We start from the raw sequence: 71,471 nt of genomic DNA, 5'->3' as shown, positions 1-71,471 counted from the left end.
GTACTGAAGCGTTTTCATCTAAATATTAGATCACTCAGGAATCAACGCAATTAATTCTCTCGCTTGTCGAGCAGCCTTGGTTTTCTTTGATGCAGTTATGCTTTCGGAAGACTGACAGCGATAACTATGGATGGCCCTCGTTTTCAACATTTTCTTTAAATCGGACAACCTCTCGTGGAGGTCTGGCATGCATGCAAATTGGTGCACATTTTTCGTGCGAAATTTTCACAGAATTGTGTTATAACGCTTTAATGTCTTTAGTTTACAGGCCACCGTCTGGTAATGTCAGCTCATTTTTTGAAGCAATGTAATTTTTTAAAGTTTTGCAATGATGTAATCGCTGATGGCGAGTTGAATATTGATATGCGCAAGGATAAGCAGTGCAGTTTTTATTTTACACTGTGATCTTTTTGTGTTACAAATATGATTTGCAATGCAACGCATGTAACCACTGCCCCTCAAAACTGCACTAATCGCTTCTTAACTAGCATTGACCCTGCACTCATTCAGTCAGGAGTTGCTTGCTGTGACATCAGTGATCATGTTGGTGTTTATTTGGCAAGCAGGATGTTCCAGAGCGTCCTGAGATGTGTGGAGAGCGCTTATGAGTTATTTCCTAGCAAGTTCATTCATATATATAACATGCGTTTTGCTCCAAAGTAAAGAGGGTATCAGGCACCAAAAGCAAGCCGTAGATATCGCTATAATTTTACTTCCGTTTGAAAGAAAAGCTCAAGTTAGATAAGCTATTTATTTGCACCAGAGATGTTCTCGCTTTTCAGAGCTCCGAGGGTTATAGGAATAAACTGAATTCCGACATGCGAGAAGCGAAGCAGAGATATTACGAAGCTTACTTTAAAACTTCATCGAATCGCCCTTATAAATTGTGGTGTGTGCTTCGTTCACTCAACTCTGGCGTCTCGCCGGTTAGAAGCCCCAGCGAGATAACTAACAGTGGCATAGAATATTCTGGAAATCGTTTGGCAAAAGAATTTTAAGAGCTTATACCTACTCATCAAAGTACTCAGGCGATTCGTCTCACCCAGAAATCGATAGATGCCCTTCTTCCTTGCTCCTATAACCAGTCTTCAGGCATGAAATTTTGTCGACGTTTAGAAACCTGAAGAACAGTACTTCGTGGGATGCCGATATTATATAGATACGTCTAGTTAAGCACGTCAGCTACATCACTGCCAACCTTTAGAGCATATAAGTGTGGAAGCCGCCGCTTTCACTTCGAAAATGCAGGTTGCTAGAGTAGCAGTCATATACAAGAAAGGAACATCTCCGTAAGGAGGTACACGAGACGAAGACACGTGCAAAACACCTCGTATGCGCTGCTGGTTGATCGGCACCTTTTCCAAATGTGGGAAGTGAGGCGTGCCGTGAAACGGCGCTGGAAACGCCAGGGTTTGAAGCGTAAACTTCACCTACTCATTTCTGCAATGTCTCTAAGAGCGACTGACTAAGCCGCGCAGTTGACCAAGGCCAACACGTCAAGCATGTGGAACTGTTTGCGCGGAACGTTCGGGACCAAGCGCATTTGGAACCATCTCAGGACCCTGCTGGACTCCACCGCCCGTAAAACGCACTTACAAGGAAACACACATCGTCTTATTCACATCCGGACGCTTGTGGGTACAAAAATCTCGTTCAACCTTAAACAGCGATACGTACCAGCTCCGGTTTTTCTAGATCCTAGCAAACCGCGCCCGAGGCCCCGGGCTTCAAACGCGGAAGACGCGGACGTAACGCCCGGGCTATTTCGACAGGCCCTTTCTCACCTACGGGGAGACACGGCGCCGGGGGCCGAACAGATTGGTTTTGAGATGCTTTCAAACCTGGTTTATATGCTTTCAAACCTGGATGATATAACGCTCGCTGAGCTGACAGGCCTTTTCAATGAAGACTGGGGGACAGTTACGCTTCCCGCTGCTTGGAAACACGCGCAAGTTGATTTAATCCCAAAGATGGGCAAAGCACCGAAACTCATTAACCTCACGCCCACCTCGAATAGGAGCTGCGTGGGTAAATTCCTTGAAAACGTTTTGCTCCACAGCCTGCAAACGCACATCAAATCTGCGGGGTTCTTTTCCCCGACCCAATATGGCTTTGGCCGAACCTTTCGAGCAGGACATCTTGCTGCAGTTCAAAGAAACTGTTCGCCAAACGCACGAATTCATGGGCAACACCCGAGACACATTGGCAATAAATGTGCACAAGGCCTTCGACAACGCCTGGCACGAGCATATCCTCCGCAGAGTGGCCGCCACCAGATATGGCACGCTAATCTACAAATACATGATTACTTTTAGTACACACCACACGGCACAATTTAGCGTCGCAGCGGTGTCGAGCCCAACGTTTTACCTACCAAGCCAAGGCACTCCATAGGATTTGGCACGGATGCTAGCCGTGATTCCAGACCTGCCTCAGGAACTCTGCGTGGAAGACATCACCCTGTGGATCACAAGAGGGTCCATCGGCGCGGCACAGGACACCTTTCAAATCGCAGGGCAGATGGGCATGGCCTGGTCACCTCACAAATTTTGTGATCCGCTCAGAACCACATCGTCCCCGTATAGAAGTCGCGGTCACCTTTTAACCCGTTCCGCCGGTACAGCTCCTCCGCGCTCTCGGATTACAGTTCTCAGCAACCGCGGACGCCATATGTATCTAACACCTCCTGGAAAAGCAAATGTCATAAACAGCCAACCTCACCAGCGTGTGGCAAATCGCAATTGCCGGCTTGGGGAGCGGGACACGCTGCTCATGGTGGACGCATTTGTTGTCGGCCGCCTCGCATACCTCCTTCCCTACCGCAACCTGCCACTAATGTAGTCAGAAGAGGCCAACATGATCCTAAGGAGGCCAGTGAGGACCCGCTTTGCGCATTCCCTGGCTCGCCTCCACTGGAAATATCATCCAACTCACGGTCCACAAGAACATTTAGAGGAGCACCGGTCGAAGCATCACAAGCGTCTGCGGGCCCCACCCAACCGCCCCAGACTCCTATGACAGCTGGAATACCACATCCCGTGGAGACTCGGGACGTTGCAACGAGACCCAGTCCCACTCTTACAATTGGACAACTGCGACTCCTGCCCTTTCCACGCAACATGAATGCGGATCTGCACCCGAGCAGTAGACGAGCCCCGCTCAACACCTCACTCGACATATGGGAATCAGCAGGATGTTGCGTGCACGGACTGCGGCGTTCCACCGAGACCAGCCCAAAAGCCCTGACTAACCAGTGACTTCACATTACAGAGCATGCAACGGGACCCCGATACACCCGACTATCAAGTGTGTGGCTCCATAACCACACTTGTCCACACGTGCTGGAACTGCCAAGGAGCCAACACGTGGCGGACAGCCTCGTTACATACCCACGTAAGAGGCCTAGGTAGCCGACCTAGACAAAGCATCCTCTTATTTGGCGCAACCTCCAGCAGCACCTGCTCACCGTCTTGGGGGAGGAACCTTAACTCCCGCTCCCACAAGATCACGGATCCGGACATATGGGTCACATAAATTAATATTTTTTCCCCTCTCTATCGATAGTAGGATTGCCGCCATTGGTTCGGCCTCTTCTGACTGACGGCACACGCTAGCGTTTCGTTCCAGTGCACTCGGGACCCAGGGTAAATAGAATGCGGCGTCCTATAGCCCTACCTGTCGACCATGCAGCCCTACACACCTATGACCGATTCACCAAGCGCATGCAGACGCTCTTTCCGTGGCAAACTGCGATGGAAGCCCGAACGGGTGCTAGAATACTCAATCGCTCCGCAACACTCCATGACTGATACGTCTGGAACTCGCCACGAGGGTATGTTCGGTCATGTGCTCGTTCACGGGTACGCACGAGAAATCTCATTCTGGTGTTCTTGTTCCATAGATACGGTTACTTTTCTGCAGTACAAAATTCCCACAAAATAACCGAAACAAACGGTGAAAACAGCGGCCACTTTAGACATTTCTTTACTGTATACCACGTGTAGCGCCATCACGGGCGTAACACGCAAAGGTAAAGATCACAAATGTAATTTTGTTCACTTTTTTTGACGTCCGCGAAAATAAAAAAATTCCGACGATTCCGTTACTCACAAATGCGAAATTTTTGCGCTGTTCATAAGCTGTTGCAGCTTTTCGATACATTGAGGCAAAGCAAGACATGTATATACAATTACAGACAACTTGTTAATATTCACGCATATTTCTTCTTCAAGATATACTTTACTAACAGTTCTTGATTGTTGTGAAGGAAGCCTTCTGGTCGCAAAAAGAGATAGATATATGCTCGACTTGCTGCACTAATGCCTGGTTCTGAAAGACGTGGTCTATGCAAGTGTTTTGCGAGGTTGCCACGAAGGCCTTCCACCGGTTGCCTCGGTCATTGGTCTCATTGGTTGAGGAAAAACTTACAGAGAATAAACTATTTACATAGGCAGGCGGTTCACTGTGGCGAATGGCAGCCGCTATGCGTTCGGGCTGGGGCGATGCAGATATCGAGATCCGGCGCTCCGATTGCCGCCGCGCAGTGGTGGAATTGGAGGAGGAGCGAAGAGAGCAATTAAGGTATGGGGAGGTCGCGGGAAGCAGCGCGTGGGCGCATAGGAACGTTTCGCGGTGAAGACAGAGCAGCGACTGACTGATGCCGCTGACGATGCTAGCGAGTGAAGCGAATATGGCTGTTTTTCGGCTTCGTATCCACGCACTGCTTCGGCAAGCGGAGAACACCGCGCGCTATCTCGCGGTCGCCGCCACGGAGGAGGAAGGCAGAGAGGGGGGGGGGGGGTACACGCAGTGGCAAACGGCGCCTAGTATGCGTTTCTATTTAGGCCTGCGGGGATAGCGCCAGGAGCGCCCGCACAGTGCGCTGCCTCGGCTGCGGGGCTGGTAACGCGGGACAACGGCGACGCCGCGAAACGCAGGAACGGGCGCCAAGGAGCTGCGCTATAGAATTACTCCGCAAAAAATTAGGAAACGGCGCGTGAACCGAATGCTTATTTTTTGTAACACCTTTGTGCAGGAAACTAGTTGACATGCCGCGGTGAACCAGTGGATAGTGCGCTCGGCTAAGGGGTCTGATTACCCGGGTTCGAACCCGACCGCGCGGCAGCGTTTCGATGAAGACGAAATGCCAAAAGCGCCTATGCGCTGTGTGATGTCAGACCACATTAAAGATCCACACGTGGCCGAAATTAATCCGGAAACCTCAACTACGGCGCCCCTTTCTTCCTGACTTCATTCATTGCCTCCCTTATCCGTTCCGTTACGGTGCAGCTCGGGTGTACACAGATATAAGTCAGACAGTTACTGCGTCATTTCCTTTCCTCGAAAAACAATCAAACCCCAAAGCTTCGAGCCACCTGTTCTAATCTACCTGCTAGCGCGAGAGTAGGCGCCCCAATCGACAGCCACACCACTCCCTCTGCACACGTGATTGCGCAGTCTCGAGGCAGCGCCGGGCCAACTCCCATGTTTCGCCGGTAACAGTGAGCCGCATGCACCCAGCCTGATACCCACCTCAGTGCTGGTGGTGATGGATAACATTTATCTCTAGTCCCTAGTCAGGGACCCCTAAGGCTTCCGCGGCAGCTGGGGCCCTAGCAAGGAGGACCCTTTGGCTCTCTAATGTAGAGCACCCAAGCAGGGAAGCCTACCAGCTCTTTCAGGCAGGTGACGGGTAAGGCGGGTAAGCAGAGTTAGTGGCACGTCCACACCAATTGATGCACGTCCGAGCACGCGCATCCTCAAGGCGGGCACTCCCAATTAAAAGCCGGATTAAAATATTTGCAGCAGCGCCGGACACCGTACAGTGTTGGTATACACGCGACGGAGCCAATGCTTCTCACTTTTGGTTAGCCCTTTCGCAGAGGGGTGCAAGCGGCTATGCAGCGTTTGATACAAGTGACTAACTCTTCCACCTTTCAGGCCCCAGCAGCCGACCTCTAACATTCCGTGGGCGTGCCTGAAGCCAGCGGCCGTGGGGCGCGTCCTGAACCCATCTCGCTCTTCCTGGTAGTCGCTCTGCTTGCTCCGGAGGTGATGAACAAGCGCAGACTGCTCAAAAAGGCGACGCGTGAGGTGGAGGCCAGAGGGCTCCTGGACATTTAGGAGCCCTCCCACTGTGGAAGAACCGTGTTTTTTATTTTTCCTTAGTTTTGTGAAGTAGAGCTTGTCCCCTGTCCTTCCATGCGGTTTGTCTCCTCCTCCTCCTTGCGGTTCAGCATAATCGATACCACGACCACGATGACAATCACGATCAGCGCTGCGATGCAGGAAAGTGGAACCCAGAATAAGGGCGACGCAATGAAAGGCGACTCCTCACTGGATTCTTTTGGTGAATCCATAGCTTGTGTTGTCGTGACCTTTTTGTCCGGGGCGCTTGTCGTCGTGCTTTGCGTCGTCGTGGCCTCTGTCGCTGGGGCTTTCGCGGTGGTAGCCACTGTTGGGTTAGCAGCCCGAAGGTAGTAAGTCACCAAAACAGCGTTCGAAATTTCGGACTTCAGCCCATCACTGTTAACCACTCGGGCTGCCAGGTGACCCTCCCATGTCCAGGCGCCATCTTGCCCAGGCGAGGAGAAGGTGCTGGGAAGTGACAAAGTGACAAAATGCCGGTCACCAGACGGCAGCGCATCCAGGTTGCCTTCCACGACGTCGGCTTCCGTGATCTCGGCCTGGTTTTCGAAGTCATATTTTAGGTCATCGAATAGCTTTCCGACTCGAATATCCACGGTGGAAGCTGCGAAAAAGTAATGTCGTTGAAGGCGAAGCAGGACAATATTCAGTGTGACGTCATCATAATATGTGCCACAGACTGAGATAAGCGCTTTGCTTTCGTTTCCCTCGCCATGTTTTCACAGATGTTATGTGACCGTTCTATCTGTTTATATTTCACGAGCTAACTTTAAAAGGACTCATTCTTCGTCAGGATGCCACGAGCGTCTGGCTGCCCTCTGACATGAATTAGTCGTGACGGGTTAAAATGTGAACTAACTTTTCCTAAATAGTTAGCCTAATGTCCATTACATACTTATGTCGCCGCCGCGGTGGCTCAGCGGCTATGGTGCTCGGCTGCTGACCCAAAAGACGCGGGTTCGATCCCGGCCGCGGCGGCTAGAATTTCTTTGGAGGAGAAATTTTAGAGGCCCGTGTACTGTGCGATGTCAGTGCACGTTAAAGAACCCCAGGTGGTCGAAATTTCCGGAGCCCTTCACTACGGCGTCTCTCATAGCCTTAGTCGCTTTGGGACGTTAAACCCCATAAACCACAAACCACCACATTACATACTTATGTAGATGAACTACTGCGCTTGATAACGTGCCGAATATCGAAAGTTTAGCCTCGTCACCTTTGTCAAGTGGACAAGTCACGCATAGAACTGTCGCATGTTGAAACAACTCCATCTCAGACGCACGAAATGATCCTCAATTCCACTGTCTTATAATTCTCTCCGCTGTGCTAGCTGTTTCCCACACCATTTCTCTCATAGTCTAAAGGTTCCTTCCAATACAATTTACTGACTTTGCAACATGTATATACAATAAAAATTAAAATTCCCTGGCACCTTTCCGTTATCCCTCTATATGCATTGTGCTTTTTACGGAAGATAGGCTGCGTACAAAAACGGTCGGCGAAATTAAGTACAAATAATAAAACGTTCGAGATCGCTGCGGTAACCCCCGCTGGAGTAATGCAAAAGCACTGGCGTCTGCTCGGCACTCCACGCGCAATTCATCATCGCGTCACGCCGCACACAAACACGACACGCGCGCCAACGGCGAGAGGACGACTGGCGTAGGAGCGCCCTGCCGAATTGTCAGGGGCGCTATATTCATTTCAAGTTGATTTTTTGTTCCGCCATCGCTCGACGCCTCTGACGTCACAGTGACAAGGAGAAGCTACGGCGGGCGCTCTGCTCGGCAGCCCCAGTGACGTCACAGCGAAGCTTACTATGACGACATGACGGGACACCATGGGTTGCCATAGTAACCACAGCGATAATTCACCACCACCACACATTAATTGCCATAATTGCAAGACGGTAATGAATTCATAACTTTTTCACCCCTAATACCCCTTAACTCACACTAATTCATTCTTAATTCGCCTTAATTCCCCTCAGTGTTACTTGTTTCATTTCGGTCCGTAATTCATAAATTAACTCATTAAGACCGCGATTTTCCTACCTTTTGGTGCTAGGCGTTGGATCCGCCCACAGGTAGCTCACCTCTTCCCACACTTGTGGTGTTTTCAAAATTGGTGCCACACTCTGCTCAAGCTCTGCGCACTCTTTGGGTTTTTTTGGCTCCAAATAATTACTCATCCGATTTCGAAAAAATATATATTTTTTTTTTTGCGCAGCATCCTCATATCATCCTATTTAGGTTACAACCACTCGTTTGACTTTATCTCTTCAGTGTTCCGCGCTAATACTGCCGGCACGTTTCGATGACACGGTTTAGTGAGACGACCCCGCGAACATCGCCTAGAAATTATTTTGCATTAATAAACACCTACAGTAATACTGTGCAGCTGTCAAGGCCAGTTGGTACCTTCGTTATACGGCCGAAAACACAAGGCGCAAGTACATCACAAGCCAGCTCTGGTATCCCGTCACTGCAGACATTGCGCAACTTTGGTGTGCCTACTAGCTAACATAATGTGACCTTGTCCTCATGCACGAACTATTTCTATTCACTGTAATATCCGATTTAAAGTGAGTACGGGGATATGAGACGCTTACTTGACGAGCCCGAAATACAACCGCTCATTCTAATAGCTTTTTCAAAATGTTCCTTAACTTCTCCACAGCACTATAGGATAATAGTACTGTGGATATTGCGGACATAAATACTGCGCACAAGGCGGTGTATATTTCCGCCTCAGTGAATTAAACTGGAGCGTTTTATTTATCTGAAAGGTTACAATGGTATTTAAAGAATGTGCTTTGCGGTGGATATCAAACTTCAAGACCATGGAGTACGTGTGAGAACAAACCCGATTTTTGTGGGGTGTTCATGAATGTATACGGCAACATAGGGCAAACAGTGTCAGAACAATCGAGAAAAATCTTTAAAATGCTCCCCTCCCTCCCTGATCTGCTGTCATGCCTTCGATGACACTGTGCCATGATTCTATGCCAACTTGCCCAGTTTTCTATCCAGGAATACTGCACCTATTCAGTGGATTAAGTGCCTATGAGCTCCACAGCACACTTCTCTGCTTAAAGTGCTTACCCTTTCCAAACACCAGGTGAGCTCCTGGCCACGTCCAAGTTACCCTCACCAGGAGAGTGTTGCTCTTTCCCGGCCGCTCGTTTTCCACGGCTAGGTCATCGATGCGTCCAGGAGGCACTTGCGCTTCCACAATATCTTTCGTGACATCGAAGGAAACTCCGGACACCACCCTCTGGAAATCTTCCACTGGCTCACCGTCCGGGCCGTTGGTGTCGTCGGTATCGGTGTCGTTGACAAGCGGGAACCACTCCATCGGCCACTCGCTCCGGAAGTCGCTTTCGTTGTATTCATCTGCGTGGTTCACAGCCGGCCAAGGTGCATAAGGAGAACGGGGACAAGAATTCAGGACACCAGTGTAGTTTGAAAGCACGGGAAAAAAAATATACGGACGCTCACGATAGCCCTAACTGCTAAATTTGAGTTTCAGCTCTGTAGGTGTTTTGGTTTCTGATATATTAAGGATACTTTCCGGTCAGATATGAGGATGAGGATCTGTTCAACCTGCTCCAACAATGACAGATTCATAAGGAGAAGGTTTACATGTCAGTGCACGTTAAAGTACCCCAGCTGGTCTAAATTTCTGGAGCCCTTCACTACGACGCTCTCATAGCCTGAATCGCTTTCGGACGTTAAACCCACATGAACCATAAACTAGGAATAAAAAGCTGTGTTGTGGTGAATGACGCGGACAGTCGTTTGCGTGCAGCACATTGCCCAGCACCGCCGGTCAACAGAGAGAAGTGCGGTGCCATGGCAACGTGGCAGAGCGTTGGTGCGCACACCGCTAAAGCCACTCCTCTACGCACCGCCGCAGACACCCTCCCAACATCTCCCTCAACCACCCTATCTCCACACGTGTAGTAGCCATGAACGACGGATGCGCAGAACTTTGGCGCTATCTGTGAGCGAGCGGCGGCAGTTTTCTTCGCTCGGCATGGCTGGTCTGATAGAGTGTCTGGCTATCACCTAGAGGGAAAGCTGGCGCCGCCGCACTTCAGCCTCCAAGGTCGATCAAAGCATCATGGGCCGGTGAGCTACTTGGTGCGAGAAAGATTTTTTCGGGAACACGGAGTGGCACTACTAAGTTGCTTTAATAAAACGCAATTCTCCGTGTGAAAGAAGAGCGAGAAGAGCCGTCAAATGGCGCGCCCCGCGCGCAGACGACTTGCGCGCGAGCGTAGTCTGCAAACGCCAGAGTAGCGAAAACGCAACCGCACAGGACGTCAATAAGAGGTTTCTTTGATTCGAAATGTCATTTAGAAGCATCTTAAAGTGTTTAAGCAAAAACATTTTTTAAGCATACTTGTTTTTTTAAGTACGCTTGTTAAGGACGAAATATTCGTTTTTGTAGTACTCAATATTCAGCCAATGGGAGAGCTAACCATTTCTTATTCTTGCAGACTTTGCATTTACATGCTTTACTGCTCATTTGTTGCAATTTAAAGAAAGGATATTGAATGTTAGGGCACTTTTGATTATCGAACAGCGTTTATTTTTGCATCACTTTTGGGCCGGAATTTGTGGTTCAGCAGTCGGCAGCTCACCGGCCCATGATGCTTTGAGCGCCCATGGTTGCTGAAGTGGACTTGAGGGAGCTCCATGCAGACTCCCATAGAGGGGCGCCAGCTTTCCCTCTAGATATTAGTAAGTATATCTGCCACCCGGTGGCCCCAGGTGGCATCAGAAGACAAAGAGATGAGAGTTGGCTCACGCGCCCTGAGAGCTGGTTCTGGAAACGCTGCTGGCGAACGGTGTCTCCTGCCTTGGATCCGTGACATATGTTTGGTGGAGGTGCGGGGTACCTACCTGGCCTATGTCACACACACCTCCTCGCACTGCGGACCTCGCGCCTGTGCCGGTCGACACACCAGGGCACCGAGTCAGTCGCCGCAACCTAGGACTACCACCCCCTGAGCACGCGCCACTGGATTCTACTTCGGCGCCTGCCCCACGACCAGCCATGCAAGGTACTCATTACTGCACCCTTCAGAATCCACGAGTACCGAAGCCCTTCCACGGCAGTCAGCTTGAGGACGTGGAAGACTGGCTCGTGCAGTTTGAACGCGTCGCATCTTTCAATCAGTGGGACGACGCCGCAAAGCTTCGGAATGTCTTCTTCAGTCTGGAAGACGGCGCTCGAGCATGGTATGAGAATAGTGAAGAAGTTCTAACATCTTGGCATGAGTTCCGCCGTCGTCTGCTTGAGACATACACCAGCGCGGATCGTCAGGAACGAGCTCAGCGGGCTCTGCAGTCCCGTATATAGATGCCCAATGAGACTGTCAGCATATATGTCGAAGACATCACGCGTCTGTTCCCGAGTGCTGACCGTGCTATGTCGGAAGACAAAAACCTCCGCCACTTAATGCGCGGAGTCAAAGAGCAACTTTTCGCTGGCCTCGTACGCAACACCCCCAGTACTGTCGCCGAGTTTTTTATGGAGGCGGTTACAATGGAGGAGGTCCTTCATAGGCGTTCCACCGTATACGACAGGCCAGTACTTGCTGCTTCCGTGACAGAGTCCTTCCCGGCATTCGGATACAACCCTGATCTCCTACGGGACATGGTCCGCTCTATTGTACGTAAAGAGCTCCAGAAAATATGCGGTGCGTCGCAGCCAGCGGTTGGCTCTCTTGCTAGTGCAATCCGCGAGGAGGTGCAGCAAGTGATCAGACCTCCGTTGCTGGGTGATAAACCTCAGCCCTACCGGAATGACTTCCACCGCCCGATATACGCTGAGGCCCCGCGACGCCCTGCCCCAGCATCTGCGTCATTTGTTCCTGACCATCACGTCCCGCTACCTTCCGCGCAGCCGGCACAGCACTTGCCGAATGATCGGCCACCTCTGCGCAAGGCGGACGTCTGGCATGGCCCCGACCGAAGGCGTTTGTGCTTGCACTGTGGGGAGCCCGGCCACCTCTTCCGCCAGTGCCCATATCGTGAGCTCGGCCTGCAGGGCTTCCCCGCGGACGCGCCTAAGCCTCCATTTGGTCAACGACCCCGCGATATTGAAGAGTACTTGTCTCTGCAACGTTTGCCACCCTCCGAGCGACGGCAGTCAAGATCGCCGTCACCTCGCCGACCGTCACCATCATCGGCAAGCCATCACTTCTCACGACCAGCGCAAGGCCGGTCGCCGAGCCCTCGCCGGGAAAACTGACGACAGCGACCTCCGGGGGCGGGGTCGCTAGAACTCGACGCTCTACTGTCCCCCCCCCCCCCCCCTACAACGCGAACATTAAGTGGCAGGAACGTGACGACATCGACACCCACAGCTTCAGAAAATGAGGACCGGTTCTCACTCGACATGCCTGTATTCATTGATGGTCACAACATTAGCGCGTTGCTGGACACCGCAGCTGATTTTTCCATTTTAAGCGGCATATTGGCAGCTCTTCTCAAAAAAGTTACGACACCATGGTATGGCACGCAGATCCGCACGGCTGACGGCCACATCGTCACTCCACTTGGCCAGTGTACAGCTCGGGTCCAGATCCGCAACTCCACGTTCGCTGTTAGCTGGCTGGTTCTCCATGATTTTTCTCGTGACCTGATCCTGGGTGTTGACTTTCTCCGTGAGAATGGGGCCATGATCGATCTCCGCCAGCGCACAGTTACTTTTTCTACAGACAACGCCGATGACACTTCTCACACTCGCCCATGTCGCTCCGCCCTTCGCGTTTCCTGAGAGAGTGTGTTCATCCCGCAACGTACCAGTGTTTTTTTTTACTGTCGACTGCGATGGGCTCCGTGACGGAACAGCAGTCGCCGAAGGCAATGTTTCAATGTTGCTGACACACGGCATTTGTACGGCCCGAAGCCTCGTCCACATACGCAATGGTAGGACCCAATTACTAGTTACCAATTTCACCCACGAACTTCGGCACCTCTTCCGCGCCACAGCAATCGCGTTCGCCGACCAATTAGCTGGTGTTTCTGAATGTTTTGCGTGCACAGCCGTGGAATCTCTGAACATAACTCTCGATCACATTGGCATCAGCTCAGGGCTGTCAGAGGTTCAACGCCGCGCTCTCCGTACCTTACTACACCAATACACAGCCTGCTTTACGTCTTCTTCGAAAGTTCAACAGACAGCCATTACGAAACACCGCATCATCACGAATGAAGATGCCCGTCCCATACGCCAACAGCCGTACCGTATTTCACCTAAAGAACGCGAGGCCATCCAAACACAAGTGAAGGAGATGCTCAATGACGGTATTATTCAACCATATCAGAGTCTGTCGTCGTCGCCTGTTTTTATAGTTAAGAAGGATGGAACGCTGAGCTTTTGCGTCGATTACAGGAAGTTGAACACCATAACTAAAAAGGACGTATACCCATTGCCCCGCATAGACGACTCGCTCGACCGTCTTCGCCGCGCCAAATATTTTTCCTCGATCGATTTAAAGAGCGGGTACTGGCAGATTGAAGTTGATGAACGGGATCGGGAAAAAACAGCCTTCATTACTCCCGACGGTCTATATGAATTTAGGGTGTTGCCTTTTGCCCTCTGTTCAGCGCTGGCAACGAATCAAAAAATGATGGACACAGTTCTCGCTAGCCTCAAATGTCAAACTTGTTTAGTTTACCTGGATGACGTGGTCGTATTCTCTGAAACCTTTGACGAACATCTTAAACGCCTGCGGACTGTATTAGATGCCCTTCGGTCGGCGAATTTAACGCTCAAGCCCGAAAAATGCCACTTCGGCTACGGACAACTGAAGTTTCTAGGCCACGTTGTGAGCGCCGCCGAGGTCCAACCCGATCGCGACAAAACTGCGGCCGTGGCCGAATTTCCGGTTCCTGCCACGAAGAAAGCGCTGAAACGCTTCCTTGGTCGGTGCGCCTACTACCGTCGCTTCATCGCCGCCTTCTCCCAAATTGCCGAACCCCTGACCCGTTTGACACGTGACGATACCCCGTTCATGTGGACTACCGAACAACAGGAGGCTTTCACAGACCTACGCCGACGCCTGCACACCAGGCCTGTTCTTGCTCACTTTGATGAGCAGGCTGCCACCGAGATCCACACAGACGCCAGCAACATCGGCCTGGGTGCTGTCTTAGTCCAACACCAAGGTGGCGTGGAACGCGTGATTGCATATGCGAGTCGCGTTTTGTCTCGCGCCGAAATTAACTACTCTACCTCGGAGAAGAAGTGCCTCGCGTTTGTGTGGACCACGATGAAGTTTCGACCCTACCTCTACGGCCGCCATTTCAAAGCCGGCACAGACCACCATTCCTTGTGCTGGCTGGCCAATCTACGGGGCCCATCAGGCCGCTTAGCAAGCTGGAGCCTCAGCCTCCAGGAATTTCACTACACCATAGCGTATAAATCTGGACGCAAGCAAATATGCCGACACGCTCTCCCGCGCACCAGTCGACCTAACTGATGACAGCATAGAGGACGACAGTCGTTTCCTTGGAGTGGTCAGCGATTCCGAGGTAATGGCGAGGCAGCGAGATGACATCACCTTACGACCCGTCACTGACAATTTGGAGGGCCGCACTGTTATCATACCCCGGGAGGTTTCCCGGAACCTCTACTCTTTTTGCATGCGCAATTGCATACTGTTCAAGAAAAACTCGAGCCACGGTGAGCGCGCCTATCTCCTCATCGTGCCGGCAGACCTCCGTGCCGACATCCTTTTTGCCTCTCACGACGAGCCAACCTCTGGTCACTTGGGGTTTACACGCACTCTCGCTCGAGTACGCAAGACCTATTATTGGCCAAAGCTTGCTGCCACCATCCGCCGCTACGTCCGAGGTTGCGTTGAGTGCCAGCGCCGCAAGTCACCTCCCCTCAAGCCTGCGGGTTTACTCCAACCAGTTCCACCCCCTCGGACGCCCTTTGAACAAGTCGCCATGGACCTTCTCGGCCCATTCCCCCTATCGTTGGCCGGCAAAAAGTGGATAATTGTCGCCACAGACTACCTGACACGCTATGCCGAAACCAAAGCGGTGCCGCGTGGCGCATCATCTGAAATTGCGCAGTTCTTCATGCATCGCATTGTTCTGCGACATGGCGCCCGTCCAGCGTAATCACCGATCGGGGAACGGCTTTCACAGCGCAGCTCATGCACGAGCTATTCAAGTTCAGTCATACCAGCCATCGCAAGACTACTGCCTACCACCCGCAGTCCATTGGGCTCACCGAGAGACAACAAAACTATAGCGGACATGCTCGCTATGTACGTAGACGTCCAGCATAAGACTTGGGACGAGATCCTTCCGTACGTGACTTTCGCGTACAATACGGCCGTACAAGAAACCACTCACTTTACGCCATTTCGCCTTGTTTATGAGCGCGATGTACATACCATGTTGGATGCCATGTTTCCATGCACTGCCGTCGACCGGGCGCTCACGCCACACGCCGAAGAATTCGTCCAAAACGCGGAGGAAGCCCGCCAACTTGCCCGCATGCACATCAGGAGGCAAGAGGGCACAGATGCACGCCGCTACAACCAGCGACACCGCCACTTCGAGTACCAGCCGGACGACCAAGTGTGGGTATGGGCCCCTGTCTGTCGCCCAGGCATGTCGGAAAAACTCCTATGCCGCTACTTTGGCTCCTACAGAGTGTTGCGTCGTATAACAGATGTGACTTATGAAGTTCTGCCCGACGGTTCTGTGCACAGTGCGCGCCTTCGACCCCAGCCAGAAGTAGTGCACGTACTGCGTATAACACGCTTTTGGGCAAGTTGGTAACATTCTTGATTCATATTGCAGCGAAGAAGCACACACACAGAAGGAACCAGCAAAAACACGGACGAACGCTGCAGCGTTCGTCCGTGTTTTTTGCGTGTGTGTGTGCTTCTTCGCTGCAATATGAATCAAGTACTGCGTATGAAGCTTTTTTTTTACGCACTGACAGCGCTTCCACAGTTGTTTCGGTTTTTGTTTTTTCGCACAGGCCGTTTCCCCCTGTCATTTTGCCACTTCGATTGTTGTTCCCCTACTTCCTTCAGTTAGCTCGTGGCGTCGTAGTGGTTTTCCGTATTTCTTTTCTTTTTTTTCCGGGAGGGGAATAATGCCACCGGGTGGCCCCAGGTAGCATCAGAAGACAAAGAGGTGAGAGTTGGCTCACGCGCCCTGAGAGCTGGTTCTGGAAACGCTGCTGGCGAACGGTGTCTCCTGTGTTGGTTCCGTGACAATATAAGGAGTGAATATCAGGCCGCCGGACCAGCGTACTTTATACAATATATTATCGCAAAAAAACGTCAGCATTGCGTGTAGTATCATTTCTCCCCCGCACCGCTACCACCGGTGGCAACGTGCTCACGCAGATGGCTGCGACAAGCTACAGGTGCAGGCCAGCACCATGCGCGCCTTCCCTCTTCCGACCATCTGCGCGTGTGCAATGCCAGTGCATGGTCGAGGTTTGCGGCATCGCTAAAGGCTACGCTAAACGTATCTAATGCTGCTCTCAAAGACTAATGCAAGAGCACCACTAGCACAGAAATGCCATATTGCACTACGTTTTTGCTCGAGCTTACAGGCCCGCATAGAAGTTGCTCAATTAAAAAAAAAATCATATTTTTCGGTGGAAGTGGCGAGTGATGGACGCACCCTTACACGGCTTGCATGTTCTTTCGCTCTTTTTCTGGGTTGGTGCATTCTTTTTTGTTGTTTTAGTTCCTGTGCATCGCCACTGCTGCTGCCAAACCTGTCGTAAAGAGGTTTGTGTACGAAATGCACACGAACTGTATGACATGTGTACGAATGAATAAGTTTTCGTTGCCTGCTACAGAATCATTGACACTCCTCATGGCCTAATCATATGTAAATAATGTGGCTACCCATATGATGTAGAAGGCTGTTCAGGAATTCGTGAGTAGGGCAAACCATTGAGTTCTCGTTCTCGCACAGCATTCCACTCTCCAACACCAAAACAGAATCATCTCGCAGCAGAAATGTGCCCCCCATGGCTGAGCCTCCTGGTTCTGATTTCGCCTCTGCTTTTTTTGAGCTCAATAAAAAAAAAACAGTTTAATGGCACTGAAAAAAACAGTCGATAAGCTGAGCAGTTCGTTCAGGCAAAGGCTGACAACTTTCTTGAAATCATGAAACGTGTGGATAATCAAGACAAAGAAATCATGCACCTGCGGAAAAGAACGGCACGGGTAGAAAATACGCGCTGCGAAGAACAACCCACTCAGCCGAACCTTGATTTGGAGCAGCTGGAATTCAGAAGCAGGGAAAAAGATAATAAAAATTATGGTGTTTCTGAAAGTTAGCTTGAGAATTTCCTAGGCAAAGTGAACGAAGTGGCTAAAAAAATTAATGTCGGAGATATTAGTGAGAGCGACATTGAGGCCTGCGACCGGCAACACCAGCGCTTTCAGCGACAAGCTGAAAGAAACCAATAGCTTCGCCGCGGTGGCTCAGTGGTTATGGTGCTCGGCTGCTCACCCGAATGATTCGGGTTCGATCCCGGCCTTGTCGATTGAATTTCGATGGAGGCGAAATTCTAGAGCCCCGCGTACTATGCGATCGCACAGTACGCGGGGCTCTAGAATTTCGCCGCCAGTGCACACTAATGAACCCCAGTTGGCCGATATTTCCGGAGCCCTTCACTACGGCGTACCTCACAGCCTGATTTACTTTGGGACGTTACAAACTCGAAACACCAAAGCCAAACCATTGAAAGCAAGAGTTATTGGGCAGAAAAGGGCGAACGTCTGTACTGGTGTGAAAACCTTGCCAGAAGAACAAAATCTTTACTTCTGAAAACTAAAGATTGAGCTTGGAAAAAAAAAAAATTAGTGGTGCTCTAGCTCCGTTTAAGCAGAGTGAGAAACGGTAGCGTCACGTTGGATTAGCCTTGTAAAGTCTTGTTATGCTGTTCGTTGAGCGTCTCTTCGGTATTTTTCTCGCTAAACCAGCGCTTCTCAATCCTTAACCAAACGTAAGCAAAGTTAATTTTTCATGCTCTCCTGAACGCGTGATCTTACGGCCTAGCACGTGCTCACCATGTGTGCACTTCGTGCCTGGCGCGCCGGTGCTACTTCCGTTATGTATTCGTTTTAGGTGGCCATGACGTGACGGCCTAGCACGTGTAGACGGACTTATTCCTAGGCACGCCGCTGCTCCTACCGTGATGTACTCAGTTGAAGATGGCGTAACGTCACGTCCTATCAAGTAAACGTCGCGTTTAGGCTGTTCTGCGAGCCCACGGTCGATCATGGGATCTAAGTTGGGCTGACCCTGACGTCCCCAGCTCGACCTTGACTTGACCTTGAAATCACCGTGACAGTCTCGCCTTGACCGTGACTTGACCTTGGCATGTCCAATTGCTTGACCATTGATATGATCACTGACCATCCACATGTTCTACAAACTTATAAGTCACCTTGGCTGAGACTTGAAGGTCACAAGCAACGCACGGCAGTCTCATCCCGAGACTGTCGCTACCGCTTTAAAAATATCAGGTTTACTTGGTGCTTTAGTGCCAAGGTATTCGCGGAAGGGATGGTGAGACTGCCCAAATCATTCGATATTAAAGTGACATTGGGGAACTTTAATGCTAAGCAAGTATCGTTTGTATCGTTTGTGAGGATACATGCTTACCATGATACATGAGAAGGTGATTTGCGGTAGATGGTAATCTCTAACTTCATGTAGGATGTGTTTCTGGAAACGCAAGTTAATGGCGCGTTCATGAACGCTATGGAAGCTGTGCCAGATAGGGTATTTACCTCGTTGGTATTTCATAACGGTGATGGCACACAACCCCTACCCGCATTAGAATACGAGTCCATATGGTGTCTTGCCAACTATTTTTTATCTTTATTGTTGTTTGGAACAGACCACTGCGAGCTGGTTACACCGACCTTAGAGCCCTCGGGGACACTACATTCTCTCTGCATTCGATTCCAACAGGTATTTCCGTTCCCGACTGTCGCCAATACCGCGAACCACTCGGCCTGATTGGCGTTGCGTACAGTCCGCTCAACAATTGGTGTTATCGGCTTTCAGAGGTGCGTTCCATAATTGAGAACCCATGTCAGGAGACCAAACCGGCGCGCATTAGCGCAGTGTGAGATATCTGCCCCTTTTTATTCTAACTAAAATGACCGGAGAAATTATTTTGGCCAAGCCGATTTTCATATGAGAACAAATGAGCTGAAACTCTCTTATACAAGCCGGGGCATATTGCCATGCGACGGATGCTTCAGACGCGTAGGCAAGTAGGCAGGAATTTAACGAAATAATCGTTGCAGGAGTCGGTGTTTTACGGCCCAGTGGGACACACGGTTTATATGGACCAAGACGTAGAGGATCGCAGCCTAGTATATTATACCACTTCGGGGTTTCTGAGGTGCCCTAGCACCGCAGAGTATTCAGGTTTTTTGTAATTCTGCCTCCATCCAAATGCTGCCCCGCGGCCGAGTCCCGATTTGGCCATCTTGGGATAAGTAGCCCAACGCAGAAACCTCGTAGCCTCCACGTTGAGTCCAACCATATGAAGAAATCGAACTCAAATTAGGTGTTAGACGAAGACAAGTCCCCTTGTCGAAGCGTTGGCTCAAGCAACCGGAGGTTTTCCCCTCCTTTGTTCATTTTGTGATCGCCAAGGACCATCTACCATACCCTCTCTCTACCATGGACTGTTAGTAAAGTTGTCCCTTCAAAAGCAAAAAATAACGAAAATTTCAACACTGGCATTAGTTATACGCCCACCTGGAAGTAAGCGAAATGGCAGGAGCAGCCGTTTTACTCCGCCTAGCTTTTACATATCTACGAGTGCGTCTTAGCGACACACACGCCCCCTAAATCAGCGCACTCGAGCGCACACACCTATACAGGTGTTAAATGCGACTGGCGGCATATATGCGACAGACAAGCTGCACTATCGTAAGTGTTACGGGGAATCGAGTGCTGTCATTGAACTGCTTCCTATTTATCGCTGTCATTTAGAAGGTAAAGGAAGCGGAGGAAGCTTCGACACCGGTCGCCGCTGGAGACCCCCGTTATTCTCCAGGCTGTTAAGAACGGCGTCAGCAGGACTCAGCCAGTACCGACGTTTCTCTTTTATGGCTTCGAGAAACCCCTGCCCACTCGACGACGTTTGCCTCAGGGCATGCCGGATTGACCTTGAGGCGAGGGCAACGCACTTTGTTGCGTCTCCGCACAGTACCCAAAAAAAACAACTGAACAAAAAAGCGCCCAATTCTCCGCGGTGGGCTCACGTGCGGGGAGACGCCAAGCCGGTGGACGTTACCTATAACAATTCGCAATAAACATGGCGGAAGTCAAGGCACCTCGTTTCGGTGGCTCTTCTGCGCACCGAGCACCGCGGGGGGCTGGCGGGGGACTTCCGCAACAAACGTGAACGTCCAGAAGGACAAAGGACGACTTCCGGAAGCCTTTTCCTGACCTCGCGTTGCCCCCTTTTGCGACGGATTTCTCCCAACGGACCGTTCACGGCAGCCCGGGAAACCCTTCGGCGGGTCCGAGAACGTCGCATTCCGCAGTCGTCTTTACCTCGAAAGCATTCTCCTCTCCCAGGCTCAACACCTGCAGGAGGGTGTCCACAATAGTTGGGGGTGCGTGTTTGTCCGCACGAGTGAGAGTTTCTGGCCACTCCCACCCTGACGACGGTGTGATCAACCTAGGGAAGAAGCACGCTGTAAAATTCGGTGTCGAATGTGGTCGAGGACCAAATTTCTGATCCGGACCCTTGTAAAAATGTAAATAAATTCAGTCTTCTTTAACCCCTTCGAACTTCTTCGCTCAGCTGCACTCCTGTCCTGGTGGTGGGAACGGGCGTCGTCTGGACCGTGGTTCTGCCTAGCCGCAACCTCGAACATCGCCCTCAACAAGGCCTAGTGATGAAGACATGGCCTTGATAACGAGACCAACTTATTCCATATCTATTCTATTCAGATCGTTCTCGCCATTCGTGATTAGCTCAAGCAGCGACACTCTAGTGCTATTAAAATCACCGCCCTTTGTCGAGGCTTGGGAATAAAGATTCGATATATACGAAAGAAAAGCGACGTTACATTACGGCACCTTTTCGGTCTTAATTTCCACCGCACCTCTGCATTCGAGAGATAGTATTGTCCGCATTCGCTCCATGTTGCATTGTGCTCGAATAACGGTGCATCTCCTGTTCATTTAGGGCAGCCCGCGTGATAACACCTAGGACAGGAGTTGACTCGTTAGTACGAGTGGAGGCTATGCGAGCGTCTGAGCGGGCAAATGTGCCGAGTGCAAGGAAACTCACCCGAATCAGAATCAATGACTGATATGATCACGTCGCCCGAGTCCCTCGACGGGTATGGCACACGAGTTGTATTCTGGTTTGAGACTTCCGCCGTGACGGTGTATCGTCCTTTGCCTGTGAACTGGCAGAAGTAGCCGCTGTAGGTGCCATCATATTGGTGGTTGTCGGGTTCTGTGAAAAAGTAAGGAAAGGCACATGATGACCGAAAAAGAGAGAGTGGAAGGAAGAAGGATGTTATGAAAGCGAGAGAGTGCAAGCAAGAAGGTTGGAAAGAAAGCGACAGTCTGGGAGAAATAAAGAGAGAGAGAAAGATCAAGAAGATAAGAAAGAGCAAGAGGAAGAAAGAAAGAAAGAAAGAAAGAGAGAAAGAAAGAGAGAAAGAAAGAAAGAAAGAAAGAAAGAAAGAAAGGAAGGAAGGAAGAAAGGAAGAAAGAAAGAAAGAAAGAAACAAAGAAAGAAAGAAGGAAAGAAAGAAAGAAAGAAAGGAAGAAAGAAAGAAAGAAGGAAAGAAAAAGAGAAAGAAAGAAAGAAAGAAAGAAAGAAAGAAAGAGAAAGAAAGAAAGAAAGAAAGAAAGAAAGAAAGAAAGAAAGAAAGAAAGAAAGAAAGAAAGAAAGAAAGAAAGAAAGAAAGAAAGAAAGAGAAGAAGAAAGGCAGGAAGACGGGACCACAGGAAACACCAACGTAACAGACGTCACAGCGCATTTCTGATGGATCGCGATGTTCAGTGACTGGTTACGAGAAATAATTCGCATCACGTGCCTCCGGCTTTCGAGAATCAGGTATTAGATATTTAATGAAGACCATTGATATATATAAAAAAAGAATTTCGATAGTCTTGCATTCTCTCTTTATCGCGCTTTTTGATCTTTCCGTAGCATGATATCCCCTTCAAGTGATATAGGGTAGGTTAAGGTGTTTAGTAATCGCTTCGACTTTCTTGAGTGACTCCACACAAACAAGGAGACAAAAACACGCAGGACAAGGTCCGAGCACAACCCTTATTTTATGAGGGAAGTCCAGCTTATTAGCCATTGTTAGTAGTACACCGCGGAAGAGGGTCGGATGTTTCTTACCATACCTAGCAATAGCTCTTACTTATTCCGTCGTCATGAAGGCGGATCTTTATCGGATGCGGATCGTTGTTCGGGCGCTTTACTGTGGCGACGACCACGGCGTCTATAACCGGCTTCCTGCCCTTGGTGACCTTCACATAGACGGTCGCCCCGTTGAACCTGTCCACCTCTCGTTTGCTCATCTTGCAGGTGACTCGTATCTGCTCGTCGTCGTTGTTCCTTGGTTCCGTCTCGACCCCGACGTTGACCTTCACTGGGGCCGGGGTGGGACTTGTCACGTGCAGTGTCCAGATTCCAACCTGGTAGGCGAAAAAAAAAGTGTAAGTAAGCCTTTGTGATGTTGGTTTCTTGTAATTGTTTGTAATGCTGGTGAGATTTTTTTTAGAGGGCGCTTTCACGTCGGACATTTCATCCGGGGACCTTTTCAACGCGAGGTTTATGTGCAGGCGTTGCATATGAGGTGCACATCTCGACAGAGTTGACGAAAACACTCCACATTATCGTCAAGTGTGAACGCCATTCAAAGAAATCTAGGCGTAGAAATGGGAGAAAAAATGGCGGACACCGCCATCGGAAACTGCTATGGCGGAAATTCCCGCGCGAGTCACGTGTATGCGACCTGCACCTGCGTGGGCAGTGAACGCAGAGTAGGTGAAGCAGGCTTGGACAGGGGCAGGAATTCACAGGTGGAAGCTAGGAGGTGTGGAGGCTATCGAGAGGAAGGGAACAAGGCAAAATCAGGAAAGAGGTCGCAGCAAGAGCCAAAAGATGGACCGAAAGGAAGTGCCTGAGTGACAGCAGGAGGCAGAAACCTGAAATTAGGAAAGAGGGAGGGAGAGCACCCAGGTGCATACAGCTGGTGGCTCAAACATAATGACTTGTGCAGGATGTACGATATGAGTCACTTCAGACTTAACACAATTTTTAAATTAGGCGTTTTGACCTTAAAGAGCGATTTCTTCGCCGTAGCATTGCCAGCCGTATAGAAGATTAGTATACAGATATGACGTGCTAACTAGAAGGCTCGTTATCTAGTAGTTATCTCTAACTATTATTGTTAGGCTTATAATTATGAGAGGCGCGTACCCCACCAAAAGTAATATCCATAAGATTTTGTAGATTTTCGAAAAAGCGGTTACCATTGGCGCTGTGGCCCAACAAATTTCGGCTGCATCGGGTCAAAAAGATGCGGTTTTGAGAAGCTTACAGTCAAAGCGACCTCTGCAGGTTGACTTAACTGGTGGAAAGAGTCAAAATTTGATGTGCCGCAGAGCCAAGGGTAGGTGCGTTTTCTAATTCCGATCAAGTTATATGGATATTACTTACGGTGGAATACACCGCTTTAAGAAATTAAGGAGTCTAACAGTATTAGTTAAAAAGTTGATAATTGAATATAAATTACCTACCTATCTCACTAGCACGTTTTAGATGTATTCTCTTGTACTACATGACTGGCAAAGCCGTGCCGAAAAGAACGCTTCTCTAACGTAAAACCCAATTTTTTTTAAATTTGCATCGTCTTGAGTGAAACACCCTGTATATACTTAACAATCAAAGACCGTGTTTGTGTGTGTCTGTGTGCGTGCGTGTAAAACAGCCTAAACATTAATAAAGCCCCCTTAATCAGTAGCCAACTTAGACCATTATAACTGTAAAAATTCCCGAGCGCACTGATTTAAGTACTATCCTTACCTATCTAGTTCATTCGAATACCAAAGGTAATTGCACTTTCATGCTACTTCACTTCCATTCCTAAATTAAATGCCATATATCTGAAACCGTCTAATGAGTGACCATGAGCCCAAATACCCAACACTGTAATTCACAATAAACAAAAAAATACGCTCCTTTTCAAAACACACACACTTTGATTTTTGCCAAAAGGCCGAGCAGCGATAACACACACACACTCATGCAGCCGCGGTGGCTCACTGGTTATGGTGCTCGGCTGCTGACCCGAAAGACGCGGGTTCGATCCCAGCCGCGGCGGTTGAATTTCGATGGAGGTGAAATTCTAGAGGCCCGTGCACTTTGCGATGTAAGTGCACGTTAAGGAACCGCATTTGGTCGAAAATTCCAGAGCCCTTCACTGCGGCGTCTCTCATAGCCTGAGTCAATTTGGGAAGTTAAGCCCCACAAACCACAACCAACTCAAAACACAAACAACACTAGACAATTACTACAGTTACCAACAGAAACCACGTCCAAACTCTTTAACACGTTGGGATAAGCATACTATATAGTAAGCATAGCTTAAAACCATTCACAAAACTCTAAGGACCCGTATATACATTATGTGACGCAAAAATGCTTACAGCCACACAATTCCCGGCCAAAACAGCATTCATAGCACCCATCGTTAGACAGCTGGGGGGAGGAGAGGGGCTTGTCTTATTTTTTTTTTAAATTTACCTTTTCAAATCAACCTTGAGTCATATATCCCCAAATGCCGCAAGAGCAAAGATTCTCAGCTACCACTTTCTCACCATTTTCTTGAAATTCTTCGACATCCGCCCATCAGTAGTCAACATACCGAAGCCCGGCCTTCTCATCATGCTTCCTGCATCTCCTCATTTTCATTAGCTAAGCCATCGCAGCAAAAAAAGTCATTATTTACGTTCATTATGCACACCACAGTATTACACCATATTATTTGGATTAGTCGGTAGAGCACCGTACGCGACATGCGGAGGAAATCAGGAGCGAATCCCATCGGCAACATGTGGTTGTCTTTCTTGTAGGTTCTTCTGATTTATCTGCTATCTAAAAATATTTATTTTCTCTCAAAAATAAAGTAAAACTACAAAAGAAAAAAATGACCGTAGCTTAACTCAGTTATGCCTGGATATACGTAGCGAGAGGTCAGGTTCATCTTATCGTTTAGCTTGGTTATCAAAAAGGTTACATCTTGATCATTGAGCTTGATACGTCTCAATGTTTAGGTTTTGTTGTTACCTATCATTAAGTCATGGTTATATTAAACACTAGACATTTGTAAAGTGTAAAGGATTTATTTTCAGTCTTCAGCTTGTCGTTTTTCAGTTGCCACAAAGACGGCCCGATGGTCGGTGAAGTAGCAAGCAGCCGTCTTAATGGCTACGACAGAGTACTTTGAGGCCAAGGTTTGTCTGGTAAATCAGGTAGATCGCGGTTCCCCAAAGTGTAGTCTGCATGTTGGGGTCACTGGCCAGATCCAGGTTGGGCTTATCTTTAAATGGAACGTTAATCGAGTCCGGCGCCCTGTTAAAGTCTCCTGCCGCGACACGCAGTTTCTCGGCAATTCGACGCTTGGGGATGCAGGTTGCCACTACTTGAATGGTTTTCGGGATAGAGTTGCTTGGTGACACGTACAACACTTCAACGGAGAGACCGCTTTCTACCAACCGGACGGCACGCGATTACCGTTGGGAACTGCTACGATAGGCAAAGGATTGGCGGCGATTCCTTCCTTAAGGTAGACGCAGACTCCGGTGTTCTTTATCTAAATCTACTCGCCTGGCCGTGTCGTACTTACGACCCTTCTCGAGGCGTGCGGCTCGTTCATTCTCCGTCCCCTCGGCTCGCTGCTTGCTCTTGGTTTCGTACCGACGAGGAAGCTTGCTTCTCTCACTCTCTCCGATTCTCCATATCAGCCGACGAATCCCATCAAGCCACCCCTTCTATATATACGATGCATCGCTGACTCCTCATCTGCTGTTGCAACGCGGTTTCACCGGCTCCTTCTCTGACGTCACGCCAGATGGCGCGGCGGGGGCCATCTGACGAGCGGCGCTGCCAGCTGCGGTGCTTGCTAGGCAACGGCTAAGCTCGCGATGTGGCCACCGTATACCGATGTGGCACCGATGTGGCACGTATACGCAGCACTGATGGGCAACTTGCTCCAATTTAGGGAGTCTTCTACGAAATGTCAAACTGGTCAAGAGCGCACAGATTCAAGCGGCCACTTACCGTTGCCGGACTCGGTATGGCGATGACTATTTCGTCTCTGTTCGCCGTTTCATGGCAACCTTGGCACGGCTTCCCGCTGGGGTCAGTGAGGCTGGCGTGGATTCGCATGTTGCCAGGGCTTTTTCGCTTGACGTACACCACCGTCGAGTCTCCGACAGCGGCGTCCACTTGGAACTTCCTCTCAAGCCAACTCGTGAACTCTTCGTCGGCATCCAGCAGCTGTTGAGACGAGACCCTCAGGAAGAATTAACCGAATGAAGGAAGTCTCGGAAGTGGAAGTAGATCTCACGCATAAAGGAAGAAAAAAGGAGGAAGCAAAAGAAGGTGCAGCGATGGTTGGTGTGTATTCTGTACGGGTGGACACGAGAAAACCATCTATTATAAGCCGACGTAAAATACGTTCGCGGCTCCCGTCGATAGAACAAAGAACTTTCAAACGCTCGGCTTCATCTTTATCAGCAGCCTGGATCTCTCTTACTTTGTAACCGGCCAATTTGTTAAAGGTCTTAGACGTGTATATCTGCAACAGACATATGTTAAATAACATGGAACAGGCATCTCCTAAAGAGTGAAGGCTGTACAGGGCTTTAGCAAGAAACTCTTGATTTTGCGAGCGTTTACAGGTATAGAATTTGTGTGAAAGGTAATTTTGATGTGGGAAAACAAAAAAAAAGAATTCGTCTTGACATAAAGCAGTTTACCGTACCTTTCGGTTCATTAACATGAAAAGGCAAAACTAATGAAGCTGAATAAGATAGGAAAAGTACGATGGTAATACTTTAAGATCCAACCTGAATAAGATGATAAGCTTCCGATCGAAAAACTTCGAGAGGCACTTTGACCGTCTAAAGTGCGTAGGGGCGAGAGAGAGAGAGATAAACAACTTTATTGCCATAGATTGGCGGGATTTAGGGCAGGTGGGCTTGGTGTGGCCCCCAGGTGGGGGCGACTTCCTGGGCCCACGAAATGAGTGCCAGTTGGATGCTCTTGTCTGGCCTTTTGAGGAGTTGGTTCCATCCGTCTTCGGAGGGAGCTGGCAGTAATGTTCGAGGGGGCGGATTTCCCGCGCAACCCCAGAGGATGTGAGCCTGGGTGGCGATTTCTCCCTGGTAACAATTTTGGCAGACGGGTCGTATTCCCCGTCTGTGATGAGTGAAAGTCTAGAATGGCTAAGGATAGAGTGTGTCTGCACCCTGCGGAGCAAGGTGGCTTGCGCTCGATTCAAGTCGGGGTGTGGAGGCGGGAACTGGCGTCTCATCTCTCTGTAGAGGTTGGTAATTTCGGCAAAGGTCTGGGGAGCCTCGGCAAGAGCGCCTGGGTCCGTGGGGCCAGCCGCCCGGTTGGTTATTCCTCGGGCTAGTCGGTCGACCCCTTCGTTTCCTGAGTTTCCCGCGTGGGCGGGTACCCAGACCAGGTTGATCTTATGGTCGGGAGTGCAGCCGCAAGGATGCGTGCAGCGGGGTGGCAGATAAAACCTGCCTAGTAATTTTCTATCGCTCTTTTGTAGTCGCTGAGGACTGTGCGCGTACGTGGGTCAGCGATGGCCAGCGCGATGGCGGTTTCTTCTGCCGGTGTCGAAGAGTGAGCTACTACTGTGGCTGCGGGGACGAGAGTAGACTGTGGCGTGGTTGCACAAGCCACGTATGTGTTTGCACTTTGCCGTGCAGCATCTACGTATATTGCGTGTTCGTCGGCAAGGTATGTGGCATCTAGTGCTTGGGCTTTCAGCTGACGGCGCGTATCATGGCGGCCAGGTAGCATGTTTTTGGGGATTGGTTTTATAACTAGGCGGCTATAGACCCCTATCGGAATGGGCGTCGTGGGGTGGACGTCGCCTATGGGGTTGATGTTGAGACGGTCAAGTATGAGCCGCCCGTGTTTAGTGCGGGAGAGGCGGTGGATTTGGGCGGTCTTGTGTGCCTCTATGAGTTCTGTGAGCGTGTTGTAGATGCCGAGTTGGAGGAGGTGCTGTGTGCTGGCGTACTGAGGTAGCCCCAGTGCCGCTTTGTACGCTGAACGTATAATGCTGTTTACAGCTTCCTCGTCCTTCCGGCGGAGGTGATAGTAGGGGTAGGAGTAGACTATCCTGCTAATGAGGAAAGCTTGCGTGAGCCGACAGAGGTCATCCTCCTTCATACCTCTGCGGCGGGTGCGGATGCGGCGGATAAGGCCGTTGATCTGATTGGCTGTGGTGCGGAGGCGCTGAATGGCCTCCGAGTTTTGCGTGTTGTTCTGTATTGACATACCCAGAACGCGGATGGTGCGGACCGGAGGTATGGGATGTGTGTCGACTTGAAGCACAATAGGTTCTTGCGGGTCGGAGACGGGCAGGCGAGCTCGTCTGTCCCTGATGACTAGTAATTCGGACTTCGTGGAGGAGCATGTGAGCCCGTTCGCCTGTACAAAGGAGTGTACCTTATCGATTGCTGTTTGGAGGGAGTTTTGGATTTCCCCGTCACAACCAGAGTTGGTCCATAGGGTAATGTCATCGGCATATATTGAGTGTTTAATGTGAGGTATCTCTTCCAGGAGCGGAGGGAGGCCTCTCATTATAGTGTTGAAAAGGAACGGAGATAGGACTGCTCCTTGTGGTGTTCCTCGGGTGCCTAGTCTAATCTTCTCGCTGTGGAGGTCTGCAATGTGAAGTTCTTCTGTACGGTTATGAAGAAAGTCGGCGATGTAGTTGTAAGTGCGAGTGCCTACATTCATTTGTGAGAGGTTTGCCAGGATGGAAGCATGTGACACGTTCTCGAAAGCCTTGCTGACATCTAGGCTTAGGATGGTTCGTGTAGCTCGGATGGGTCTCGGATCGAGGATGTCGTGTTGGATTTGCCACATAATGCCTTGAGTGGAGAGGCCGGTTCTGAAGCCGATCATAGTGGGGGAAAAAGGTCATCTTGGTCTACATGAGTGTGGAGTCTATTGAGTATGACGTGTTCCATGACCTTTCCCAGGCAGGACGTGAGCGAGATGGGCCGAAGGTTGCCCAGCTCGAGTCGTTTGCCTGGCTTAGGAATGAAAATCACTTTGGCATGCTTCAAAGTGTCTGGAAGGCGACCCTCATGCCAGTGTTGGTTGAAGAGGTCTGTGAGTGCCTCGACGGACTGGTCTTCGAGGTTACGAAGCATCTTGTTGGTTATGCGGTCGTCGCCAGCGGCCGCGGTGGTTTTAATCTGGTTGAGGGCGGCGCGGACTTCTCCTGCCGTGATGTCGGCGTCCATGTTGGTGTTCTGAGCACCCGTGTATCCTGAAGAGATGGGAATTTCAATGGAAGTATTCATGTATTTGTCTTTCAGGGTAGCAAGTAGTTCCTCATTTGTTCCCTGAAAAGCGTTTATGACACGGGTGACGTTCTTGTGAGATGTGGATTTGGTGCGAGTTGGCTCCAGTAGATGTCTGAGCAAGAACCACGAGTTTTTGCATCCTAACTGGCCGTTAAGACGGTCGCAGGTTTGATGCCATTGCTCCTGACTCAGTTTGACGTAGTAAGCTTCGATCTCTCACTCGAGGCGAACGAGACGGAGCTTGAGGGGTCGATTGTGTTTTTGGTGGAGCCAGCGAGCCCTAAGACTGCGCTGGGCCTCCCACATGTGTATGAGTTTGGCGTCGGGAGAGGGGCCATCCTCGTCCTGGGTAGTCGTGGAGGTGGCATTGGCGGTGTCTTCGAGAAGCGAGTTTGTCCATGCGTCCAGGTCGTCTATGCGGGCCGAGGTGCGATTGGCGCGTACGTATCGGAAGGCGTCCCAGTTAGTGTGCCTGATTGTTCGGTTGGGGGCTTTGCTGTGTGTAGCCGTGAGTGAGTGAGTGAGTGAAAACTTTATTAGCTCTAGATTCGGATTGTGTTCGGCGGTTTTGAGATGGCTTCGTCCATCTTGCTCAAAGGTCGGTTGCCCTTAGTCCAGGGCTCCGCTGGATGCTGCTGCCAGTTTTGCTCGCCGAATCAGACCTTCTTGGTCGACCCGACGATCACTGGAGAGCACTCCCTCCCATTGCTCCGCACTCGGGTTTGTTATCACTGGTACCACGCTTATCCTCTGGCATGCCCACGTTATGTGGTACAGCGTGGGGGGTTCTTGGCACCAAGGGCATTTGTCATTGTATTGTGTTGGATATATTTTGTTGAGTACGTGTAGGTTCGGGTAGGAGCCCGTCTGTAGCTGTCTCCACGCGACAGAGTCCTCTCTGCTAAGGGAGTTGTCCGGTGGTGGATACCGCTTTCTGCAGCCCTTGTAATAATTTAGAATCGCCGAATAATCTTGGGGTACAGGTTCGTTCCCCTCGAGGTCGCCTACGTTGGATGCTCGGTAATAAGTGTACCCTCGAGCTATCCTGTCCGCCTCTTGGTTCCCTGTTACTCCCGTATGTCCCGGCGTCCATACTATCGTATGCCTGATTGGTTCTCCGTTTGTTTGTCGTTGTGTTATGTGGCCCCCAGAGCGGAGTATGCGGAGCGCTCTGTGCCCTATTCTGCCGCGTAGGTAGTTGCGGCATGCTGTTTGTGAGTCTGTAAGGATTTTTAGAGACCGTTTAGACCGATAGCCCTCCGCTGCCGCTAGAGCGACGGCCGCTTCCTCAGCCTCGACTATCGTACAGTCTTGTAGTGATGCGCTGGTGATCTCGCGTAGGGTTGAGTCAATCACCGTTGTTACCGCATTGCTGTTGTGCTGCCCCGCTGTTCTGGTGTATGTGGCTGCGTCCACGTATACCGTCGTTTCTTGGGGTGCTAATGTGGTAGCGGAGGAGTGGTAGCGGAGGAGTGCGGACGTGCATCGCATGGGCTCCGCAGATTTCAATCCCCACGGACTATCTCGACCCACTGGGCCACCAACGTTTTGTTGGATCTGAAAGAACTCACAAGCTGGATCACCCGGACACCGGTTTCAAGACGGTAGGACCATTTTTGGCAATATTACCGGACTTTGAAGCCCCGCGTGGCTCGGGCGACTTTTTGGTGGGAAACGCCCGCCGCTGAGCCTACTTAGGCTTAGCACGACTACGGGCGTTCGCGGGCAGCCAGGCCCGCTGAGCAACCGCGATGCAGCCTGGAACCGCCTCCCGCACCGCAGAATACCAAAATTTTGAGCCCTCAACGAGCAGAATAGCCCCGAATTTGCTAGAAGCACAAGAGATGGACGACGCGTTCCTCGACATCTCCGACTCCGAGAATTCGGCAGGCGGGGGAATCGAGGAATCCGCCATGCAGGAGCAGCAAGACACCCAAAAAGAAGACGAGGCAAATTGGGAATTGGCCCTGACCAAACGCCAAAAGAAGCGACAGAGAAAAAACGGACGGAACGCCGCGGCAAACGCCCCAATTTCCCCGGCCGCACAAGGTGACCTCGGAGGGGTATCCCCGGCGTCTACGCCCCCAGCTGGCGTTCCAGCTGCCGGCGCACTGAAAAAAGACGGGAAAGGAACGCAACGGCAGCTCAGGCGAAGGCTGCCCCCGCTCCCCAGGGACGATTTTAAGATTATTTTGCGACCGAAGGGACTTGTAGTCAAGTCGCTCCAGCAATTCCAAGTGGCCCGGGCCGTAGCCGCGGCATGCAGCAACAAGTTCGAAGGACGAGACCTGATCACCAGGCTCCGTACAGGATCAAATATTATAATCGTGAGCACGCGGAACGAAGAGGCCGCCCAGCTCGCCAGACGCATCACTAGCCTCAAGATCGAAGGACGCTCATACGACGTGAACGCTTACGTGGCCGCACCGGAAGACACCCGGCGTGGCGTGATACACGGAGTTGACCCCGGAGCGACACCGGAGGAACTGAAAGCCGATTTGTGGACGCGCACACAAGGGTGTTACCATCCACAGTGCTCGAAGACTAGGCAAGACCAAGACAGCTGTCATCACTTTTGACGGACCCATAACACCGAAACATGTCATCTACTGCGGAGCCGAGTACAAGTGCTACCCGTATCGGCCCACAAGACAAATCTGCTACGTTTGCTGCCAACAAGGTCACCGCTCCGACGTGTGCCCCACACCGGACGCCAAGGCTTGCAAACAGTGCGGGATGCAAAACCCGCCAAAAGACCACCAGTGTACCCCGAGATGCCTGATCTGCGGGGGCAACCACGCTACCGGATCGAGGGAGTGTCAAGACCGATTAAAGAAAGCCAGGGAGCCGCGAGGCAAGGCCAACAGCGGCAACAACGGCGGCGGACGCGAGAGCAGACGTCGCAGCCGGAACGACCGTGGCGAGAAACCGAGGTGGTTCAGCTCGGAGGGGGAGTCCTCCCAGAGCCGCTCGAGATCCCGGACGTCACGGAGCAGTTCACGGAGCCGGTCACGGTCCTTTCCGCCCCTGCCACCCCCGGCCATCAAGGGAGGGAGCCAGCAGCAGCAGCAGCAGCAGCAGCAGCAGCAGCAGCAGCAGCAGCAGCAGCAGAACAAGCAGAAGCAAGCCCGAAAGAGCGGCGGCGTCAAGGTGAGCTGGGGAGCCGAAAACCCCTGGTTTGCTCCGCACTCGGGAGGGATAACTAACAAACAGAACACAAACACAAACAGCAACCGCGACCAACCTAGACAGGAGGACGCGGAGAAAACAGCGCTGAGACGCGAATTAGAACTATCACGCGCTAGGCAGACAGAGCTAGAGCGCAAAATAGCAGAGCTCACGAAGGCAGTACGAGACCTTAAGTCGAACAGCCCTCCGCAGCCACAAACATTACAAACCCAAGCCCAGTCGCAAACAGGCAACGAGGATCTCAGTCAATTTAAGGCAGAAATCCAGCAAATGATGCAGCAGATGATGCAGCAGATGATGCAGCAGATGATGCAACAAGTGCAACTACAAGTCACAGAACTCCGGAGCAGCATCCGCAAACAGAAATTCGCCGATAACATTAGAGAAAAGGCCTACCACCGGCCCGCGCTAGCAGCCCTCGCCAACTCGGCCACAAACAACACTGAAGCTTAAATATGGCCAACAAAACCTTAGGCAACAAAGAAACCCTAGACATATGGCAATGGAACTGCAGAGGCTACCGCAAGAAGCAGGGCCTCCTCCAACAACACATTCATACACAACAAGCACCGCCCGACATCATAGCGCTTCAAGAGACGGGCACTACGCCAACACTCGCAGGATATACGTGCTACGAGACTCAAGAGAAAGGAAGAACGGCAACCCTAGTCAGTAAGGCGCTCATCGCCATAAACCATGACAAGATTGCCGACACCGACGTAGAACACGTGATAGTAGAAATTATACCAAAGAAGAAAAGAAAGAGGGGCAGCATCTTCCTTGTGAACGCATACAGTCCTCCAAAACAGAGGAAAGCAAAATTCCATGAACTTTTCCATGGCGCACGCAACCGAGCAAAAAACAACACGCTAATCATACTAGGAGACTTCAATGCCATGGACAAAAGCTGGGGATACCAAACAGCTAACCCAAAAGGCAAAGCACTAGCAGCGGCAGCAGAAAACACTGACTGCACCCTCCTCACAGACTCAGACACTCCAACCAGAATCGGAAACAGCGTCAGTACCGACACCTGCCCCGACCTCACATTCATACGGGGAGCGGAACAGGCAGTGTGGGAGAACCTGTTAGAAAATCTGGGCAGTGACCACTATATACTTAAAACACAAGTAACCTCAGACAGGCTAAAGCGCCAGCTGGGATCGGCAAAAATTACGGATTGGAGCGCTTTTCGCGAGGCATGCGACGGGAATCTCGCCGCGAAAGGGATCCAATCGATAGAGGAGTGGGGAAACATGCTGAAAGAAAAACAGCGGAAGTACACTAAAGAAATCGCGCGAACGACGCAGACACCCGAGGTGGACGCCAGGCTGCTCAAGCTATGGGAAGCTAGACGCGGGCTCACCAAGAGGTGGAAGAAACAAAAGTACAACAGAAAACTAAAACTTAAGATCGCAGAAGTCACAGCGAAAGCAGAAGAGTACGCGGCGCAATTGGCAAGGCAAAACTGGCAACAATTCAGTGACTCCCTCAACAGAACTTTGAGCACATCGAGGACGTGGCATATACTCAAGGCTCTCATAGATCCAACAAAAACCAAGGCAGAAAACAACAAAGCCATCTACCAGTTAATCCACCAGTTCAAGGGACCAGATTCAGCACTCCTGGAAAAAGTACGCGTTAAGTGCTTCGGGGACACACACCCAGCAGCTTACGCAGAGCGCTATCGAGGAAGTGAAAACGACACCTTGGACAGACCCATCACGCGAGAAGAGGTCTACGCAGCGATTCGAAACACAACCAGAAATACGGCCGCGGGTGCACATAAGATCAATAACGCACTCATCCGCAACCTCAGTGATGAGCTAGTCGCTGAATTAACGGACTTTCTCAACAAACACTGGGAAGCGGAGACCGTCCCCGAGGAGTGGAAACATGCGGAGGTTGTCATGATTCCTAAACCAGGCAAGAAACTACAAATTGAGAACCTCAGACCGATCTCGCTCACATCGTGCCTAGGAAAACTGTACGAACGAGTGGTGACGCTGAGATTACAACAGTACATGGAGGACAACGAACTGTATCCCCACAGCATGTTCGGTTTCAGAGCAAAACTATCGACCCAGGATGTACTACTTCAAATCAAAGAAGAAGTACTTGGGAACGTCCCCAAGAGCGGAGAAAACATAATACTGGCATTGGACATCAAGGGGGCTTTTGACAATGTCAGTCACGAGGCTATCCTTACGGGCATGAACGACCTGAACTGCGGAAGGAGAATCTACGGCTACGTCAAAGCCTTCCTCTCAAATAGAACGGCAACGATTGGCCTGGGGGAGCTCAGATCAGACAAATTTCTTACTCCAAATAAAGGAACACCTCAAGGATCGGTCATCTCCCCTACGCTCTTCAACATAGCCATGATTGGCTTGGCAAAACAGTTAAAAGCAATCGACGGCATACACCATGCCATGTATGCCGACGACATCACCATCTGGGTCAACACAGGCTCGCTCGGAGAGAAAGAAGAGAAATTACAAAAGGCAGCCACCTGCGTAGAGAACTACGTCAGAGAAAGAGGGCTAGCATGCTCCACCGAGAAATCAGAGCTCCTAAGAGTTTGGAGAGGAAAACAAAATCGCACAGTCCCCACTAGCGACGACTTAAAGTTGAACGTCTACCTCGACGGGAAGTCGATACCGGAAAAAACACTCATCAGAATCTTGGGGATGTGGATACAGTCAAACCAACGCTGCACTCACACTCTCGCCCTACTCAAAGCATCCACTCTACAAGTGGCCCGCATGATCACGCGCATCTCACACAGACGTCATGGCATGCGAGAGGAGGACACACTTAAGTTGGTCAGAAGCCTAGTAGTCAGCCGAGTGACATACAGCCTCCCCTACTATAATCCCATCAAGAGTGAGGTACAACAGGCGGACGTGATTCTACGCAAAGCCTACAAAACCGCACTCCACCTTCCTCACAGCACTTCAACTGAAAAGCCCCTAGCCCTAGGACTACACAACACTTTCGATGAATTGAGAGAGGCACAACTAGTCTCCCAACTGCGCAGACTACAACAGACCCCATCTGGCAGGGAGCTCCTAAAGAAACTGGGCCGCGCCGATCAAATTCAAGAAATACAGAGGACAGAAACAATTCCGGACGAATATCGCAACACACTAAAAGTAACGCCAATACCCCGGAACATGGATCCCAACCTACACAAAGCACGCAGAGAGGCAAGGGCTGTAGCCGTGAAGGTTGTGCTGAGAACATAGTGGTCGCTACCTATGTTCATGACGAGAATTTCCCAGCGTGCGTCTGATATGTTGCGGGCGCAAGTGAGATCGGGGCAGCTGTCCTGTGTGACACTGTTTCCAATGCGAGTAGGCCTGTCGGGGTCTAGGAGTAGTGTCAGGCCCAGTGTTTGGGCTGTCTCCCACACTTTGGCTCCCTTACGACCGCATGCTTTGCGGGGGTAGCCCCACTCGGTATGCGGCGCGTTGAAGTCACCTAAGATGAGTAGCATCTCTGTTTGTGCAGTCGCGCAGGCCTTACGAACGAGGGTTGCCACTCGTGTGCTTTTGTCGCTAGGGGGGCTGTAGACGTTGAGGATGTGGAGCGGGGCTTGTGAGCGACTGTTCGGTAGGACCGTAGGGGCGAAAGCGTTTTCCGCACCACTTTGACTGCCTCTGTGGCACTGGCGACGTCACCACTGGATGACGTCACGCGTAATTACTGACTAATTCCTGAGTCATCACAAATTACTAAATAATGGTTAATGCTGATTACTCACTAAGTAGTAATTAACTGCTAATTAATGACGCTTAAGCTTTGCCTTTCGTTATGGAACGCGGCAGCATGCTGTTGCGCTGCCAGGGAGCCCACAGAACGTCATCACCACCCGTTCGGCGCGATGTTTTGCACTCTGAACGCCACGGTTATTGAGGAAAGGAAATGGCGCAGTAATTCTCTTTCATCTCGGTGGACACCTGAACCCAACCGTGCATGAATGGAGGAAGTGGGAGTGAAAGAAGAAAGAGAAAGAAGAATGAAAAATGAAGAAAACGAAAATTGTATTTGAGGAAAGGAAATTACGCAGTAACTGTCTCACATATCTCGGTGGACACCCGTCAAAAGCGTGACACCTGTGCTGACAAGCTTCTACTGTCAGCCTTCTGTCAACAACGATGAGGTATTTAAAGCTTTCGCTTAAAAGAGGAAACATTCCAGTTGCTGTCATGCACCCCTCGTCTAGTCTAGTTCCTGCGGCAAAAGCCCTAAGAAACTTGAGCGCGTCAGTCAACTACCGTTCTGTCTACAGCTCTACGGCCCTTGGAGGCATACAGCTCCTTTGCTACCGCAACTAGAAGACCCTAATTATAGTATAGACAGCCCTGCCACTGCTACCGCACGACGTCAGTGCCAGTGCACATGCATCGATAGCGGAGGGCGAACGCGCATGAGCACTGGAGACTGACAGTACGGGGCAGCGGTGGCGCCCTCTGCTCTTCGTTGCTCACTGCCAGAATATGCTCAAGACATTGCCAAACGTCGGCCAGCATGCGGAATTCAGTTGCCGGTGTCAGCAGCATTACGGTGACTATGACGTCACAAGTCGAGCTGACGTTAAGTGACGCGTACAAGAGCTCCTCCATATAATCGCCATCCTGTCCCAGCAGCTGGACTGAAAGCGAGTGAACGGACAGCTATTAGAAAGTTTTTTACACGCGCACAAATAGGCTTTGCGCGCGTATTATCCTTAAAGGGCGCCATGTATCTCTGCACACACAAGGAAATGACGGCCAAAGTCAGTGGTCACCTTCATAATTTTTGAAACGTCCAGCGCCAGCGCAACGGGCACGGTGAGGTTGTTGTCCATCTGTGCTTCATCGAAGGTCACCTCGATTCGCTTGGACATGTCCGGCCTTGGGAGGCTGGAAGAAGAAAAAAATTCCCATTTATTCTTTCGTTCCTCAGCGTGCTCAGTAGTTCAGTAGTGCAAACTGCTGGGCTAGTTGGTTCATATTGCATAGAACGGGAACCAGCGAAAATAGACGCAAGACAAGAACAAAGAAGGCACACACCGCAACGATGGATTTTACGAAGACACATAAAAGAGCCCGGTGTAGAAAAATAGTAGTTCAGGAGTGCAAACTGCTGGGCTAGTCGGTTCATATTGCATAGAAATTCCAGCGTTGCGGTGTGTGCCTTCTTTGTTCTTGTCTTGGGTCTATTTTCGCTGGTTCCCTCTCTATGCACGTGCTCAGTAGCGCGTTCAAAAATTTGTGACGATTGCAGACAATTGTTAGAGCCGCAACAATCGGGCAGGCGCCTTGGAACTCCATGGAACTCTGATCCTGGTTGCCGCTTTTCATTGCAGCCTTTTTTTAATTTACGCTGATATAATTGACAAGTTTAAAGGTACAAGCAATATGTTGGAAAACTGGCCGTGCTAAATAACGAAACTTTTCACATCGGCGCCGACTTTATAAAATACCTAAACGTTCCCGCCCATCGATTGCATAGTTGGGACACAATGGTTGACTGCTTGATCATAAAGTTGGGTCTTTGAATGTGAAGCATTTTTATTTTTTTGCTACCTCTCTCTAATTTCGCGTTGTATCCGGACTTGTTACGACGCTCTGAACGTCGCGCGCACCGCACATGCGCACATGTGGCCGGTCAGATGCCCAGCTTCCAAGGGCTCGCTCGACGAGCCAGAGTCCATTGGGCAGCCCTGCTATACAAAAGTTGAATAAAACGTCGAGTCAGAAGAGATGTGCTCTCGTTGGCCACCATGAACCACAGAAGAGGAGCTCCTTTACAAAAAAATTCAGGGGAGACTTTGCTGACCTAAAGTGCGTTGAGGCGAAAGCCTTAAGAGTGGTGTTGCTGCTTGTGTCACTGATGTATGGTTAAGATGTTAAGGTTCGCCTCTAATTACAATCTCGACCACCGAGGGGAGCCTTGGAGACATAGAGGACCGCCTTCAGCAGGCCGCTTCCATAGTCGATGCGTAAGCTATTGACTCCGGACTCCTATGTGCTCCAGCAAATTCACAGCGTCTGCATGTCAGAGCGAACCCAGAGGATAGGACAGCAATACACATCTCTCCCTGATGAGGTTTTGTTAGAGAGATGGAGGAGCTCCGGATTCTTGGCCTGTTCATTCCCCGCAGACTTGGACCTGACTTCACTAGTGCGAAACTCAAGAGAGTAGGCGAACAGGTAGGGCGCATGATCCGGAGCGTTTCCTGGAAGCGGGGCGGTCTGCGGGGCAAGGACGCGCTTCGGCTCGTCTATACCTTCATGACTAGCCGGATCCTCTACGCCGTGCCGTACCTTCGCACTGCTAAGAAATACGACGCGCGAATAGACGCGATCATCCGCAAGGCAATGAAGTGAGCCCTGGATCTCTCGGTGGCTACATCTGAGGCCAAACTCAAGGCATTGGGGGTGCTAAACTCCTGCCAGGAGCTGCGGGAGGCCCACCTCATAGACCAATACACACGGCACATGGAGACGGCCCCCGGACGCCGCCTGCTAAACCGCTTACACATTCAACACCATTCCAGTCCAGAGGAGGCGGAGCGTATTCCAGGACACTGGAGCCATATCCTCTAGGTCTGAACGCTCTCCCGTAACACGGACACCGACATGCACAAAAACAGACGACAAGCGCGGGCTTGACCTCTCGAGAGACAACACGGCTCCCGAGGAACACAACCTCTAAATTGCGATCTATGATCGAGACCGCCATGGACCAGATCTTGACTAAGGTCAAATCTGCCGTATCCGCGGTGGTCTCAAAACACATCTCGGACAACCCCCGCCTCTTCCGTCGGACGGGGTGCATTAGGGACGTATCCCGACGGGTCCTTCAATATTCAACCGTCTGGTAATCGATTCGGACAATGAGGACAGCTGCCCCGCTCCTTCCGTCATCACCCGCTTGATGGCGCGCGTAGCTGGCTCTGGGGCAGCCAATCCCTCCTCCTAACCCCTAAAGTTTTTTTCATGGCGAGACACCTTAATCAAAGGAGTTCCGCTATCTACAATTGGGCCATGTACCTTCAATACATTAGAACTGTAGAGGCTTTAAAGACAGCGCTAAGCGGGCCAATTTCCGCTTCTACCTTGAAACCTTCGAGTCCCTACCAGTTGCGGTTGCACTCCAGGATCCAGGCCTGGGCGTCACACTTTGAAATAACACGACGTTGCAACAGGACCCCTAGTCTTGTCTTCTTGTTCACAAAGCCTACACAGCCAACTTAGCGGATCTCAACCTCCAGCTCGAGTATTCCTATGTAATGGTGACTATTCGACCACTCCGCCGCATGGACCCGTCGTTGCATATACTCAACGTGTGCTGCTCTCAAAAACTCAAGCGAGTGACTTTCGCGGAGCTATTAAGCCACGCTCTAAGAGTAGCGGGTCGTGATCCCCTGCTGATTGTGGGTGATTTTAACGGTCCCAGTTAGCTGTGGAGGTATAGCAAGGAGGGATCGCGCGGACGTAAGCTGGCGGAACTTGCGTCCACGTTGGACCTCACCCTCCACACGGACCCCATGCACGCAACACGGCTAGGAAACTCCGTGACACAAGATACGTGCCCAGACATAACCTTTACTCGCAACATACTACACGCAGACTGGCTCAACACTGAGGAGACCCTCAGTAGCAATCACTGCATCCTTAACACTACACTACGCGCACGCCCCCTCAAGCATCTCAGAACACAAGTCCATATCCCAGATTGGACAAAATTCAGGCAAAATTTACACTCACTGGATAATACACCCATTTCCGATCAAGGCTACCCAGCATGGTCCCAACAGCTGCTGACACACCTTTTCTCGCATGAAACTAGGATCCAGCTCTGAGAGGCGCTCACGGACGTGGATAACCACCTTCTGTACCTCTGGGAAGCCCGTCGCAACCTCGGCCGCCGTTGGCGACGCCAGAAACACAATAGAAAGCTTAAAGCTCGAATTACCGAGATTACCCAGAAAGCGGCAGAATACGCGGCCCAACTTGCCGTCTACAATTGAACGGATAGGTTGCAACACGACCGCGCGATAAATGTCCAGCCGCAACACGCGGCGTCTCTTTCGAGCCCTAATCGACCCAACCCAAACACGAACGAAAACATTTGCAGCGAGCGATGCACGGTTTCCCTGGCAACACAACTCAACTGGCACAGAAACTTCGGGACCGTTATTTGTGTACAGCCGAAGACCGCCTAGGATCGGCGTACTCTTATGCAGTCAAAGAGAACACGGAGCTGGATGAACCTTTCCAGCTCCATGATCTGCGGGCGGTTCTCGCCAAAATGAAACGGAGAACTGCGCCAGGAAGAGATAACGTCACCGTCAAGCTTTTGACGAACCTACCCCACTTGGCATACCAGTCCCTACTCCACTACATCACTGCAATTTGGCGCGGGGACTCCTCCCTGCCAATCGACTGGAAAACGGCTCTGGACACTTTTATTCCTAAAGCAAGCGAACCAGTTGACACAGATAACCCTCACCCCATCTCTCTCACCTCTTGTGTGAGCAAAGTAATGGAGACGATGGTGCGGGATCGGTTATCTGGATATCTTGAACACAAACCTGTCTCTGCGAGCACCATTTTCTGATTCCGCCCCCACAGATCCGCACACGATGTCCTCGTGCAACTGAATCGGGAAGTCCTCGACTCTCTCGAATGCCCCATAATGGCCGGGTAGTACTCGCCTTGGACCTTAAAGGGGCATTTGACAATGTAACAACAAGGTTATACTCAGTAACCTAAGCCACACTGACTGTGGCCTCAGCAAATTACGATACATAAGTAAATTTTTGATGTCAATCCTACATTCGCATCTAAGATAGAGAGCATGGTCCATTTACTCGGTATGGGGGAGCCCCCCCAACGCGCGGTAGTTTCCCCGCTGCCCTTCAATCTGGCTATGATGCACTTGCCGGCCCAGCTAGGTGGAGTCACCGGCGTATGGCACGCCCTGTACGCCGATGACATCCCCCTATGGGCCGCGCAGCGCAGCACCGGGGACATTAAAACCAGCCTTCAAACAGCGGCGGCGATAGTATACCGCTACGTCCGCCGCTGCAGTCTTCAATGTTCCCCTCAAAAATTGGTATTTGTGCACCTCCGCCCCTCACAAAAGTGCACAACTAAAATTTCTCTGTCTTGAGAGTGCTCCCATACGTGAAACTGACTACATACGGGTACTCACTCTACATCCACAAACACAGACGGCCAGACACTACACTGGCCAAACTCCGTAAGGTGGGGTCCAGGTGGGCCGCGTGGTCCGGCAGGTTTCTATCAAACGCGGGGGTTATGAAGTAAGGATGCCTTCCGTCTGGCAAACGCCTTCGTAGCCAGTCGAATTCTCTATTCGTCTCCTTATCTCCACCTACGAAAACAAGGACGATTCGCTCGAGGTGATCCTTCGCAAAATTTTTAAGCGCGCCCTTGACCTCCCCATCACTACCTCAAACAGCCGGCTTGTGGGCCTTGGGGTGGTGAATACATTCCGGGACTTCCGGGAGGCGCACCTTACAAGCCAGTGTACGCACATGTCGCTATTGGAGTCGGGTCGCCGCTTTTTTGCTCGACTCCATATCCAACACACCCCTCCAATGGAAGACAGGTTTCGCATCCCAGAACTGAGGAGACGTGCCCTCCACGTCTTCCAGCCAACATATCTCATGCAGACCAAATTGGTCGGCGCATGGCACGAGCGCAAGCCTTAGCCCGATATTAGGGCAACAAAACAAGTGTATACTACGTGGATGCGTCCGGCCCTCACCACGGGGGATGGTACACGGTCGCGGTAGTTCACAAAAGGAACAAAGTTAGCGGCCTCACCTTCAGAGCCCGCAGTGCAATGCAAGCAGAAGAGGTCGCGATTGCTCTCGCGGCCTCACATTCCGATTGAAAATACAAAATCACCGACTCGAGAGGAGCCTGTCAGAACGTGGAACAAGGCTGCGCTCCCTTCCTAGCGTATGGAATCTACCAAAATTGCATACGGGAGTGAGTGAGTGAGTAGAAACTTTATTGATTTCTAAGATTTAGCTTGCGGTGGAGGTCGTCTTCAAGTCTTCAAGTCTTGAGGTTGCCTGCTTAGCCTTGGGTGGTCCCCTAGTCCAGGGCTCCACTGAGTCTGGCCACCTCGCTTGCGTGTGCTATGAGTGCCCTTTGGGCCTCTAGCTCGCAGCTGGTGAGCCGGCTCTCCCATTGCTCCGCACTTGGTGTGTCGTGTTTGTGAAACGATATGTTTCTGTCGAATTCCCATGTTATGTGGTATAGTGTTGGCCTCGCTTCGCACCAAGGGCATGTGGCGCGGTATTGTGTCGGGAACATCTTGCTTAGTATATATAAGTTGGGGAAGGAGCCTGTCTGTAGCTTCCGCCATTTTGCGGCTTCTTCCTTGCTTAGCTCTTTGTGTGGTGGGGGGTATTTGTATCTTAGCCCCCTGTATAAACTTAGTGTTTGAGAGTACCCAGCCCCTAGGCTAGTCCAGAGCTCCTCCGGGGCTTGTGACCCCCCAGCTCGGATAGTAAGCCCTCGAGCTAGTTCGTCCGCCCTTTCGTTGCCCCAGACCCCCGTGTGGCCTGGTATCCAAATTATGTTATGTTTCTCTCTCCTCCCAGAGGGTGTCCCCTCGCTGAGGATACGGGATACTCACCCCGAACACCGTTACCTTATATGGGCCCCTGCTCATCAGGGGTTGGCAGGAAACGAGGCAGCAGACGCCGCCGCCCGCGCGCTCTCTCACCGGGCTGTGTTCTCCTCCTCACACGATCGGGAATCCGATCCTAATCCGATCTATACCTTCAAAGATGTTACAACTTACTTTCAAGGCAGTCTTCGTCTTTACCCTAGCCCATGTAAAGGCGGATGAGCGGCTCCTTCTCCGCCTTCTCAAAAGTATTTTGCTGTGCCCGGGAGCATTAAAACATTTTGACCGCTCCTGTAACGGCAGCTGCCCGCACTGTAGTGCGGTATCTTCTGACACCTATCACATGGTGTGGACCTGCCCCTACCACCCGGATATTGCCCCATCCCCAACAAACCCGGGAGGACTGGGAGGCGACCCTGCTCGGCTGCCACGACCTAGAGGCCCAACAAGGCTTAGTCGGGTGCGCCCGGGCGGCGGCCACCGCCACTGGGGTCCCATACTAAGGCCCTCCACCTAGTGCTTGTAAGGATCGGTCCCTTACAGGCTGGTCCAAACATACCTCCTTTTCCTTTTTCACCACCAGCACCCGCTGTTTACTAGGTAGAGGTAGCAGGGCCATCGCCCACGGGATTTTACACGGCCACTGTCGTTCATCAGGAAATGCACGTTGATGGACTCTGCTTTCGAGCCCCAAATTAAATGCTATCCGAGGAAGTAGCGATAGCGCTTGCTGCCGCTAACGCCAATTGGAGACTGCGCACCACCGACTCCTGAAAATCATGTAATCATTACTTGGGAGGGGAGACCCCCCCCCCCCTTTAGCCTTTTGTATTTTAAGACGGATTGCCACTGACCCAACACCGAAAAGAATTATTTGGGCTTCTTGCCACCAGGGCTTCCGAGGTAATGAGACCTCTGACGCGGCTGCCCGAGATCTTAGAGCGGGGCTCGCCCGAGAGCGGGGCTCCAACTCGCGCCGTCGCTTAGCGAGGCCGCAGCTACCGATCGCGGCCTAGCTCTTGCTCCTGCTACGCGCGGCGCGCTTAGAGGTCTGACGTCACAGCTGCAAGAGCGGGGCTCCAACTTGCGCCGTCGCGTAGTGAGGCCGCACCTACCAAGCGCGGCCTAACTCCCGCTCCTGCCGCACGCGGCGTGCTTAGCGGTCGGTTCGATTGTCCACCGAGATGACAGAGAGTTACTGCGCCATTTTCTTTCCTCAAAAAGCGGTGCGTTCAAAGGGCAAGGCATGGCGCAGTAATTCTCTGTCATCTCGGTGGACATTCCCGAGCGCTTATTTACCGAGCTCCGCATCCCAGCTCTTCTGGCTCGGAGAATAACCATCCGCTGCTGCGGTTCAGGGAAACAATAACGCGTTATAGCGACAACCACCGCCGTTTCCGGCCCCCTGCAAAGGGGCTGAGTAAGACGGAGGAGCCAACTTTAAGGTGTCTACAAACAGGTACTGTGCTCTGGCCTGCATTCGTCAAACATTACGATCCTAGCACGGATGGGCGATGGCCGCACTGTGGGGAGAGCTGTGATATCTTCCACATGGTGTGGGCATGTGCTCAAAACCCCCACCTCCCCCTTCTTCTAGCCCTTCCCGACAGGGATGGGAGACTGCCCTCCTGGACTGCTCCTCGCTTGAGTCCCAAAGGGCTCTGGTTAAACGGGCGCGATACGGGGCCTCATGATGCGGTGTCACGGACTTGGGACGCCGATCATGTAGCGGGTCTCTGTGGCTCCCAAACTCTATTCTACCAAATAAAAAATTAGGAGACACTTTCGCGACTAAAGTGGCGCAAGGCGAAAGCCTGAGTACAGCATTCTGCCACGAATGTGGTTGTGAATGATGATTCAAGTGCTTCCAGCGAATGACGCGTTCATTGGCTGTCTGCTTGTGTCACTGATGTGTGGTTAAGATGTTAAGCTTCACCTGCAAGAGTGGAACGCGACAGCGTCTTGCAACGCTGTCAGGTAGTCCACAGAACGCCATCGCCCATTCACCTCTACGCCTTGCTGGACGGTAAATTTATTTTTGAGGAAAGGAAATGTATCCCTCTCCCGCATATCTTGGTGGACACTTGAACCTCGGCGTAAGGGAAGGGGGAAGATGGGAGTGAACGAAGATGCCGTATTAGCTAGACGCGCCTTTGATCAGTCCAAACCATTCAGCTGGCATGGCGGAGTGGCTAGCGTGCTCGTGTCGCACTCCGGAGACCCTGGTTCGATTACGCAACTCGACCAGTTTCGTACTCGGTTTTATTGATTTATGTGGTCTGACTAGAAAGGTTAATTAGGCTCTTTGATATTTACATTATTGCAATTCTATCCATCGCGTTCTGTCATTCACCTGTCAAACGTTGGAAAAGTCTAGGATATTCGACACGATGTATATGAAACGAGAAACGTCGTAACGAGCACCGTCGAACTTGGCGGGGAAGTGGTTGGTGGTGGAGGGTAACGCCGCTTCGGCCGCTTACCTGTTTTTTTCAGCTGCGTCTTGTGACCTCTTGATTCTCATCTATGTTAATTAGGCTAATTGGTTAATTAAGCAATTAACTAAACTCAATCCCACTTAGTTGGAGCATCACTACACGATCCCTTTAATTGGTTGCATGGTTACTAGCCAAAGTACAATTGGCCCCATTCGAAAATCGCGCACTGTGACGTCACGAGCATTTTGACCAATTGAAAAGCGTGACATTTCTGTCGACAACTCCTGCTTACAACGATGAGGCATTAAAGGCTGCCGCCTTAAAAGTTTTAAGGCGAAAGCCTTTAATGTCTCATCGTTGTAACCAGCAGTTGTCGACACAGAATGTCACGCTTTTCAGTTGGTCGAAAGGGTCGTGACGTCACAGTACGCCAATTTCAAACGGGGCCAATCGTACTTTGGCTAGTAACCATGCAACCAATTGAAAGGATCGTATAGTGATGCTTTAAGTGGGACTGAGCTTAGTTAATTGCTTAATTGCCCAATTACGGTAATTAACTTTTCTAGTCAGGCCATATAAATAAATAAAGCCGAGTAGGAAATTAGTCCAGCTCGAGAATCGAACCCCGGTCTTCTGCGTGCGAGACGAGTATGCTATCCACTCCGCCATGCCAGCTGGATGGTAATGAACAAAGGCGCGTCTAGAGAATACGGTGTCTTCGCTCACTTCCATCCTCCTCCCTTTCCTCCTGGCGAGGTTTAGGTGTCCACCGAGGTACGAGAGACAGATACATTTCCTTTCCTCAAAAACCAATTTACCGACGAGCGAGGCGTAGAACCGAATGGGCGATGGCGTTCTATGGACTCCCCGGCAGCGTTGCAACACGCTCTCGCGTTCCACTCTTAGAGGCGAAGCTTAACATCTTAACCACACATCAGTGACCACACTTTAGGTCAAAAAAGTGCACCCCCCTCCCCCCTGAATTTTGACGGGTGTCCACCGAGATATGTGAGACAGTTACTGCGTAATTTTCTTTCCTCAAATACACTTTTCATTTTCTTCATTACGGGCCATATTCGTCTTTCTTCTTTCACTCCCACTTCCTCCGTTCCTCTATGGTACGGTTCAGGTGTCCACCGAGATGACAGAGATTTACTGCGCCATTTCCTTTCCTCAAAAACCGTTGCGTTGAAACGGCTAGGCATCGCGCCGAACGGGTGGTGGCGTTCCAGTTCCGTGGACTCCCTGGCAGCGCTACAACACGCTGTCGCGTTCCACTCCTAAAGGCGAAGCTTAAGCTTAAACTTAATTAGCAGTTAATTAGTATTCAGGCATTAATCAGTAATTAACCATAAATTAGTGATTTGTCATCACTTAGTAATTAGTACTAAATTACATGTGACGCCACCAGTGCCACAGAAGCACTGAAAGTGGTGCGGAAAACTCTTTCGCCTCTACGCACTTTAGACAGTCAAAGTGCCCCCTGAATTTTTTTCACACATGAATCTATCTCGCATATTAAGGCGGAAGCCTTTAATGTCTCATCGTTGTAAGCAGCAGTTGTCGACAGAAAATGTCACGCTTTTCAATTGGTCGAAACGGTCGTGACGTCACAGTGCGCGAATTTCAAACGGGGCCAATTGCACTTTGGCTAGTAACCATACAACCAATTGAAGGGATCGTATAGTGATGCTCCAATTAAGTGGTACTGAGCTTAGTTAATTGCTTAATTACCCAATTAGCCTAATTAGCTTTACTAGTCAGGCCATATAAATAAATAAACCGGTTAAGAAATTCGTCGAGCTCAGGAATCGAACCCCGGTCTTCGGCGTGATAGACGAGCATGCTATCCACTCCGCCATGCCAGCTCGATGGTTTTGAATGAACAAAGGCGCGTCTAGTGAATACGGTGTCTTCCCTCACTCTCATCCTCCTCCATTCCCTTCCCGCGAGGTTTAGGTGTCCACCGACAAATGAGAAACAGACACATTTCCTTTCCTCAAAAACCAATTTACTGACGAGCGAGGCGTAGAACCGAATGGGCGATGGTGTTCAATGGACTCCTTGGCAGCGTTGCAAGACGCTATCGCGTTCCACTCTTAGGGGCATCAGTGACCACACTTTAGGTCAAAAAAGTGCCCCCATGAATTTTGTGAGACAGTTACTGCGTAAATTCCTTTCCTCAAATACAATTTTCATTTTCTTCATTACGGCTCCTCTTTATCTATCTTCTTTCACTCCCACTTCCTCCCTTCCTCTACGGTGCGGTTCAGGTGTCCACCGAGATGACAGAGAATTACTGTGCCATTTCCTTTCCTCAAAAAGCGTTGCGTTCAAAGGGCAAGGCATCGCGCTGAACGGGTGGTGTTCCGTGGACTCCCGGGCAGCGCTACAACGCGCTGTCGCGTTACACTCCTAAAGGCGAAGCTTAAGCGTCATTAATTAGAACTTAATTAGTATTCAGGCATTCATCAGTAATTAACCATTAATTAGTGATTTGTAATCACTTAGTAATTAGTACTCAGTCATATGTGACGCCACCGGTGCCACAGTAACAGCGAATGTGGTGCGGAAAACGCTTCCGCCTCTACCCACTTTAGACAGTCAAAGTTCCCCCTGAAGTTCTCGGTGGACAACTGAACCTTGTCGCAAAGGGCAGGGACGAAGATGGGTGTGAACGAAGACACGGTATTCACTAGACGCGCCTTTGTTCGTTCCGAAACACCGAGCTGGCATGGCGGAGTATTCCACTTCCTGACACGATAGCGGACGGTTGCAGGATCATGGGCTCCCACGGAGCGGCGATAGCGGCGCGGGAACAGGTTTACCAGCGACGAAGATGAGTACGAGATTGTTCTGCCTAACCTGCCCACTGGTCTTGTCGTTTTAAACATGTAGTTTCTGCACGGTTACGTGCGTGCGGGGCCCTACAGGGTCGAGGACTTCCGAGACGCCCTCGCCAACGTTGGTACGCACCCCGATGTTGTGGCGTTGGGGGCATACCAGATAAACCATGCACGTGTGAGAAGTTACGTTCAGTAGCGCGGATACCGCAAAGAGACTGGCCGCATTGAAGGAGCTCGAAGCGAAGGAACGCCGTTGTATCATCTTCGACCCGGAAGACCACCACGTAAAGTTGCGCCTGCACTGGATGCCACACGGCGTCGCCAACGAGGACATGCGCACGGCATTCGCGGCGTTCGGCAACGTTACCGAGGCCACCCAGGAGCGTAGGCGCGTCGCTGGTAAGCAGGAGAAGGAGTCCACCACGAGACCGTGCACCTAAAGATGAAGCCAGGCATGAAGGTCGACGACCTGCCCCGCCAGGTTCGAGTCGCTGGTGAGTTGGCTCTCGTGGTGGTAACCAGTCGGCCGTGCAGTGTCTGCGTTGCGGAGGCACGGGGCACGATCGCCGCGATTGCAAGGTGCCCAGGTGCTCGAAGTGCCTACGCTATGGACACTCGCAGGCTGACTGCGTTCGCACCTACGCGTCGGCTACCGGATGCCTAGCGGGGAGCGACTCGGCAGAACTCATGGACGCCGTCGAAGCGGTGGAAGCAGCGAGCGGTGCTGACGACGCGGGCAAAATCGAGGGGGTGGTGGTTGAGCCAGTTGTTGCGAGGAGCAACGCTGGCACGACGGTCGCAGAGGAGAGCGGGTCGCCAACTAGTGACCCATCTTTGACGGCGCCAAAAGGTGGAACGAGACCGCCAGAGCCCGTGGACGTGGAATAAAAGGCGGCCAGCGAGGACCAGGACGATAAGGCCGACGCCCGCCTGACTACCGGCGTACTACCCCGACGAAGCGTCCGCAGGCCGAGACCAAGCCCGACGGGGACAAGTCAACAGAAACTAGGGTCCAGGAACCACCGGCAAAAGCGCCTCAAGCACGACGGACCAATCTGCGGCCGCTTCCAAAGGTTCTGTCCGACAAGCGTGGCGGCGACAAGGCGCCTCCTAACCAGGGGCAACTGCTCGCGCCGGATGACACCAGCGGCGACGGAACGTCTAGCGATATGCTAGACGCAGGAGGTAAGCACCGTGCTTTCGGTTTCTTCATCCTATGTAAAAATGGTTTCTGCATCGCCTTTGAAAGTCGCCACCCTAAACGTTAGAGGTCTGGCAGGTAAAAGAAAACAAAGCCAGCTGTACCGACTTATGACGGAGCAAGATATTGATGTACTGGCTGTTCAGGAGGCTAAAGTTGACGGCGAAGAAGAGACCGCGAGCATGGTGCGACGCTTCACGTCTAGGCATATTGCCGTCGTTAGCCTTGCTGTGGGCACATCGGCTGGTTGTGTTCTTTTTGTTAAGGATTTGCCGGGGCTAGAGGTACACGGTCATCATTCGTGCGTGTCGGGTCGATACCTGTCACTCGCTTTTTCGCTGAGCAAAACTGACTGGAGTATTGTTTGCTTGTACGCGCTATCGGCGGGTTATTGCCGAGCCGCGTTTTTTGAAAATGTAAAAAAAACCTGGCTTCGCACGGAGAGACAGCTAATTGTTATGGGCGATTACAACTGTGTCCTTAGCGGGCGCGATAAGGGAAGCGTACACGGTTGTCGAGATAAAAGCACAGAAGTGTTGTTGCGAATGATCGAGAACTGCAACCTAGAGGATGTGGCAGAGTGTCTCGAAGGAGCGCGTGCTGTAAAGTACACACGATTCCGGGGCTCAAGTGACGCTCGGCTAGATCGCATTTATCGATCTGTGGCTACCGTACCAAATTGCAATAGTTATAGAGTTACGCCGGTATCATTTTCTGACCATTGTTTGGTTCAATGCAGCATAGGGATCGTTAAGAAGCGGAATAGTTTTTCGTGGGAAGTGTGGAAATTAAATGACGCAACTTCTGGACGAATTTTATAACCGAACTGTAAAAGAAATATCAAAAATAGAACCCAGTAGAAACATGAGGATATGGCAGCAGCGGGAGCTCACTAAAGCAACTTTAAAATTAAGAGGCCCCGCCACGTTGGCTCAGTAGCTAGGGCACTCGGCTACTGGCCCGAAAGATGCGGGTTCGATCCCGGCCGTTGCGGCCGAATTTCAATGGAGGCAAAATTCTAGAGGCCCATGTACTGTGCGATGTCAGTGCACGTTAAAGAACCCCAGGTGGTCGAAATTTCCGGAGCCCTTCAATACGGCGTCCCTCCTAGCCTGAGTTGCTTTCGGACGTTAAACCCCAATAAACCAATAAAACTAAACCAAAATTAAAAGCAATAGAAAGAGCTACCTGTATACATCATGAGGCGAAACAACAGGAAACGGAGCTAAAGGCACTGCTTCAGAAGATGCTAAAACAGGATTTGCGAGCGCCTGGTAAATGGATAGAAGACAAGAAAAAAATGGCTGAGGCTTAGCTAAGCTTAAGCATAGTCAGATGCGAAGCATATTGATGGCTAGGCTTGGTAATACATGCCTTACCTTGGTTGAATACTTGGTCATTTTAATACAACCACTAGAAGCCTTCGTCATGGGGCAAGACAACGGCATGGCTACAGCGGAACGCCGACTAACCCTGAGACGCGCGTTGGGTGAGCGTATGGATTGCCACGGAAGCCGCGTCCGCCTGCCCGGTGGAGCGAGCGTTTCACCTACACGGAGTGTGAACGCGCGTTCGAAATGCGCGGGAATCCCGCTCGAGGACATTCCGGCGTCTGTGCGATGGCATCGTTCTCCCTCTCCCAGCGCGTGACGGCGGTACGTGGTCTGCACGGCGTGCAACCGCAGCGACGGCACAAGTAGAGCCCCGTCTCTCATCTGTCGGGACGTCATTGTGTCACGTGGTGTGACGTCACCATACCAAGTGGTCTGCACGGCGTGCAACCGCAGCGACGGCAGAAGTTGCAGCCCCGTCTCTCATCTGTCGTGACGTCATTGTGCCACGTGGTGTGAGGTCACCATACCACGTGGTCTGCACGGCGTGCAACCGCAGCGACGGCACCAGTTGGAGCCCCGTCTCTCATCTGTCGTGACATCATTGTGTCACGTGGTGTGCACGGCGTGTAACCGTCACGAAGGGCTTGGGTTACCTATTGTAATATGCTTCGCATAAAACCAAACAAAAGCTAGAGCCAATCGAAGAAAAACGTTATCGGGGAGCGCTGGTGAGGGCAAGGGCAGAAGACACAGCTGCAGGGGAAGCGCCAACGAAACGAGCTCTTGGTTTAGAAAACGCTCGTGCCGAAAGAAACCGCATTAACGAAATAGAATGAAGAGGTGTTTCAAGCGGACAGCGATGACATCAAAGCACCCTTTTTCGAGCATTATGAGGAGCTCTTCGCATCGCATCCGGTTGATGTTAGCACATTTAAGGAGGTGTTTCTAGCCAACGTACTGCGCCTTGATGACGAAACAAAAGACAGATTAGAGCGGGAGATAACGCAGAGGGAAGTGGAGCAAGCAATAGAGATTTTAACCCTGGTAAGTCGCCTTTAGCGGACGGGTTAAGTGCGGCTTTCTATAAAGCATTCAAACATGTTATTTCTCCGGTCTTGAACGGAATCTTTAATGAAGCCTTTAAAGTAAAAGCACGGCCTCCGTCATACGGGTCGTCCCATACTGTTCTGGTTCCCAAAGCGGAAGGCATTGATAGATTACGACAGGTTACAGCATACCGACCAATAGCACTCACTAACGTCAAGTACAAAATTTTCATGAAGGTTTTGGCGCGAAGGTTGCAGACTGTCATTCATTCCTTAGTTGGACCCCATCAGACCTTCGGGATTAAACGCCGGTCCACTTTTACCAATATTCACGTAGCGCGTAGTGTCTTAGAATGCTGTGATAACACTGATGGTCGGGTGGCTATTCTGCAAATTGATCTAGAAAAGGCATTTGACTGCGTCGCCCACGAACTTTTGTTTGCTGTATTAGGCCACGTTAAGGTAGGTTCTGTTATCTGTGAGGGTGTGGTCATGGCATAACAGAACTCCACGACGAGATTGATTGTTAACTAGAGTTTGGGGGCCGCCATTCGCGCGAAGCGTTCGGTGCGCCAGGGCTGTCCCCTCATACCGATGTTATTGTGTATTTATGTCGAGAGCCTTTTTTGAAAATGCTGAAAAACGGGAGAATCAATGGATTTAGTTTGCAAGCAGCCGAAGTAAAGCTCTTGGCGTACGCATATGACATTGCTGTGTTTGCGGTTGACGAGAGAGGCATAAGAGAGGCTGTTAAATGTGTACGCGAATTCCGCCAAGCCACCGGCAGCGGGGTTAATTGCTCGAAGTGCCTGGGGCTTTGGCATGAAAGGTGGCCATCTACGCCAGAACGGTTGGCCTTTGTGCATTGGACGACGACACCAGATATGTACTTGGGCGTTCCGCTCTATGCTTACCGAGGCAGTATTGGAAAGGTCTGGTCAGAGGTACGGAAGAGTGCGGATAAGTGTAAAGGAACAACTTTGTCCATTTTTGCCAGGGCCACTGTTTGCAACTTGTCCTTTATCAGCAGGCTCTGGTACGTAATGCAGGTATTGCACTGTTCAAGGTTAACATTCAAAAGCTACACAGGATTTTCGCCTTCTTCATCTGGTTAAAAAATTTTTAGAAGGAAAGGAATTTTTTTTTGCTCTGGGGATCTCACTGTTTAATTGGCAGAAAGCCGGAAACAATTGACCACGTGCTTTTACACTGTTGGGATATTTTTGGGCTGTATTGAAGCGAACCCTAAAGAAAGAATTACCCCTTGACCCGTATGGCATCCGGTACTTATCTTTAGAAAATGAGGATGGGGTACCGTTTGATTTAATCATGCTGATAGGCCTCCACTCTGTATGGCGCTCCACAATGGCAGGCTACCATTGTGATGAAGAAGCAAGACCTGCCCGAACTTGCTTTCGGGAAAGGATTGACTGGTCTCAAGCCATCCAGAGAGCCACTGCCGAGCCTCCGGAGCATAAATCTGACGAAGCCAGACAGTGCCGTGTGTATGTACAGGCGCGGACAAAAGTAAACGGAGCACGCAACTGTCTTCGAATATTTTTCACGCGCCACCTAATTGAAATTTCCACCAGTGGTACGCGCTTGCTGGTACAGGTGGTTGGTGGACTTTCTTGTAGACAAACAACGCTTATTCATTACCAATGGAGAAAGCGTGATTGCACTTCGAACGCAATAGCGTGCTCCGTTTACTTATGCCCGCGCCTGTACATAGCGTTTAGTGTGCTTTGTTGATTGTCTGCTTTGATGAATGTTATGTGTCAAAGCCAGGCAATAAAGAAAAAAAAAAAGCTGCCACGGCGGAGTGGTTAGCATGCTCGTCTCGTACTCCAGAGACCCTGGTTCGGTTCCCACGGTCGACCAATTCACTTCTCTGTTTTATTTATTTACGCGCACTGACTAGAAAGGTTAATTAGGCTAACTGGTTAATTAAGCAATTAACTAAACTCAGTTCCACTTACGTGATGCTTCGTTACACAATCCCTTTATTGGTTGCATGGTTACTAGCCGAAGTACAACTGGCCCCGTTTTGAAATTCGCGCACGGTGACGTCACGAACATTCAGACCCTTTGAAAGCAACGGTTTTGAGGAAAGGAAATGGTGCAGTAATTCTCTGTCGTCTCAGTGGACACCTAAACCACACCGTAGAGTGAGGGAGGGAGTACGATTGAAAGGAGAAAGAGAAAGAGGGGCTGTAACAAAGAAAGCAAAAAAGTATTTGAGGAAAGGAAATTACGCAGTAACTCTCTCGCACCGTTTCATGACGTCGCCTTTTGGCAGCCATGCTCATCGCTGAATCACCCCAGGCGCAGGATGTAACGTCGAACGCACGGGAAACTGAGCTATTAAAGTCTTTCGCCTTAAAAATCGACCCACAGGCGCCAAGTGCCGCCGATACTTAGCGAAGCAGGTCGATGCGAATAACAGCGCCCCCAGCAGGTTCACAGAGTTGCTAGCACTCATGCGCAGCGAAGGCTGAGTAAGTAGGGCGCTTAGAGCAGAAGCGGGAAGACCCGCAATAGTGGCGCGCCAGCGAAACCAGCGATAACACGGAGAAGGGCTCGAAAAGAGGCATGAGGTTAGGCGCCGGCGTGTGCCAGAACAATCACTACTGCGTGGTAGACGCTTGCTTTGTGCGGCACTTTATGCAAAACGAGTCCGCGGTTAAATGCAGCGCGTGCAGAATACTGTCGTTTATGTCGGTCCTCACGTGTGTTCAGAAACGGCGCCAATAGACACATGAATTATACCGCCTTCATAGTGAGCTGTGTCATGGGGTCATTAAGAAAGCTCTCACGCTTCATAGAAAACCGGCGTTGTGGTTTCTGCAACATTTTTGTGTTGCTTCGCCATGTTCCTTCAACCAGCGTGCCCACCAGAAGTCAAGGACAGTTTCGGGCTTCTCTAGCGAAATAAAAGAGAACACCGAGTTTGTGTGAACCTTGGACCCCGAAGGCGACCTTGGCCAAACCTAGCGTAAGAACAGCTGATGCAGAAATAACAGAAAATTTATGGCGTGACCGGGTTTCGAACCCGCGGAGGCGCGAACTGAACAGCTTCGCCAGCAACTGCACGAGAGCACTGTGCTATACCCGCCGAAGATCGCGCTTCGTGTTAAGCTGCAACACTCACTCGCGCTGTGCATTCACATCACTCTTCGCCAACTTCCATCTTCGGTGAGGGCAGATCAGATCAGCTTAACCTGAATCATCAGAGCTTAACCTGAATCTAATATCGGCGTCAGACTAGCCGACGACCTCGGAAAGCAAAGCCATGAACCAAGCAGGCTAAACAGATATTTCCCAAATCTACTTTACTACTCTACTTACTACCCTACTACTCTACTACTCATGTACTCTACTACTCCACTACTCTAGTACTATAGTACTCTAATACTCTAGTACGCACTTCTGCTCTACTACCACCGGCCATATTCCAAGCGAACGGCGGTTCGTCCACAAGCGTAATATGGTTGCGGATACCACTGGGCTAAGCTATACCGTGATTCACTTATTCACTTCAAAATCACCTCAAAACGGTGCTCCTTGAGTTCTTGGCGGCGCAGACGTCATAGCCGGGAAGTTTTGAGGACATATCTCACCAATATGATATCGAGTTTCGCAACCAGACAAATATCCCAGTGGCAGAAAACAGGCATTATAAGCTAGTTTTACCAAACATAAATCTCGATAAGGACCCTTAGTAGAATTTCGTGCCCTTTTAAGGTCCCAGATGAGAGTGTTAAATTTTTGCTGGGACGTTGCTGGCATCTCCAGACGAGAACCCCTAGTATAGGCCCAAAATTATTAGCGTAAGTCGCTTCCAGGGTTCTTTAAGCAAGCGCTCATACCTTTTAATTGTTCGTTCTAGTTAGTTACACAATAGGAGTGCAATATAACAATCTTTTCTTCTTGGAGGCTTTTATTCTACAGCTTCATTTCGTGCATAAGCATACTTGCTGATTCTCAACACGATGTGAACTTGCGCTGTTTCGGTCACGCGTCCGTATATGTCTTCCCTCACTACTTTCTTTCCCGAATCACCATGAAGGACGCACGCAGTGCTTTAGAAATAACCGTACTTTACCTACAAGGTTTTCAGGTTGCTTTGTCTGTCGCTCCAGTTGTTTCTTTTTTTTAGACCACAGCATGTGCGCATTTATCAACAGAAACTACTCAGTGCCACAGACAAAAAAATATTCCAGTCATTGCGTGGAAGACAGTTAGAAACTGAAGAACATTCTTAGATAATAAAACTAATAACCGGCAACGTCAGCACACTCGGTCTCTAAGGAAGGCATGCGGTAGTATAGTGGACGATTTTATGTGAAAACTCGTTTTTTTTCTGTGTTAGTTGATGTTGTGATTTAAGAATAACTGATTTTTTAATATAATTGAAACGTGGTTGAATTTTATATAGCTTTGCATCATGTGTTTGAAAATGTTTTTATACGTGGATCAGTTTTCTTGTTGATAAAAAATAGATATCCATGATAAATAAGTTCTCTTTTTTTATGGGTAATAACAGCACTAGAAGGAAACACTGCGTGACTATTAATACTAAGGTTGGTGGAAATGTGACCACGTTTCTATATTCTGAAACTAGCGTCGTCACCTTCTGCAATAGCTGCACAAAAGTGAACAAGGCTTATGCAGACCCATCATGGCTTTTTCAGAATCACTGAGGGAATCTTGAATATAGTCGTGAATATAATTACTACTGTTACAAGCCCCATTGATATTACTTCTGACCGGCAGCGGATAGGGCCACCACACTCACTTCTTGAAGTCCTCGTGTTTGCTGATGACATCCCAAGTGGACCGTTGATTGCAGAGGTAGTTCTGCTTGTTTGGGGAGAACGGGAAGTGGGGGCGGGGCCCGTCGATGCTGTCACAGAAATGGCTGACCTGTAACGGGGGAAATTTGGTCTATGCACATCAGGGTACAGGGGATGTTTCAAAGAAGAAGACGACGAGGAGGTAAAGCCATTATGTGCCCGAGATCTCAGGCAGTGGAAGCGAAGCTCATATCTCACAGCAGGGCGCGATAATCACTGAGAGACAGTGAAAACGATGCGGGAAAGTAGGCAGGTTATGAAGGATTGTGCTCTCATTGGCTAACCTGCACTGTTCTGTAGAGAGAGAACGGCATGTAAAAGCGCAAGAAGAAAAAGGAATATGGGGTGAGCAGCCATGGCGTCAGGCAAGGAGGTGCGTGCAGGAAAGACACAATCTGTCAGGAAAGTTTGACTCCCTCAAAAATAGAGAAAGTCCTCTCTATCAGTGGCACGCAGTGGATACAAAAATTTGCAAGGACACCTAATCCATTATGCGGTGGCAATCAGATAGCATTAGCAGATCTAGGTTCATTTACCGAAAGTTGGGTCATTTTCGTTCTTCTGACGTCAGTTGCCATCTGGTGACATCGATATTTTTTTGTCCTCATTTGCAGCGCTTTTCTTTTTTATGGTGAAATCTCTTCATTTGTGCCAGTGGGAATGCAGCAGAGTGGTGAAGCGCCTTCAGTCTAGAGAATAGGCGAACTTTATGACTGATGAAGGATTTTGACCACGGGCTTAATCAATATCTGAATTCGGGCGACATTTCTGCCAACTATCTTAAATGTAGCTTCCCTGGCACAAACTGCAGTTCAATCACGACAAGATGCAAGAAAGAGGACAGACCTATCGCCTGGTGCTATCCTTATATGTTGATATCGTGATCACATGGTAGGCCTCTTAGCCGCCGCCCCCTTGCTTGCTCTGCATCAGACACTAACCAGCATTTGTAAACTCTAGGCCCCTTCAGACAGAGCGGGTGATGCCGCACTTCGCCGGCACAGTAAGCGACCACTTCTTACATTGGCTACGTAGGGCATGAACATGATGGACGACTCCACGGGGTCAGGTTTCGGCTGGCGGATGGTCACTACGCAGTCGTCGAGAAAGCGGCACTTTTTGTCGATCGAGCACCTTTCTCCTTCTGCCGTTGTCGGGATGAAGACGATTCTGTCCGAGCAGGCGTTCAGCCGTGCCTGAGAAAACAATTCGCCCGCACACTTACGAAGTGGTGAGCGCATCTGATAGGTCAACAATGCCACACAAATAAAAAATTGCTCTGCCTTTCTTTCTCTTCTCCTTTTTAGCCATGGCTAAGTAATGAACGGTTCAGGAGCTACTTATTTGGCTAAAAGAGGTCGCTGCTCAAAGAAAGAACAAAGCTGATTTGACTTTTTCATGTGTTTATCTCTCTTAAATCCTAATCAATCCTAACAGGTGATAGGTTTTGTTTGTTAATTGAGCCATATAACTTTTAATGGGTTGATTGACTTCCAGAAACGACAGATCTCGTTCGTGATGCCGACAAAACATTCGTGAACTGTATTCTGGTCGTTCTCAGGGACAGACCTTCGCGTTACCCATTTTCTCTACAATCACCATTGTCATCTGCACCAGCCTGAATACACCAAGTGGTTCTGCTGGTGAGAAAATTAGGAGGGATTAGAAATGCTATTTTTCATATCTAAAGAATAGAGTAGCGTCAAAGGAAAAATTTGAACGTTTTCTTTCAAGGCACTATGCGCTGCTTCATATTCGCAAGGCTTTTCTCCAGGGTCCGCCTGTTCATAAGAACTAGCAGGAAACTGGCCAAATGCACTTTTCTTTCCCTGTTGCTGCTAAAAGATATTGGAAGCGTTCAAACTAAGTCATTCAGGGGCGCTTTTGACGCGCAATTACTCAGTCCTTGCGTGACAGCCTCGAGCGATGACGTGCCGGAGCTCTTGGAGGTCCCGCTGGGCTCTTCGTCCGCATATAAAGGACTGGTGTTTTTGTATATGTTATAGAAACACTATAAAAGACATGCTCTAGACATGCTATAACAGACATGCTCGGTAACAAGGACAATAGACCTTGTTACCGAGCATGTCTGCGTCCATATTTGCGCTTTATTTATGCCATTTAAATTTGTCCGTGGGTCGCGATCCTAAACATGGAACGACGGTTGTGACTGCCGATGAGATCGGCAGGTGCACATCAACAATCGCATAAAGCGTGCAACCTAGAGTCGCTTTGCGACCTGTTACATGCAGCTGATGTTATCAAGGTTTAAGCCTTCACTATAAAACGTTTAGGTGGAGAAATTCACTATAGTTGTTTTAAACGCGAACTTTTTGAACTAAAGCATGTCTCGTTGGGTTTGTATTATTCAAGGAGTCTGCCGCCAATCAAACACTGAAAACAAGGTCCAACCTTTAGGGATTTGCTCGGTCCTCCACAAAAGAGAACACTGACATATGCTCGGGATCTTTGCCCTTTGTTAACATCCTACGCGACGCCGCGGAGAAAATTCGTGATCTCCTTAGCCCCATTTCAGGAATTAAATGACCGAATTGGTTCAATTCAATTGCAACCCTTGGTTCACGACAGAGCCTCCTTCTATGTATAGTTGTCTTTCTAGCCACGCTAAATATCTGTTTGCAATCAGCTTTTTTTTTTACAAGTGTCTGCCAAAAACCGCAAACCCCTCCCGTCTTTGTTTACCCCATGCAATATTTCCCGTGTGGCTCACCGTTCCGTTGTGGCAGTAAGTGAGGGGGTGCCTGCTGTCGTTGCGGCTTCCGTACTCGTCGAACACGCCGTACCTGAAGTGGGCCCACTCGTGCACGAACACGTACGCTGCGAATGAGTTAGTGTCTTCCTTAATCATACTTTGAAGCACAAAATGCTGTTTGGAACTTGGCACCAGGACGGAGGAGAAAACAGACCCGAACCTAAGCTAACAATGGAGAAACTTCCAGTTCAACCTCTCTGTCTGGTGCCTACGTGCTGCTCTGCCACGGGAGCTCCTCACGTGTCAACGTAGCTTCGTCGTGTTCCCGTGGTGGTAAAAGCCACCGGCGGCGCGAAGGAAGTTCTGCCGTGCAGCCAGAGAGGCGCACGCGCAGGCCTGATGCCACTCGATGAACGCGGCAAGCGCCGTGAGCGAGCCGACATCACTGCGCATGCCCTCGAGAATTGCCGCCAATACGGAATGGGCATGCTGCCTACGCAGGCATCCGTGGCGCCGTCCATTACCACGGCCAGTTATCAGCTCTGGTTACGCAGGTCGCCATATAAACACTAATTTTTATTGCGAAAGCAATACTACGCTAGGGTTTGAGCCGTCAGCGTGGCCCCGGCGGTAACCACGTTTGAACTTTAGACGACCCCTGTAGTGACGTCACATCGAGCGGAGGAAAACTGGAGACCAGCTCGGCTCGTCGGCGCGGACCCAGGGTAACCACGGCGCGCCGCGCATCTGCTGCGCGCCGCAGCCGCGAGGAGGCTCTCGCTTTGGGGACGTCACACCAAGCGGAGTGAAAACTGGAGATCAGCTCAGCTCATGGAGGAAGGAAAAAGAGAAAAGAGGCCGTCACGTGACATTTTGTGAAGCCGGAAACCAGCTCGGCGCCATCTTGTCCGGGCTGACGTCATCGCATAAGTCCCGCCCTCGACTACTGCGCGCGCGTTTCAAAACCAACGAAGGAGCGTGCTACCGCAGGGGCACAGATCCCCTCGCTGGTGGCGCTTGGCTGCTTACCGGCCGGTTTAGGGCGCCCTATGCCGGTGTTCGTCAGCGGAAAAGTTAATAAAGCGGAAATACCCGTGTGAGACAGGCGGCTACTTTCAGTTACTGCTTTGTACTGCGTCGTCTCCGCGCCGTCTCCAACTGCTCGGCCCTGGTCACAATTAGTAGCAGCCAAGAAAAATACTTATCTCAGCTCTTGCAAGTGCGGGAAGTGACCTTCGCTTTCAATTACTGCGGTGGCCCATCTTGCGGTGGTTATCTGCGGTGGCCCCCCTTTGGCAACGCCCGTCCCTGGGACTCTGAAGTTGAAGGCTGCATTCGATGAAACTAGTATACTTGCTTGTTTAGCTCAGCGCTCTAAATTAGCCTTCACCGGGTGAGGTGAAGGACACGCGAGAAACGTAGGCCCCTCGTCGCGCGAAACTACACGACGGCCACCGATGCCCGGGAAGGGCATTCGTCCGGTATCGAAAATCTCCTTCCTGTTCCTCAACTCTTGTAAGCACGGGAAGTGACCGTCGCTTTCAATTACTGCGGTGGGCGAAGGACAACTAAGCACACGCGAGAAACGCGGGCCCCTAGCCGCGCGAATTCCACACGAGCAGTGGTGCAGCCAGAAATTTTGTTCGAGGGGGGCACATGTTTTATTTATTTATTGGAAACGAAAATAATGGAAACGAAAATAAATGTGGAAACGAAATGTGGAAACGAAAATAAGAGTGCCCATTTATTCTTCACCGTCGCACGGCGTATATGGCACTCCTTTTAATTCTAGGCACAGTTCACCCTATTATTAACAGACCTTTTTACGTCAGTTTACTTTTTAATCCTTTGCATTCTCCTCAAATGAAGGTATCGCGAAAATAAAAAGTGCTTTTTTTTAAAGGACCTGCAGCCGAGCGCAGGTTTGCGTATGGGGTTGAAGTTTTGACAAATGTCATTTGTTTGCAGTTGATGACTTTGTTATAGAGCAGAAGCTTTTGTGTTGTTGTATATGATGTGAAGATATTCTAAATAGCCATGCTTTTTCGTGCGAGTTGTCTTTTGTGAGAAAATAAATGTTTTTTACAAATGAAGTTCTCGGCATCCTGTGTGCATTCGTATCTTTATGTAGATATTGCAGTGAACAAAACTAACCCTTCGCCTTTATTAAAGAAAAAAAATCTTTAAGGTATTGTTTAAGCGCAGGGTCTCTTTCTTTTCATTTTTACCGCCGGCGTATAACAGGGGCGTGCAAGCATGCAAAGCGAGCGCAGCGGCTTCCTTTAAAATATCGCCCTCCACCGATGTCATGGCCCCCGCTGCTCACACAAGCGCAATCGCGAAAAACGAAAATAGTTACACTAACACCAGTGACGATCACTAGAGCGTTGCAAGAGCACGCCTAATAGCAACGAGGTTTCACTGCCGATGGAAACGGGAGCGCGAATGGCACACGCACACTGCACGCACAGGACGCGAAACGTCCGCGCAATACGGCGACGACCTCTCTAGCGCACGGCGTATTGAATCACTGGTAAACGAACAGCGCGAGTGCTCCTCAGTAAGCAGCGGCGGTCTCCCGACGGCTCCGAGCAGTGACGCAGTTGACGAAATGCCCGTGCGATCGTGGTCGAGCACGTTGAAATCAATGCACGCAACAACGAGAGTTTTGCAGCGAATTCCGCCTGAGATATGAGTGAACGGCGCCAACGTAAGCTTGTGAGCACGATCAAAAACAAACTCGAGCAGTTGAGAAAAGTACGCCGCACCGCAACTGCTACGCCGCGGTCGTCTGCGACCGCCCGGCTTGCAAGCAGCAACTACGACGCCGTTGCTAAGCTGCCCGGGCTAGGTGGCCTCCCGATCGCAAAAAAAAACCACGTGATTTCCTCCACATTTTTCTCCCATGGTGTTGTGTGGAAAGGGCCTCTCCTCTCCTTTTCCTTCCTCCATGGCTCAGCTCGTCGCCGCAGTCCCAGGGTAACCACGCCGCTGCTGCTCGCTCTCTCTCTCCTTCCCTTCCTCTCTCTCAGAGGAGATTACGTGTGGATGTGTATATATAAGGTGTTTCGACCAAGGCCTCGTTTGCTTTCGCAACCTACCGGGCTTAACCAAGCTAAGCCTCTGCCAATTTTTTAAACTAACTTTCACTCCAGCGCCAATTTTCGCTTCATGAAAAAAATTCTCGCTTCCTGCCGGATTATGCGACGGAACAACGAAGAAATCTTATGGTTGCAAGGCTGTGCTGCCCACACTGACTGCACACATGGTCTAGAATTATTCTAAATATATTACCTTGGGTCACTCCGCGCACTGCAGGACCCTTGTGCTGTACAGCTACTTTCCGATGTGTCTCAGTTTGAGTGACGCGGCGCAATCTCATCCTCTCGGCTGCTTCACTCTTCCTTTCGTCACTTTGAGACGCCGCGGTGGCTCACTGGTTATGGCGCTAGGCCGCTGACCCGAAAGAGATGGGATCGATCCCGGCCGCGGTGGTCGATTTTCGATGGAGGCAATATTCTAGAGGCCCGTGCACTGTGCGATGTGAGCGGAGGATAAAAAACTCCTGGTGGTCCAAATTTTCGGAGCCTTCCCCTACGGCGTCCCTTATAGCCGGAGTCGCTTTAGGACGTTAAACCCCCGTAAACCATGCACTTTAAACATTTCGTCACTTTGCTGCGCGCATCGATTCTCTGGTTTCTGCTACACTCTATGCTCAGCACAGCACAGGCAGATAATTCCGGCGCGTTTGCGAGCGAATTCCTCGTAACAGTGTAACACTCTTTTCGGCGGCATAACGGCTGCATCCCGACTGTGGCTTCCCACCCTGTCCTGACTGCCCATCTACACGTGCGTGGTGCGAGGAACGCACCGGCGACCCGCTACCTGTCACCAGAGGAAATAGGAGGACTCTCGATTAGTTAGTGCTCTGGGGGATAGTGTTCTGCGTGCGCAAACTGGCGCTCCGCTCTCCCTATCCTTTTTACGGAGGCGTTCCCCTATTCTTAAGCGCCCTGGTGTAGCCATCCTTACCAACGAAACTAAATGTCTCCTCGACACATCCACAGCAGCCTAATGTGCTCTTACTTTTTGTTTTTCCTCCTTTGTTTCTGCCTCCGTTCTCCCTACCACCGTGGCAGCACGTTTTCACCCTTCCTTCTTTACGCTTCTCCTCTTCACAAGAATAGGATGTTGCTACGAGAGCATATTCACTTCCCCTCATCTTCCTTGGCAAGAACGGCCATCGTCGTAAGAGAACTAAAAGCGCAAATATTGTGTCGAAAAACTAAATCAAGTACCTGGGTTAAGCCATCTCTTGGCCGTGGAGTTGTTGATTGTGGCCAGGAATCCGGGAGTGAGCTGGATGAAGTCTCCCGGATGGCCGCACGGCTTCACCTGATGTGTGAATGGCTTGTCGTGGTTCTCCTCCGTGGGCATGTCGACGCGCACGTCGCTCCTGTAGAAGGCAGTTGACGAAAGTGGCCGGCTGCCATTTCTTTTCTGCCATGTCTTCGGAACCTCGATGGTGACGTGTTTGAAGTAGACACGCCCACTGGTTGCCTTGTGGAGGAACTCGGTTGAGGAGCGGAACAGCCCCTGTGCATTTTCAACATTCTCACAATATGTACTCATCGCGTCGCAATATATTAAATCTAAAACTTCACGTGGTTGCTAATCGTTCACGCGCCTAGAGTCTTTCCCTTTATAGTCGCGTGGCATGCACCTTGCGTCTACATATTCCTTATCTTTATTTTGCTCGTTTTTTATCCATCTGTCGCTTTTGTTGCTGCTCAGTTGCCTGGCTTGGAATGCACATTACTTCGAACGGGCGGCCCGAAAGACGCGGGTTCGATCCTGGCCGCGGCGGCTGGAATTTCTTTGGAGGAGAAATTCTAGAGGCCCGTGTACTGTGCGATGTCAGTGCACGTTAAAGAACCCCAGGTGGTCGAAATTTCCGGAGCCCTCCACTACGGCGTCTCTCATAGCCTTAGTCGCTTTGGGACGTTAAACCCCATAAACCAAACCAAACCACTTCGAACGGTATTCTTGAGCCGGGCGACAACACGCTGGTTAGATTGCCTTCGGAAGGAGGAAAACAGATGGATTGAGCACAAGTTGTCAGGGTCGGCCATCTGCTGTCGTGATATAGACGGACGGACGCTTGCTGTTCTCGTGAACGGGACCCCTAATTCTATCGCATTATTATTATTTTTCAAAAAACAAAAGAAACGCATCGCGGCAGGCTACAAAAAATTCGCTGTGGCTTAGCTCTGGTTAAGCCTGGATATACAAGCGAAAAGCTGCAGTGATGCTTTGTTTAACGTCTTGGCTGTCGCAGTTCGCGCACAATGCACTGGGAGCACCAAGGTAGCGGTGTAGATTTTGAGCCAACTCCCTCGCTACCACTTCTGGGTCTTCTTTTCTTCCTTCCATGGCGAATGTCTGCGCCTCTTCTACCGCCGCCGCTCACGCGTGCGTTTTCGCAACGCCTTGCGAGAGAACCTTCACTTGGGACGGAGTCCGCCGTCCCAACCGTCCCAAGCGGTTAACCGATGGCGAGGAGAAGCAACGACGGAGCGCGCGCCGCGGCGCGCGGCCTCTTATGTCCGCCGCCGCCGCTCGGGCGTTATCGCAACGCCTTGCGATAACGCGATAAGAACCGCTAGCAGCGGCGAAGGGTAAACCGGTGGCGAGGAGGAGAAGGGAGGGTGTGGCGGGGAGGAGGAAGGGCGCGCCGCGGCGGCGCCAAGGGGTGGCTCACGCGAATCGCGTTGTTGACGAGCCTAGTGAAGCTTTTCGCTTCAAAAATTGGCTGGGTGCTTAGCTAGTGTTAAGCCTGGCTTTCTCGAAGCGAAATGCTGCTGTGATGCTTATGCTTTAGCTTATGGCTATGCTTTATGATCACTTCTGTATCGGTAGTGTCACGCTCTTCTTCCATGTTGAATACACACGCCTATTCTCTGGCAAGTGGTTATATAGCCGGCCTCCGCGATAAACACGCGCTTGCGGCGAACGTCATAGGATGACGCTGACGCGGCAGCGTGCCCCTGTTCTATGGGCAAGCGCGCCTTATATACCCCTCCTTTCAAGTGCGCGCGGTTGCGGCGATAGGTCAAACGGTGGCGAGGGGTAGAAGCGGCGGCGCACATGCGCAGTAGCCTGCGCCCTGCATGACGTCACTCGTGCTCTGGCATACGCCGGCTCACGCGAAGCGCGGTGTTGTCTATAGTAGTGAAGCTTTCCGCTTAGAAAGAGCATACCAAAATCAACTGAAACGTGCAGAAAGTAATCATTTGAATCATGCAGCGCTTAGTGTATAAAAAAACCGCGCTTGAAATTCTACACGGAATTCGCCATAGAACGCACCTCTAAGATTGAGAGAGAGAGAAAAAGTGGTAGAGGAAGGGCAGGGATATTAACCAGAAGTGTGTTACGGTTGGCTGCCCTGCACAGAGGGAAAGACATGAAGACTGCGTAAAAGGATAACAAGAAGTAGAGAAAAGAGTCCGTAGCGAGCACATGAAGCCGTGATACGCGCGCTGAAAGTCAAAGGCCACCACAGCCGTAGCCTGCGCACCAACCATGATGGCTGCCGAACGCTGTTACCTGAGCATGGCACATTGACCGTTTTTCTTCGCTTAACACGCAGCGCAGATGTTCCACCGCGCAGAAAGTCTGCTTGCCGTTGCAGTTGATAATGTAGATGACAAAGAGATGTATCCGCATTCCTCGGAACGATGAGGCTGGAGGTGCCATGGACTGGATTAACATATCAAGCACTAGAAGGCATTTTGTGCAGTGTTGTGTTTTGGATTCTTCCGCCCCCCTCCCCCCCCCCCCCGCCCTCCTGCCTGAGTGGATTAAGGCAGCTCGCGCTCCCCTCCTGCCTAAGTGGATTAAGGCAGCGGACCCTGACCGGCGAAGGCCGAAGATGCGGCGGGGGCTGGCAAAGACGGCAGCAGCGGCAGAAACAGCGGCGACGTGGTGGCGACGTGGCGGCGTCAGGTGGCCGAGTCGACCCTCGGGTCGACGGATAGAGTGGTGATGTGCTAATTGAAAGACGGCTGTGTCCTCGATGTCTCGTGTTTTGGACATCCGGCAGGGAAGCGTCAAACTTGTGCACGAGGAAGGTCGTTCACCTGCGGGTAGACTGCGGGAGGTTCATTTCCAGATTACACAGCAGCCTCTACCCTTTCCCATCGACCGAGCTGCGAGAGAGCGGGACAGCCAGCACCGCCTCTGCCGTGGGTAGTATCAACAGTGTCCACAACTGTCCGTCTGATTGGACGTCATTCTTCGATCCATATTCCCCACACAGGGATCTGGGGAATCCGTGCGCTATTTAACGGGTGTTGTTTTGAGGACTCAAGTGCACTCCAGTTAGCGAAGAAGCTCCCTTACACTGAGAGCCAGTCTCAGTTACCCTTTTTGTAAATAATGTAAATATTCCTGTATAAAGCCTCCTTCCTTGTTTTTTCTTCGTAACCCCGTCTCCTGCCTTCCTCGTCCCTTTCCATCCCGACCACGCTCACTCGTTCCTAATAGCAGCTGGTGTGCCAAAGCTGGAAAGCAGCACACGCATGGCGTTGACGAAAGTCTGCAGCTTTGCAATTACTCGCTCGTGTACAACTTGCACGGGTACCTCGGCTAGTGTCCGACCTATAGAAGGCTTAGCACACTGGGTGAGCTGTGACTGGGCCTCTTCGATTATCCGCCTCTGGCTGCCCGCGGGCTGCTAGCCGGCAGCCAGACTCGCCAGGACTATTTTGAGCTGGCAGCGCTCGGTCAACTAGAAGACTACCGAAAGGTGGTAGAGTAGCGGGAAGCTCGTACGGCCATTTTTATATGAACTAGAAGGACCGCAGGTCTTCATGCGATGTTCTGCGGGATACAGATGCTTAATAGTTTCAACTACTTCATGGTGCTTATCGTCTGTGTCGCCTGCAAGGGCACCTTTTGCGGTAATTATCGCTGTTTATTGATATGTTTTGCGTGCGGATGCGCGATCGTACATCGATCGACCACCTCGCAAACACAAATGCTGGCTTCATATTACGATCGCATACTTTTGATTCACATATTTCGCCTTTTAATTTCGTGCGCCCGGCTGATATTGCGATGGCGTTTGAGGCCTTTCACGGCAGGAGCCGTAGATTCCAGGTACGAGTACGCGCTCAGACGCGCGCGTACATGCATGTGCTTAACGTGTTTTGCGAGGTGATATATTTGAGCGCGGTATGGTCTTCACTGCCTTCAGCGCAGTGCAGAGGCGAATATGCTTTGAGAAACGCTTGACTGAAACATGTCTTTTATTAAAAGCACTCCCGAGCACATTGCTCGTGGCATTTCTGCGGGCATATATGTGTCCACACAGTTACTTACGGCAGCCGATCGAGGCGAGCGCCCATTCTGTCGACGCCAACTGTTGTACAGCTTGATCCTCGCTTCATCTACATATGCTTAAAATATATGAGAGGTACCTTAGGCATGCATCTAACTCCGTTTGGCTCATTTCATAGATAAAAAGAATCACCCAGCGCTGATGATGCTAGCACACGCCGTACGTGATGCGCCGACACGCAGGCCTTGATTGTGGCGCCTTTCATTCCAGTGCCAGTTCTCTGTGGTAAAGCTGTGGCATTACCGATACGATATGCAGCCAGATTTGTACAGTACACCTGCTTGTTCTAGATGAAGTTCGGCAAGCTGATATGCACATTTGTCGAGATTATGCGCGCATTCCTTGCCCGCAGCAAAAGCCGGTGGCCGAGGGACTGCAGTTGAACGGAACATATCCCAATTCTTTTCTGATTACAGCTTACAGGAAACAGTTCTGGAGCGTAGAAATCGCAGCGACCACAGCAGAGTCATGCAGGGTAGATCGTCTGCGGTCATACCAGTCATACAAACTGCGTAGTAAACAAACGCGCGATAATCCGAGAGTACGGCGGGTCGTTTGATAAGCAACCCAAGGGCAGTTTTCCCTCCGATGAGGTGTCTACTGAAACACGTTAGATTGCGATTGCTCATCGCATGCTTTTGAGTAATTTCGAAGCTTATACACCACACTATGCACCGAAGGCACACGCTCGCATTGTCGTCGCCGATGTATACTGGTGCGAGCACGATCAGCTCTTTGTCCTGCAGTGTGCGGCGGCCCTCAATAACTTCAGGTCGTTGTTTTTGATCCCAACCAGCATATTGCTGCCGTGCGCGTGCGCAGCAATGAGAGACAGCCGAACACAAAGCTACGGGGCTACGAAGAGCACCTGCCCTCTGTGATTCGCGTCTTGCTTGGCTCCGTGATAAGGATTCCGGCTGGCTCGTTCCAGTGGCCGCCAGCCCATGTGACCATGATGCGTTTTCCTGTCAGGGGCGAACTTTGTTGCTGCCAGCGGACTGCCGGAGCGGGGAAAATTGAAGAGGCCCACTGTTCCATTACAGAGGGTGTGCACTACTTCTGGAGCGATAGCCAAGTGACTTGCCGGCTCCACCCTTGGGCAGGAGTTGGGCCTTGTGCATCATAGCGATTGGCTCCGGATTTTGGGGGGCTCAATACCTGCTTGGTCACTGCGGGTCTTTGTAGCTTGAGCAGAGATGGCGAAGGCCCGTCTACGACCACGGTCCTTGCATTGCCAGTCATATGGGTCCCGTTCTTTATAGTGGCATGCTGAGGGCAAGGACAAGTTGCAGAAATCATGGACCATCCTTTCCAATGGCCACTGCACTCCTAGACGTTGTCACTCAGACGAGGGTGACAACGTCATCGCACTGTAGCAGCGGCACCTTTTTGCGTGGAATAGTCTCTTCTCATTCGTTCTATCTCCCTTTCCTTTTTCAAGCAAGGACAATCTTTTGAGGCATGTTCAGTTGAATCTTTCTGGCAAGCATCACCACTCTGTAGATGAGAGCAGCATGGGCACATGGTGGATAAATTTCACATACTACTCTCGTGTCCAATTTTCATGCGTTTACGGCGCTGAAGATCCTTCGGAACTAAAGGCTTAAACACGTGCCGGAAGTGCCTTGATTAATGTGGAACTTATTCTAATCGCTTTTTAAACCCATGCCAAAACAATGAGCCGTGAAAAAATGCTCGGAAGTGCCGCAGGAGGAAAGGGGGAGGAAAAGCTGCTTACCTTGATGTTGTCAATGATGGACTCGTCCGGAGGAACATTGTCGCTGATGGATACCCAAAGTTCCTTGTAGCCTCCATCTGCGTTGTCGATATCGACTGACGCCGCCGTGGTTAACAAAAGCAGCAGAACGTGCGTAAAACCAAACATCCCGTCCTCTTTCACGTCGCCCTCAGTGCACCTGGGAGGTATAAAAAAGAAATATTTAAAGGCGTAACAACCATAGCTGTCCTGTTGCAACTGTGTAGCAATGAATTGAAAATTGAGCAAACACGATATGATAACAAAAGAGGAAAGATCCTACAATTCCCTTTGCCTTCTTTGGAACTTGTTATTCGTACTGTGAACGTAAAGTTCGAGCTTGCTCTGAAAACACCAATATGAGTTGCATCAACAAAGATTATTAGTGATTTCAGTTGTGAAACTTTCGTATAGGGTGAGGTGAAAACACTTAATTTTATTGTTTGATTTGAAGCAGCGCAAGGCCGAAAGCCAAAGAAGAGAGCAGAGAAATAAACGGACTCTGCTCTCTTCTTTGGCTTTCGGCCTTGCGCTGCTTCAAATCAAACAATGAATAACCAACTCGCCCATCAGCTTGTGCTTTCAAACTTAATTTTAGGGAGGGTGATTTTTTGGACCGGTCCTCGTGTGAGGGGTCTTCAGTCACAATGAGGCCGTGTTTTTAAATATGGCGGTCGACTGTCCCAAAATTTGTAAGTGCGTTTTGAAACCAATGCGCACCTTTACAAAGTGAGATGGTTGGCAACTGTGGTGGCACCTGAAAACAAAATCAGAAAACAGGTACAGGTACAAAAATGCATAAATATATAAATTAAAACCTCAACGATGCCATTCGTGTCAGTATGTTTAAAGCATTGAGGACGAAATACAGCAGTTTCCATTTATCTTTCCGATAGCTGGCTGATCAGTGTGCTAAATTCTGCTAAAATTGCTGAATTTCCATCTCACAATCGATATCAATTCACTAATTGACACAGGATTTGTATAAGTAAAGGAAGATGTCTTAAGAAAGTAATCCAAGGTATAATTTCCTGTAAAATTTAGGCTGAATGGTCACAGAGCAGAAGCTTCCAAATTTAATCTATGGCGACTAAATCGTATTAATAGTTGATAGCAAATTGGGTTAACAGATTCTTGTTAATATTTTCGGGCATGAAAGACACACTCTAGGCTTTACTTTAAGCGCAGATAAGTTAAGCTTGGTGATTTTTAAGGACGGCACTAATTGCCAGAT

At 50.5% G+C, this 71,471-nt stretch overlaps 2 protein-coding genes and 1 pseudogene across 2 annotated transcripts; 1 reads left to right on the top strand and 2 right to left on the bottom strand.

Moving 5' to 3' along the window:
- Positions 1-6,164: 6,164 nt before the first annotated feature.
- Positions 6,165-9,687, bottom strand: LOC149335529 (uncharacterized). The gene is made up of 2 exons (XM_089553956.1): positions 9,249-9,687; positions 6,165-6,751 (listed from the first exon to the last, which is right to left on the bottom strand). Exons 1-2 carry the CDS (start codon positions 9,499-9,501, stop codon positions 6,165-6,167), a joined length of 840 nt encoding a protein of 279 aa, XP_089410082.1. The 5' UTR covers positions 9,502-9,687.
- Positions 9,688-20,678: 10,991 nt separating this feature from the next.
- On the bottom strand, positions 20,679-70,366 carry LOC149335527 (calcium-activated chloride channel regulator 3A-1-like). The gene is made up of 10 exons (XM_089553955.1): positions 70,220-70,366; positions 64,379-64,676; positions 60,099-60,205; positions 58,390-58,563; positions 57,310-57,437; positions 37,774-37,888; positions 26,509-26,727; positions 22,583-22,859; positions 21,487-21,657; positions 20,679-20,848 (listed from the first exon to the last, which is right to left on the bottom strand). The coding sequence occupies exons 1-10, from the start codon at positions 70,364-70,366 to the stop codon at positions 20,679-20,681; spliced, it is 1,806 nt and encodes a 601-aa protein (XP_089410081.1).
- LOC149335528 (uncharacterized) lies at positions 31,286-33,838 on the top strand (annotated as a pseudogene).
- Positions 70,367-71,471: the final 1,105 nt, after the last annotated feature.

This window comes from Amblyomma mixtum, chromosome 7, assembly GCF_055824585.1.
Source record: "Amblyomma mixtum isolate Tamu chromosome 7, ASM5582458v1, whole genome shotgun sequence".
Taxonomy (NCBI): domain Eukaryota; kingdom Metazoa; phylum Arthropoda; class Arachnida; order Ixodida; family Ixodidae; genus Amblyomma; species Amblyomma mixtum.
This window is presented reverse-complemented; position numbering and strand designations above follow the sequence as displayed.

What these genes read in the sequence shown, in the direction of transcription:
- LOC149335529 (XM_089553956.1), bottom strand. Translation starts at nt 9,501, where the DNA reads ATGGAGTGGTTCCCGCTTGTCAACGACACCGATACCGACGACACCAAC. An exon ending in TCACCTGGTGTTTGGAAAGG is followed by an intron (nt 6,752 to 9,248) that starts GTAAGCACTTTA and finishes ACTTTTTCGCAG; the next exon opens with CTTCCACCGTGGATATTCGA.
- LOC149335527 (XM_089553955.1), bottom strand. Translation starts at nt 70,366, where the DNA reads ATGTTTGGTTTTACGCACGTTCTGCTGCTTTTGTTAACCACGGCGGCG. An exon ending in AAACACGAGGACTTCAAGAA is followed by an intron (nt 37,889 to 57,309) that starts GTGAGTGTGGTG and finishes TTCTTCTTCCAG; the next exon opens with CCTCCCAAGGCCGGACATGT. An exon ending in ACGTTTCAAAAATTATGAAG is followed by an intron (nt 26,728 to 37,773) that starts GTGACCACTGAC and finishes TCGTCTCAACAG; the next exon opens with CTGCTGGATGCCGACGAAGA.